The 72,089-nt window shown below is 42.2% G+C and overlaps 2 protein-coding genes across 2 annotated transcripts; one reads left to right on the forward strand and one right to left on the reverse strand.

The window, feature by feature from the left end:
* Positions 1-7,857: 7,857 nt before the first annotated feature.
* On the reverse strand, positions 7,858-9,611 carry DDX28 (DEAD-box helicase 28). Its single transcript, XM_075281804.1, has one exon. The coding sequence runs from the start codon at positions 9,570-9,572 to the stop codon at positions 7,989-7,991; it is 1,584 nt and encodes a 527-aa protein (XP_075137905.1). The 5' UTR covers positions 9,573-9,611; the 3' UTR covers positions 7,858-7,988.
* Positions 9,612-9,679: 68 nt separating this feature from the next.
* On the forward strand, positions 9,680-54,243 carry DUS2 (dihydrouridine synthase 2). Its single transcript, XM_075281807.1, has 16 exons — positions 9,680-9,723; positions 12,705-12,826; positions 15,520-15,565; positions 17,247-17,338; positions 22,710-22,753; positions 24,485-24,545; positions 29,094-29,141; positions 29,926-29,991; positions 35,074-35,144; positions 39,442-39,528; positions 41,350-41,518; positions 42,582-42,703; positions 45,799-45,951; positions 47,895-47,982; positions 51,916-51,989; positions 53,944-54,243. Exons 2-16 carry the CDS (start codon positions 12,716-12,718, stop codon positions 54,161-54,163), a joined length of 1,452 nt encoding a protein of 483 aa, XP_075137908.1. The 5' UTR covers positions 9,680-9,723; positions 12,705-12,715; the 3' UTR covers positions 54,164-54,243.
* The last annotated feature ends 17,846 nt before the right edge of the window (positions 54,244-72,089 follow it).

The following is a 72,089-nucleotide window of genomic DNA, read 5'->3' on the forward strand; positions in this document are numbered from 1 at the left end:
AGATAATCTGTTTTCCCTTAGTCCAAACAGCAGCACAAGGCTCCCTCCCATGTTTATTGTTGGTTTTGTTGTTAATATGGATGCCATATCTATGTAATTTTTTTGTATTGCTTTGTCATACGTTATAACTAACACAAGGGGGGGACGTCTCCGGCCTCTTATAGGGGATCTGTTAGTTTGATTAAAAGTTCCACCTGTCCTAACAGCACACAGGGGCAGGAATACCCCAATCTTGTGCTGCTGTTTGGACTAAGGGAAAACACATATATCTATATAATCTTCCATTATAAAGGCTATTCCTCTCCTACTTTTATTATTCTGATCCGCACCACTGTCTTTGGGATTTTCTTTTTTCTTCCGTATACAAATGAGTCTTCAGAAAGCACAGGGGGGCGTTCCCCCTTTGCTCAAAAAGCACAGGAAGCATCCTTTGTGCTCTCCGAAGACTCTCCAGCAACCACTTTGCCGCGTCATCAGCCAGCAGAGTCGGCTGCGAACGTCCATTCGGCCATTTTCCTGTCTTACATCAGCATCGGTTTGGACACAGGAAAATGGCCAAACTGACCTGCACAGTCGTCTCTGTTGGCTGATGACGCGGCCGATGAAACAGCGAAGAGGCAGTCGGGAGAAGAAGGCAGAGGCGTCACTGGAGAGTCTTCGGAGAGCACAGTGGATGCCCCTTGTGCTTTCTGATCAAAAGGGGAACGCCCCCTGTGCTTTCTGAAGACTCATTTGCATATGGAAGAAAATGTCATTAAAGGATAAATTGATATTTCTAAGCTAATGTGACAGCCATTTTAAACCTACTGGATCAATATACAGGGTTGGCAAAAAGTATTGGCACCCCTGCAATTCTGTCAGATAATACTCATTTTCTTCCAGAAAATGATTGCAAGCACAAACTCTTTGGTATTAATATCTTCATTTATTTTGCTTGCAATGAAAAAAACACAAAAGAGAATGGAAAAAAAAAAAGTCAAATCATTTATCATTTTACAAAAAACTCCAAAAATGGGCCGGACAAAAGTATTGGCACCCTAAGCCTAATACTTGGTAGCACAACCTTTAGACAAAATAACTGCGAACAACCGCTTCTGGTAACCATCAATGAGTTTCTTACAATGCTCTGCTGGAATTTTAGACCATTTTTGTTCCAGGTCCCTGAGATTTGAAGAGTGCCTTTTCCAAACTGCCATTTTGAGATCTCTCCACAGGTGTTCTATGGGATTCAGGTCTGGACTCATTGCTGGCCACTTTAGAAGTCTCCAGTGCTTTCTCTCAAACCATTTTCTAGTGCTTTTTGAAGTGTGCTTTGGGTCATTGTCCTGCTGGAAGACCCATGACCTCTGAGGGAGGCCCAGCTTTCTCACACTGGGCCCTACATTATGCTGCAAAATTTGTTGGTAGTCTTCAGACTTCATAATGCCATGCACACGGTCAAGCAGTCCAGTGCCAGAGGCAGCAAAGCAACCCCAAAACATCAGGGAACCTCCGCCATGTTTTACTGTAGGGACTTGTTCTTTTCTTTGAAGGCATCTTTTTTTTTCCTGTAAACTCTATGTTGATGCCTTTTCCCAAAAAGCTCTACTTTTGTCTCATCTGACCAGAGAACATTCTTCCAAAACGTTTTTGGCTTTCTCAGGTAAGTTTTGGCAAACTTCAGCCTGGCTTTTTTATGTCTTTGGGTAAGAAGTGGGGTCTTCCTGGGTATCCTACCATACAGTCCCTTTTCATTCAGACGCCAAAGGATAGTACGGGTTAACACTGTTGTACCCTCAGACTGTAGCTCAGCTTGAACTTGTTTGGATGTTAGTCAAGATTCTTTATCCACCATCCGCACAATCTTGCATTGAAATCTCTCGTCAATTTTTCTTTTCCGTCCACATCTAGGGAGGATAGCCACAGTGCCATGGGCTTTAAACTTCTTGATGATACTGCGCACGGTAGACACAGGAACATTCAGGTCTTTGCAGATGGACTTGTAGCCTTGAGATTGCTCATGCTTCCTCACAATTTTACTTCTCAAGTCCTCAGACAGTTCTTTGGTCTTCTTTCTTTTTCTCTTTGCTCAATGTGGTTCACACAAGGACACAGGACAGAGGTTGAGTCAACTTTAACCCATATATTTAGGGGACAGACTGATGCAGAGTCACCTTGAGCCGGAGACGAGATCGACCTGGCTAGCCTCCAGTTTACCATTAGGCATACACAAGTGTGACTCTTGCAGAGCCTGTTGATATGTCAGAAAGGGTCGTGAGGTCATAGCGTACGCCACGGGAAAAAGCTATACCACTAACCAATTTATCTCCTGCCACACAGAGGGCGTTGTCTATGTTATCTCATGTCCATGCAATCTCAACTATGTTGGGAAAAGTAAAAGACAATTTCGACGGCACATATTAGAACATGTGGGAGATGTGGTTAGGGGTACCGATACACCCGTGGCTAATCACATTCGCAATGCACATGGAGGTGACGTCTTCTGTCTCAAATTCCAAGGGATGGAATGTATAAAGAAAAATGAGAGAAGGGGTGACTGGGACAAACTGATCATGCGCAAAGAAGCGCAATGGATATTTCGATTTGACTGTATCAGACCAAAAGGTCTGAATGAGACCCTATCATTCCTTCCTTTCCTGTGATTTGGCTTGGGGGAAGATGGATACAGATATTCCGGATACTTATTGAAGTGGGAAGTAATAATATTGATACTGTGCATGTAGAACATTTTTTAATGTCTGTATGGCAGCATGTAGTCAGTATATAGAGTGGGGATTTTTGAGATAGGTAAGGGCTGAGAGAAGCAGTTCATATCAAACAATGGACTGACCTTACTAAGGCATTAATGTATCAAAATAAATATGCAAACTATACTGGCCATATATAGTGTTATTGATGACTGGCTAAATAAAATAAAATGTAACAAAATAATGTATCTTTATCTTCCCGAGTGAAAGGGTGAGTTGATACATTGATAGGGTTCTGACACCCCGACCACGGCTGGATTGATAGATTATGATTAGATAGATTATTATAGATGATTATAGATTAGATTACATTGCCCCCACTGGACATGAAATACTGTATTACACAGTATATGATACATATGGATAACTGTGGGGAGGACAAGAGATTTCGCCTAATCGGGCTAACCCTAGTGTGGAACACCAATTGGATCTTAGATACGGATCATTAGAATACATGATAGGGTTAAATCACCCATGATGACAATGGAGGTTTGACAACTGACAAACAACTGTAGATGGCACATAGCTGCAGCTGGATTCTGAATGGCTAAGTTGATAGAGGTGCTCAGCTCACATATCGTATTGAGTTGGATGTATTCGGCGCAATTCAGACCATACTCCGGGCGACTGTTCCATGGCGATTTTAGACGCACTGTTGTTGGGTCTATTTACCCAAGACGGCATGGCTTACTGGACCGAGACTTGAATAAATGGAGTAACCTACCAGCGTATGTGACCATGGATGTATACACATGAGTGAACTTTTGGCCCTGCTTGTAGTTTCAAGGGTTAATAAACGAATGATCTATGTAACGGACAGTATACCTATACGATACCACTTCGACTGTAGGATAGACGTCATCTGCCATACTTACCATATCTATATTTACCTAATTGGAGATTCACTATGCTGGTCTTTTTGTGCGAATGGTGCAGCGATCAGGTTAAGATAAGACTCCACTCCCACCACCATGATGTCTGGCCGCCTTGCCGAATTGTGACAGGTCGGAAATGATGGGCGTGTATTGGGGGAGGAGCGTGGACTGGTCCTTGGTCTTTATAAACACAGCTAAAACAGCACTCAGCGTCGGACTCGCTTCAGTACTGCTTCCCACCATCCGGGCTGCAGGAAGTGCAGTTTTCACCGCAATTTTTTGTTATTTTGTGACGCTCACATGAAATGTATATATCACTCTCCTGAGGAGTCATAGATGAAACGCGTAGAGAGTTTGATCATACCGCAGTTAGACAACTCTCGGTTGCTAATAATACAATCGGGGATAGGTTGTTGCCGGACAAGTGCAGCCCAGCATTATATAGATAGGAGTTACCCCTTGAATTGTCAGGGAACGTTTATTAGGGAACTCCTATCAGGGTCTATCTATCAGGAGGAACTAGGATGTATATTTATATGTCGACCCGTAATCATATGTAAGGGCACGACTTGACCTCCTGTTTTCTAACATATATACTTACCGACCATATTGATATACAAACATCAGGCTGCACTTTAGGCTTATTTACTTGAGAGTGTCATAGGGGGTATGGAGTTTGGGCTCTACACATTTTTGATAATATAGTGCCAGGTATCTTTGAATCCAAAGCAACGGCAGTGAATATATTAGGAAGCCCTTAAAACCCACCCCCTTCTAAATATCAATTACCCAGGGACAGGTGTAAAAATATCAAAGAAATTACCTATCCCGTTATCGATTAGTTTTATGGAGGGGGACTAGTTTAAAGTGTTTTAATTAGCTTTAATAAAAGTTATGTTTTATGTTCTCAACTTTAATCCATTTCAACTGGCTGCAAGTGTGATTTAGTTATTGCCACCACCTGTTAGGTGCCTCAGGTAAGTAACAGGTGCTTTTAATTACACAAATTAGAGAAGCATCACATGATTTTTCAAACAGTGCCAATACTTTTGTCCACCCCCTTTTTTATGTTTGGTGTTGAATTATATCCAATTTGGCTTTTTGACAATTCTTTTTGTGGTTTTCCATTGAAGACAAATTGAATGAAGATAATAATACCAATTTGTGATTGCAATCTTTTTCTGGAAGAAAATGAGTATTATCTGACAGAATTACATGGGTGCCAATACTTTTGGCCAACACTGTATCTCTGCAGAGGTTACAGACTCAACTCCTCACATAACTGAGAGATACCTATCCTATGCTGATAACGACAATAGCACATTATTTATTTTCATTATGACGCTTTATTTTGGAGTATACTTTATTGAGCCTCTCCTTCTATGTATTATATTCTGACAGAAGTCCGATTGAAAGTGGAGCAGTATATTTGTATACATGAAAGAAATCCAAACATTATACACTCCTCTTTACCTCTCCTCAGTAAGGTATGAAAACCTTTCTGCCTTGTGAACTTTCCATGTGGCTAGCTGCAACAGGATGCCAATGCAGCATCGGCATTCCATCACAGCATCCTGCTCATGTTTAGGTCCGAATAAATGGGCCAAAACAGAAGCGTGTCTCAAGTCATAGACACTGCGGCTGACAGATCCACAGAATCTGCAGCAAGATAGGTCATATCGCTTCTTTTTTCCGCTACTCACTAGTGGAAAAAAAAAGTGAGCAGCTCCCATTGAATTCAATGGGAGCCATTTATGCAGGCAGATTTTGAGGCACCTGCAAAAAACTATGTGTGGTGGTGGTTATTGAGCTGCAGTTTTGTTAGCCAGGAGTAGATTATAATTATCCACTACTATACTGAATGAATGAAATATATATATAAATATATAATATAAAAAGGCTTATATTAGTATCACACCCATTCAAGTGACGATATAAAAGGCAGTCTGATACACACACGCTATCAGACTGCCTTTTATATCGTCACTTGAATGGGTGTGATACTAATATAAGCCTTTTTATTTCTATCTACATATTGAAAGTTACTTTTTAGCCTTTTCTAGTTCCCATCTGTGATTGATTAATCTTCCAGCTGTAATACACAACACTATTTTAACACTTAAAGAGGACCTTTCACCATTTTGCCCACAGGCAGTTCTATATACTGCCGGAAAGCTGACAGTGCGCTGAGTTCAGCACACTGTCGGCTTTCCCGATGTGGGCCCGGTGTGAAGAGCTTACGGTCCCGGTACCGTAGCTCTTCTATGGTCAGAAGGGCGTTTCTGACAGTTAGCCAGAGACGTCCTTCACAGCACAGCCTATCGCGCTGTACAGTGTGGGCGGGGAGGAACTCCCCCCTCCCTCCCTGATAATGCTCGTCTATGGACGAGTACTGCGAGCAGAGGGAGGGGGAGTTCCTCCCGGCTCTCACAGCACAGCGCGATTGGCTGTGCTGTGAAGAAGGACGTCTCTGGCTAACTGTCAGAAACGCCCTTCTGACCATAGAAGAGCTTCTATTGGAAGCGCTCGGCAGGCGAGGAGGGGCTCTATCAGCAAAATAATGTTGATAGAGCCCAACCGTAAAAGTTAGATTAAACTACCCCCCCGTTTTAAAATAAAAGCCTGAAAGAGAATGTGAAACTTACCGAGCGGTGCAGGGTGGGCGGGCATTCAGGCCTCCTCTTCCTCCGATGGTCCGTCCTCCTCCTCCGGCGCTCGCTAACTGATAATGGCCTGGGCGCATGCGCAGTAGCCGTAGTAGAAGCATTATGATATTGCGCATGCGCCCAGGCCATTATCAGATCGCGAGCGCCGGAGGAAGTGGTCAGGACATCGGAGGAAGAGGAGGCCTGAATGCCCGCCCGCCCTGCACCGCTCGGTAAATTTCACGTTCTGTTTCAGGCCGGCGTGACAGCAGGGCTGCCGGACACTTCCCATTCATTTCTATGGGAGCCGGCATGCGAGCGCTCCCCATAGAAATGAATGGACTGCTTTTTTCCATTCATTTCTATGGGGAGCGCTCGCATGCCGGCTCCCATAGAAATGAATGAGAAGCGTCTGTCCATTCATTTCTATGGGGAGCGCTCGCATGCCGGCTCCCATAGAAATGAATAGGAAGTGTCCGGCAGCCCTGCTGTAACGCCGGCGTGTACGGCTGTGATACACGCCGGCGTTCCGTAGTGTGAATGCACCCTTACGGTGCCTTTTATGTATGTATGGAAGCGGCACGCAGACTTTGCCGCCGCTTCCATCCATATATAAGGCGCACCGGACTATAAGCCGCACTTACGATTTCTGAGGAAATCGTAGGTTTTTATGTGCGCCTTATAGTCCGGAAAATACGGTAAACTCATGATGACCTTTGACTCACTGCAAAGGGGGCTAAACCAGTCACAGGGGTTTATGACGTTTTCCAACTAGACACCACGTGACTGATCAAAGGAACCATAAACCCAGAGAACTTTCCTGGGTTCTGCTTTCCATCCATTTTGCATCTAACACTCTATTCCTGTATAAATATGCCTGCCTTCACATATTGTGTTATACCAGCCTGATGAAGGGATCGCTTTAGTTATCCTGAAAGCTCGCAATATGTCATCATTTTTTAAGTTAGCTATTAATAAAGGTATCAACTACTGAAGACTTCTCAAAAAAATGTTTTGTTTTTTTTTATATATCATAAACTTGTGACAGATACACTTTTTTTTTTTTTTTAACTACTTTCAACCGTGTGTTTCTTCCTATACAAATACCTATTCTGTGACTACCACTGTAGGACACAAACTATTTGTATTTATTGTGGTTTTTAATAGGACCTATTTTAATATATTATTAAATGTTAAGTTTTATTTTGCATCAGTGCTTGGACACATACTGGGGTGTGCCTCACAGCTCAGCATCATCTCTGGGCGGTAAGGAACGCCCCTTCTGACAGTAAAATGCTATGTTAGCGTACAGTTTGGGGGATGGGGGCCCCTTCTGAGAGTGGCGAGATATCGACGCCGAAACTAGCAGCACTGATATTGTCACTGCCGGGGCACATACAGTATAAGCAGACAGTGCACGGAATTCAGCGCACTGTTGGCTTTCTAGCAGTATATAAAACCACACTTTCATGAGGACATGAAAGGTCCTCTTTAATGTCCAATTCACCTTTCCCATGTATTACATGTAACTTTACAATCCCTGAAATAACTATACAGAAAATTATTAATTACATATAGGTTTTAATAAAGAAAAATAAAGTACAAATATTGCCAATACCAGTAAAGACATTCTCTTCTGAAAGGAAATACCACACAATATCAGGATATGGAAATCCAACAGATAGAGATGATCATTTACAGATGGTATATACACATTTTTGCTACACCTTCTGTTCTTTTATAATATTATCAGAGTTTACAGGATCTTTTATTCTGGTCTCTAATCCTGGTAGACTGCTTCGTTTTCGAGCAGCAGTTTCAATTTTTTGTACCAAGTCAACATCCCAGACATGTGTGACAAAACTCACTACAACGCTCTGATTTTCACTGCCAAGGCGGCCCACCCTTCCTGCTCTGTGCAGGTAGTCCTCTAAAGTGGGAGGAAAATCAAAATTTACTACTGTGTCCACTCGGAGGCTGTCCAGACCTCTTGAAGCTATGTCAGTGCACACTAAAATGTCACACTGGCCTTTCTGAAAGGTTTCAAAGATACCAGAACGAATGTCTGCTGGCATCTTCGCATGAAGCCTAGCGTGCTTGATGCCATGGTCATCCAATATATAACCGAGCCAGTTCACTGTGCTTGCATTGTTACAAAAGACCAGCACTCCTTTGCCAGGTTTCTCGGCAACCTGTTTCTTTAGCAATTCCAGAAGTTCAAAAGTTTTATTCAATCCTTTGAGTCTTTTGAATACCTGCTGAACATGGGGCATAAGGAAATGTAGTCTCTTGCTTTTGATGGTTTCAATGCTACCAAGATCAGTTACCTTATTCAGTATTTTAGCAACACCACGCGGAAAAGTGGCTCCAATTATTGCCAGTTGGGCTTTCCTATCAATGCCTTCCAAGTCACTTGCCCTAGAAGCAATCTGGGTCTGCATCAGAATCTCTTCAATGAGTTCACAGAAAGTATCATCAAATAGTGTGTCAGCCTCATCCAAAACAACATAATGCAGATTTGACAGATTCACTTTATCCCATTTCAAGGCCTTCAAAAGGGCCCCAGGAGTAGCCACCAATATATCCAGTGAATCACCATGGAACTGCTTCTCTATAGCTTTGCGCCCATGACCCCCTCCTACAAACCTTACAGATAAACCCAATTGGGCACAAAGTTTTTTAGCCACAGATGTAATCTGGCCTCCAAGTTCCCTGGAAGGCACCAGAATCAGGCTCCGAGGGTCTGTGGATGGATCACTTGTTTGGGACAAGAGTGTGTGCACTATAGGAATTAGATAGGCAAGCGTTTTGCCACTTCCCGTCTCGGAGGCACATAGCACGTTCCGGCCCTGCTGCAGAGCAGGGATGGCCCGTTTTTGGATCCAGGTAGGAGTATTGATGTTCAGAGAGTCCAGAGCAGACACCAGTCTCGGATCCAGAGAAAGTGATTGAAATGACCCCTCAGTCTCCGGCCTAGGACCATGCTCCCTCTGTCTGTTGATGGCAAAGTAATCTCCACGAGACTCTCGGTGCTTCCATCCTCGGCTTACCAGAGGCGGTTGTTGCCACAGCCCGCAAGTCTCACCAGAGAACTGATTGAGCTCCCGCCTGCGAGTGCTAATAAGAAGCTTGCCGGACCGGGGGACAACTACTGCGCCAGCTCGCTGCTTTCCTCGGCTCTCTAGATACTGCTGTGTCCGTATCGGGAGTTGTATCACCGGTAAGTTGCTGGCGGTAGAATAGCGGAGGAAACATCCTAGTTTTAGGCTCCAGGCCCGTAAATTACTACCGCAATACGCATGCATAACACACGCACAGTCTAATGTCACTCAGTAATAGGCACATGAGACGCGTCCACTAATGCTTGACAGCACCGGCGCACAGGAAGTGACGTAGAAAGCTCGCACGTAAACAGAACGCTGTGCCATTACACGTGCTGTGCCGGAGCTGGGAGAGGTAAGGAGTGACTGCTGCTCAGGCGGGTGTCTCCATAATGGTGTTTCTAGGCTGGAATCCCACTATATATATATATATGTGTGGGTAAGGTTTTCGTACTGTGTATAAGGTATGGGATATGAAATGTAACTTTGTATCTTGTTGTTGCTGTAATTCTGAGAATACATGAGACTTTTATGTTGAACGTAATTTGTATTTCAGCTGCTATACGGTGTTCTGAGAAACTGTACATAGTGTCTTTGGGACAGAGGTATTTCAAGTGAATATACTTCGATATACAATATTGTATGATTTGTTATTTCCCGCCAGTACATGTAAGTTTTGGGCACAGGATACTCTTGAGCAAGCAACATAAAGTTGTCCATGTGAGAAGCTCGGTGTAGCCAAATGTATTCCTGCTACTTTCAGCGTTTGTCCTTGGGATTTATTAATGGTCATTGTAAAAGCAACTTAAGGGGAAATTGTAGTCGTTTGAATTGAAATGGTAAATGATTTGGTATAATTGGAATGCGTGGGATTAACACACTGTCACCTTTAGCTGCTCCTGTAAGAATAGTGGCTTCAGTGATATTTGTTCCTAGTTGTGTGACACGTAGCCTCGTGCCATTACACAATCGTGGTGCATTGAGATTACGCATGAGTAGAACTGGAACGCCAATCTTCAGTTCTAGTTTATGTGAAGGGATGCCGGGTAATTCTAAGGTGGGCAGTAAGGCAGATTAGTGACATTATTATCGACTGTTACGTGTTCGTGGTGTGTTGAAACGGTACATGGGAGTATATAGGCCAGAAGTAGTCCCAATGCAAACATGCTATCGGAACTTACCAGTGTCGTTGGCGTGGAGACCTAGGGAAGGTGGATGGATCGTGAAGACGAAACAGCAGTGAGGTGAGAGTGCCGTCGGGGAGTGTGGCAGGCTGGAGAGAGTAGTTTGGGTGCTGTGGGCTACAGTGCAGGCACAAAATGATGGCGTGCTGGAAACACGTTCTGTAGGTGGGTAAGATGTGCATGCTCCTGGCAACATGGAGTGGCTGGGTGGGCGGTGTCGTGGATCGTCAGAATGGTGGGGGTCGGCAAACATGGCTGCTCTGGAGGGTTAAAGAGGTAGCCTCCTGGAGTATCGTTAAGGCGAGGGTGAAAGTGGTAAAGTATATGTAAATGTGATTGTGTGGGGTTAGGGGCTAGGCTGTAGAGGTAATATGAATTTTGTGGCTTGCTATGGTCCAAAGTGAGATTGCAGAGATGGTGATGTGAGTTTGGGTTTTGTGGGAGTCCTGGGAAAAACGTATGTGCGCTATTGTGACGAAAAGTAGCCTATTGCTCAATCCTGTGTAGTAACTATGTTTGTGGAAAATTTCAGCCAAATCGGTGTAGCGGGTTTTGCGTGACTGAGGAACAAACCCACAAACATCCAAACTCACAAATTAGGATATATATATACACACACACACTAATTAAACTAAACAGCAGTAGGGTCCCTATTCTCCCTCTGTTTAACCACTTGGATGCTGCAACAGAATGAGAGAAACAGGCATTAAATGTCCTTAAAACATCCAGTTTCTAACATTGATCGCCTATCCTTACGATAGGTCATCAGTATTAGATCTGCGAGGGTCTGACACCCATGGCCCCCAAAGATCGCTGATACTGAGAGTGTGGTTTTTAGTTTTGTTTATATACCGTGAGCCACGCCCTCTTTCGGCTACTACATTGCTGGATAGACCACTGTTATACACTGGATAACCTCTTCCCGCCGTGGCATTTTTCGTTTTTGACTCCCCTCCTTCCAAACCCCATAACTTTTTTATTTTTCCGCTCTCAGAGCCCTATGAGGTCTTAATGTTTACAGGACAAATATTTCTTCATGGTGCTACCATTTATTATTCTGTACATTGTACTGGGAAAAAATTCAGAGGCACCCAATCGCCATGTCCCTCAGTAAGCAGGAGGACAGGGGAGCGAAAATGTCCTAAAGCCTCCTTGAGAATGGAGTGCCAATGTGCTTGTGTGACCGACTGACAAGAGCACTGGCACTGCATTTACAAGGAGGCTTTACTGGGACTTTCAGTCCCTCGTCCTCCTGATCACTAGGTGGACCTGACGATCAGTCCCTCAGTGATCAGATACTTATCCCCTGTCCTGTCGATAGGGAATAAATTTCCATAATGGGACAACCCCTTTAAAGCCCTTGCTCTTGTATCTCTGCAGGAGCAGGTTTTGGCACTCCCTGTCAGAAGAGAAGTAGATAGAAGCTGTTTAGAACTACTTCTGTCTTCCCCTTTTCACACTACATAATTCTGTGTTCACGCTATGAGCCCTATGCAGTGAGTACAGGAAGTGTCAGAGCCTTCTGTTGAATGGTGATCCTGTGCTTGCTGGGTGCTCTCAGATCTACTATGCCAGTGACTGTTTAACCCCTACTTGGGCTGCTATGAATACCCTACAAAAAAGCAAAGTCAAACAAAAAATGATGAAAGTATGAATGTTCTCTAGAGATAAAACTTAAGCCATTTTCTTTTGTAAATTTACTGGGTTGTCTTTGAACTGATCCCTGCCCTGAGCCTCCAATTTTTCTCAAAAGTGTCAAGCAGGTTGAAAAATGGTAACACATTTCTGGTGCATTTCCTGTTCTAATGGCTGTGCGCCAGAAATTCCTCACTTTTGCCTCCCAAAACTGATGTGATCAATTTAGTGGATTCCCACCACTGTGTACCAACGTCCTGTAAATAAAACTAGCACACAGTCACATTTTCTTTCTACTGATAAAGTACCAATGATGTAATTATTGGCCAAACACAATTGTTTCTCAATGGAAATTACAATTGAACCTTCCCAACATTATTGAATAAATTCCAGTGTTACCCGTTTGTTGAAACTTTTTAATGTGTAGAAATTGTATGACTCTTGCATTAATCTTAATAATGCTGGTTCTCTAGGTTAAAAAGGTGTTTCTAAACATTTTGTGCTCTGTTTTCTTTAGGAACTGTCATAATGGTACTCTCTTTCTGTGATAAACTCATACTGGCTCCTATGGTTCGTGTGGGTACTTTGCCTATGCGACTCCTTGCTTTAGAGTATGGTGCAGATATTGTATATTGTGAGGTAAGCATACTTCTAACTGTTGAATATGGTTATTAGAGAGAGTAAAAAAAACTGACCAAAGTACAAATATAATGTATGGAAAATTGATTTGTTAAAAATAGCATCTGTCAAGGGGTGGAATTTAAAGGTTACCTTAGTTTTCATGAAAAGTTGAAATCTGTGCACGGTCTTGCTATGTAATCTGTTCTATGGCTGTATAATCCGTTATGTTTTCTCCTATCATTCTTTCTTTTGCTAATAGACCTATTATGGCTGCAGCACACTTTACTTTTCTCTGTTAGGTTGGGGTGGGCATGTACACTATAGAATGGTCTGTCACTCTTCTTTATTTCATTACTGCTACTACTGATATAACCTTGATGTGCTGGAGTCCTAGGTTCAAATCCTGCCAAGGACAACATCTGCAAGGAGTTTATGTGTTCTCCCCTTGTTTGCGTGGGTTTCCTCTGGGTACTCCGGTTTTCTCCCACACTACAAAAACATACTGATAGAGAATGTACATTGTTAGCTCTATATAGGACAGTCACTGACAATATCTGTAAAGCGCTGCAGAATATGATAGCACTACACAAATAAGATAAATAGAATTACATTTATTTATCAGGAATAACTATAAAATAGCAAACAAATAGCTGAGAAAAGCCCAAGAGAATATACACTGCTCAAAAAAATAAAGGGAACACTCAAATAACACATCCTAGATCTGAATTAATAAAATATTCTCATTGAATACTTTGTTCTGTACAACATTGAATGTGATGACAACAAAATCACACAAAAATCATCAATGGAAATCAAATTTAATAAATAAAAACGGTCTCGCCGCGGAGAGCAGAAGATGCTAACCGGCGAACACTTTTCAAACCCATGAATGGGTTTGAGAACTGCCTGCCGATTTCTGTCTCCTGCCCAGTTTCTCGGGCAGGAAATGGAAACCTGTATAACGGAGATCAGGCGCTGGTGTGAACCTGCCCTCAAAGTAGAAAATTACTATGAAACATACACATTAGGTATCCCTGTATCTGAAAGTGCCCTTTGAATATAGGGTATCTGCAGTGTTCCTATTCCGTCGGTAAGGGGTTAATAGGAGCTTTGCAAGTACGCTATATTCAACCAGGCTGAGTTCCAAGTAGGGGGGAAAATTCCGGCAATTTTAATTTTTGAAATTTTCCAGTAGCTGCTGCATTTCCCCCCCTAGACTTATACTCAAGTCAATAAGTTTCCCAGTTTTTTTGTGGTAAAATTAGGTGTCTCGGCTTATATTCAGGTCAGCTTATACTCGAGTATATACGGTACTTGCCCTCCATGGCTTCTTCCTGTGAGACTGTCTCTTCTCCTCCTGTACTGTGTGCGTGCTCCTCTGGCGAGTAATCTCTACTGCGCATGTGTAGACACACAGTAGAGGCGATTTAACAGCAGCAGTGCGCGCACCCTTCCAGTACAGGAGGATTACCAGTTTCGCCGGAAGAAGGCGTGGAGTCCGTCCCAGGGATATGGGTAAATATACATTTTTTATTAATAATGTTATTTAGGAAGTGGGGGGGGGAGTGTTTAAATTAATTTAGGAATTTCATGTTATCCCAGAAATCCCTTTAAGCCAAAACCCAGGAGTGTGGGTTGCAAATGTTTCCATTACAACTTAGCTGTGTGTGAATCATGCCTTAGGCATGCTTTAAAAATTGTAATCTCTTGCGAGCAGGGCCCTCAGTCCCATTGTGTGAAAGGATTTTCTTTGTAATGTATCTTTCTGTCTGTATTTAAACCCTACAAATTATACATTGCTGCGAAATATGTTGGTGCTATATAAATAAAATGTATTATTATTATTAAAGTGAAAAGTAAAAAAAATGTTCACAAAAATATTTTTTTTTAAAGTGAAACTTATTTTATTTGCCTACTTCAGGTTTTTTTGATGCTTTACCTGCGGTTTCCAGGCTGGTTCCAACCTTGAAATCCTTTCCCAGAGGATGTTTTGCCTCCTCTCTCTCATTATCACAGGTATTTAGAGTTACCTGTGCTATGGGGGTTGACTTTATTATAGTCTGCCAGCCACCACAGCATAGGTGTGAAAACCTGAGAGGAGGGTGGGAATGGAACAACCAGGGGGCCAGATGCCGGTTACAAACACTTGCTGGGGATCCAGCCTGTAACAACATGTACAGCAAGAAAAAGTGTAAAATAAAGACTCATTGTATAGACCCCTTGAAAATTCCTACATACTGTATTGCAGTGTATAATCCTTTTTGGTATTATACTTGTAGACTGGTATGAAGCTTAGGTTTCTGTTGATGCCAGACCCAGAGTCCACTGTTATGTCCTAGCTACCATCAAAACTCATTTCTCCCCAATCTGGGCTGCCACATCTATGAGTTCACCAATGTCAATCGCTATTCTCACTGCTCACTATCAACCTCTGGGTCTGTAGGTGTGGCGGGGAATTAGGATGTGGAAAGGATGATGTCTGGTTAATTCTCTCATCCCCATTGCCTTTTGGGTTCATTTTAGTCTTTATATAACAGTAAAGGCTAACTCCTTGCACACTTTTCCCTGTCCATAATGGTAATGAAAGCACATCATACTGTATACTGTAGATTCACACTGTTAACTTTGAAAAAAAATGTTTTGACAAAATGATATCTATCTATCTCTGGTGTCTGCATATATATAACTCATTTTTATTTCTTTTATTGTAGGAATTGGTTGATATAAAGATGTTGCAGTGTAAGAGAGTTGTAAATGGTAAGGTGAATTTTCATATTCAAGGCACTAAAGTATTCCATGTGCTCAATGGTATTCCATGCATGAGTTTTTCGTACACTCTTTCTTGCTCCTTCTATGTGGTCTGTTTTTCTATATCTATGTAAGTATGTACAGTAGGAACAGTGAGAATTATGCCCCGGAGATTAGCTTTTTGACATTAGTTTATGGAGAGCTATGGGTCACCCGTAACAGGTTTCAAGAAGGTCCTATATGTTGACATTGCATGGACTGTATCACACAAGTTTTCCAAAGGAGAAGAGAAAAACTCCTATCACATTTGCTGATGATTAGACAAACCCCTATCTCACTGCTATAATAAAGGAGATGACAATCTCCTGTCTATATACTCAGTCTCTTAGCTTATCTGGAGAATATAGAAGAAAGAATAGTCTCCATGTGCTCTGAAGCTGCTCATGGGATGCTGCTCTGAAGCTTCATAGGTACCCATGTGCGTGCCCTCATGTAACCACTACTGCCAGTATAAAAGCTAGATCAGAATGACCTACGTGGGAGGGCAGTTTGTTGAACCAACCATCCTTCTCTCACTGAAATGATTTCCCACTCTCACAGTCTGTGAACTGGGTGAAATGTCTTTGAGTGTGTCTTGGGAGGCATGTCCTGCAGTCAAAAATCTCTCTCACAGTTGGAACACTGCCCAAAACTAGCCTCTGAGAGCTTTTTTATAGGGCAGCAGTGTCTAATCAAACCACACCTGTAATCATTTGCATATCTGCCTGAGACGTAACAGTATGCCAAGTTAGGCTTTATTCTCACTATGCCCACACTGTAAAGACTGTCCTCGATGGTCAGGCTTACGAACACAGCGTAACTCTATGGTAAACCAAGGCAAATGTAGCAACAGCAGCATCTGTGATATAACTGCAACACGTGAGATGCAATTTCACACAGGGACATGGAGGAGGAGTTTGACAGAGGAATCCACGTCATAATCCTCCTCCATACAATGTTAGTCTATGTAGACTGCTAGCTTTTTTTTTTTAGCTAGCAGAGAAAAAGAAGCAACATGACTAGAGATGAGCGAGTACTGTTCGGATCAGCCGATCCGAACAGCACGCTCGCATAGAAATGAATGGACGTAGCCGGCACGCGGGGGGTTAAGCGGCCGGCCTCCGTCAAAGCGGAAGTACCAGGTGCATCCTTTCATTTCTATGGAGCGTGCTGTTCGGATCGGCTGATCCGAACGGTACTCGCTCATTTCTAGACATGACCTTTCTTCAGGCGTTTTCCACCTGAAGAAAGCAATAGCAGTGAATGGGAGGCAAAAACCGTGCATCTTTTTCCACGCAGATTTTTGCAAAAATAAGCGACGCGTTTTTTTCAGCCCATTCACTTTACACGAGGGGAAAACAGCCTGGCTTTTTTTTAAGCTGTTTTTACAAAAAAAAGGTCCAAAAAAAGCTTCCCAATTAGGAAGCTTTTTTTCTGGTGCCATAATAAGCCACACGTAATTTACGTGTGAACTAACCCTAACATTGTATGGAGGAGGATTACGACGTGGATTCCGCTGTCAAAATCCACCTCAATGTCCCCGTGTGAACTAGCCCTAAGGATGAAAAGATATTGTCAAATCAGTATATGGGATTGTCAAATGTCAAACCTTTTCAATGTAAACTTTAATTTTATCACCCATTTACTGCAGAAGTACTCCAGACAGTGGACTACATTGCCCCTACAGAGAGAGTCATTTTTCAGACTTGTGAAAGGGAAAAAGATCGACTTGTATTTCAGATGGTAAGAGTGTTAATTAAAATAATTAATTGTTAAGATTTTGAGCCACTTATATTCTGTTGTATGGGAGGTTAGTAGTATGGTGAATAGAAGTTCTTCATGTGAAAGTACAGTCTTGCTGTTAAAAAAAACAAAAAAAAAACACAAGGCCTGCAGGCCATATCAGTCCTGCCGCTTTGTGTTATCCGGCTCCGCACTTGTTTTTGAACCGAGCTGAAATGATGGCTGCAGCTCAGAAACTGGTAACTAAGCAGCAGCCACTAGTGGCGGGGGGCAGAGGGTACGACGGCCTCGGGCCCAGTGAGAAAGGCGGGCCCCCTAACAGTAGATCTCAAGACTTTTATCTACATCAGCTGCTCAACACTACACATCCAAGACTGGTTCCTCACTCGGCTACTTCTGGCTTTGGAAGACGTATTAACCGAGTGAGGAAGCAGCCCAGGTTGTGTAGTGCTGAGCAGCGAACATCGCCGGTTTTTACAGCACTTACTTTCCCTGCTCAGCCTCACTTGTTGCTGGTTGACTGAGGGAAATGTCCGTGCAGCTAATGATAGCAGAGCGTCGGCACATGACACGCAGCCCGCCAATACTCCTCCCCCTGGTCCATGCCTGTGCTCTATGTGTTAGCGATACTACAGAAAGTAGCAACAAGTTGCTCTGCAGCGGTATCCTCCACATCAGGATCCTTCTAGGCCAGGCTGCAGTTTTAAAAGTGGTCATTACAAAGTTTAATAGGCGGTATTTGTGTGATCTTGTCCCTATGCAGCACACTGTTAAAGGAGTTGTTTAGTTCTGAAGATATTTGATCCATAGGAGAGGTCATCAGTATGAGATAGGTCAGGTGACAGTCCCAAAACTGAACCCCACAGTAATCAGTTGATGTGGCCACTGAAAGTAGTCCTACTCCTATTTAAGTGAATGGGAGCAGGAGGGCGCAGCTCCAGGCACCTCTGTTACAATGTATGGAGCGCCGCACACTGAAAACACATTTGTATGCTGTAGCAATGACACCTGGAGCTGCAGCCCCGCTCCCATTCCCTTGAAAAATAGGTAAGCATAAAGCATAATTTTCTATTGTATTGTATTTTGCTTAATTTTTGTTATATTCAGAAAATGATCAATGGATGAGGAGAGTATATAACATGCCAATATGTTCTTCCTGGTGGCCCTCAAAGGGCTGATTGTAACTGTTAAGGAGAAGTTTCTTTTATACACGTCTAAAATAATCTTGGCCCTTCAAGGTCCCCCTTGAGGCTGAAATGGCCCCCGGGGAAAAGGAGTTTGTCCCCCCTGTGTTAGAGGATCAGCGTATGTTTCAGGGCATCTGAAAATCTTTCTGCCTTCCAAAACTAAACTTAAAGGGGTTGGCCTCCATTAAAGGGATCCTATCATTGGATACCATTTTTTTCTGACTAACACATAGGAATAGCCTTAAAGGGATCCTATCATTTAAACACTTTTTTTTTCTAGTTGACACGTCGGAATAGCCTTAAGAAAGGCTATTCATCCCCTCCCTTTATAAGTAGTCTCTGGCCTGCCGTTCGGTGAAAAATCAGTTTTTTCTCGGTATGCAAATGGATGTGACCAAATACTATACTCCATAAGGACCTGGTCCTTATCAGATATAGTAAATAGCCACCTCAGTGTGATCTATTTCGCATTACTGGTCAGGACTAGAGATGAGCGAACACCGTTCGATCGAATAGGTATTCGATCGAATATCAGGCCGTTCAGGGTATTCGTTCCTAATCGAATACCACGCGGCATACGCAGTAAAAATTCGTATCCCCTCCCACCTTCTCTGGCGCGTTTTTTGCACCAATAACTGTGCAGGGGAGGTGAGTCAGGAACTACGACAACAGAGGCATCGAAAAAAAATTGAAAAAACCCATTGGCTGCCGAAAACATGTGACCTCCCATTTATAGGAACGGCCGCCGCCATATTCGCCAGATTTGCGGTCAGAGATAGGGAGAGAAATATTTTTGCTGAGGGCTAGATAAGCATTCGTTTCAGATAGGAAGGGAAAACCGAAGAACAGCAGCTCTTCTCAGAGCTATACACTGCAGGGACAGGAGTCCTGCTTTCCACGGACAGTGGAAAACAGGGATACAGAACAGTTACTTGTTGCTATATACGTGCAAACCAGCTTTTGTTAGGGGTGTCCCCACACAAAATAGCAGGAATCCACAGCAGTTACTTCTTGCTATATATGTGAAAAACAGCTTTTCTCAGGGCTGTCCCCCCAGAAAAATAGCAGGAATCCACAGCAGTTACTTCTTGCTATATATGTGCTTACCAGCTTTTGTTAGGGGTGTCCCCCTTTAATGACAGGCCGGGTGAATGTAGTGGAGCCTAGGCCTGGGGTGCAAACTGGGGTGGCCTGTCTCCTCTCCCAGCCCAAAATTCATGACAAGGGTTCTCTGAAAGCCTACTCCTGCGCTGCGACCCCAACTAAGAGCTGGAAATGCTGTACCACTGGTGTGGGGAGATGTCAGCATGCCGTGCTGAAGCTCATCAGCTTGGGGGACAGATAGCACAGTGTCTCCGAGGTGAGGGATGCCATCCAGGATGATACGGAAATATGGTTTTCCCCCGCTGCACCTGGGCCCACGCATGTTTGCGTATGTGATAATGGCCGGAACCTGGTAGCAGATCTGGAACTTGTCAGACTCAAACATGGTCCACACATGGCCCACGTTTTAAACTTGTTGGTGCAAAGGTTCTTTGAAACCTACACCATTGTGCCTGATATACTGGTCAAAGTGCAGTCATTTTCAAAAGTGAGAAGTAGCCTCTACTAGGCTGAAAACATTCAGAGCACACTTCTCGCATCTTTGCACCGTTGACTGACAGAGGAAGACGGGGGGGATGAAGTGGCATTTCATGTCACTGTCCCACACGAGGCTTGAGGATGAAGTTCGGTGCATCCCATAGCTTCAGCACGGATGGTGTGAAGGGGAGTGGAAAATGGAGGAAATGGAGAGTGACCCTTCCAGTTGGGGGCAGCGAAGTCATGCCAAGTAACACACTGGCACACATGGCTGACTTCATGTTGGGTTGCTTTTCAAGAGACAAAGGCATAGTTCACATTATGGAGAGCAAACAATACTGGATTGAACAAAAAATTGGATTGAGCTGATCTAGCGTGATTGAATTGCTGTGTCTCCCACTTAGCTTTGGGGGGTACAGCATTAAAAACACGTTTTGACCATACATGGCCTGACTGAATGAACGTCTCTCTCCCACTTAGCTTTGGAGGGTAGACCCTTAAAAATTGGATTGAGCTGATATAGCCTGATTGAATTGCTGTGTCTCCCACTTAGCTTTGGAGGGTAGACCCTTAAAAATTGGATTGAGCTGATATAGCCTGATTGAATTGCTGTGTCTCCCACTTAGCTTTGGGGGGTAGACCCTTAAAAATTGGATTCCGCGTACATAGCCTGACTGAATTTCTGTGTCTCCCAGGTAGGTTTTGGGGTTACACACCGTGAAAAACTGGATTGAGCGTACATAGCCTGACTGAATTTCTGTCTCTCCCACCTAGGTTTTGGTGGGTACACATCGTGAAAAACTGGATTGAGCGTACATAGCCTGACTGAATTTCTGTCTCTCCCACCTAGGTTTTGGGGGTATACACTGTGAAAAACTGGATTGAGCGTACATAGCCTGACTGAATTTCGGTGTCTCCCGCCTAGGTTTTGGGGGTACACACTCTGGATATCTGGATTGAGCGTACATAGCCGGACTGAATTTTGGTGTCTCCCGCCTAGGTTTTGGGGGTACACACCCTGGATATCTGGATTGAGTGTACATAGCCAGACCTAATTGCTCTGTATCCCTGTTTTGGGGTTACACACTGCCTGAAAAGCTGATTTGCACGTATATATAGCAAGAACTAACTGCTCTGTATTCCTGTTATTTTGTGGTGGGGACACCCCTAAGAAAAGCTGGTTTGCACGTATATAGTCGGTTCTAACTGCTCTGTATTCCTGCTATTTTGAGGGGGGCACCCCTAATAAAAGCTATTTTTTTCATGTATATAGCAAGAAGTAACTGCTGTGGATTCCTGCTATTTTGTGGGGGGGACACCCCTAACAAAAGCTGATTTGCAAGCATATAGCAACAAGTAACTGTTCTGTATCCCTGTTTTCCACTGTCCGTGGAAAGCTGGACTTCTGTCCCTGCAGTGTATAGCTCTGAGAAGAGCTGTTGTTGTTCTTCGGTTTTTCCCTGTCTATCTGAAGCTATTGCCTATCTAGCCCTCAGCAGATACGTTTCTCTCCCTATCTCTGACCGCAAATCTGGTGAATATGGCGACGGCCGTTCTTATAAATGGGAGGTCACATGTTTTCGGCAGCCAATTTTTCAATTTTTTTTTTCAATGCCTCTGTTGTCATAATTCCTGTCCCACCTCCCCTGCACAGTTATTGGTGCAAAAAAATGCGACAGGGAAGGTGGGAGGGGATACGAATTTTTACTGCGTATGCCGCGTGGTATTCGATTGGGAAGGAATACCTCGAACGGCCTGATATTTGGTCAAATACCTATTCGATCGAACGGTGTTCGCTCATCTCTAATAGATACGCTTACAAGGATTACACTTTTTCATCAATTTTTCATCAAGCATATGTTGGAATAGCCTTTAGAAAGGCCATCCTAGTTTTGCCTTTCTTTCTCTTTTATTTATTGTAAGCCATTTTTGAATAGAACTTTTTTTTTTTTTTCTGAAGCAAATCTGTGCTAGGAGAATTTTTCACATTAGTGAAAAATGTGTTCATCCAATGATAGACTCCCATTAATAGATTTTGGCTCCTTTCATGGCAGTGCCAAACGGAAATTAACTTTCTACCGTTCTTTCACTTGTTCCTCTCACTGCCTTTCACTATAGTATACTTGTTGAAGCTGTAATAGTGCAGGAAAGCTAATGCTGGGGGGTGTCATTCATTTTAAAATATAGAACAGTGATTTTTGTGTCCTTTGAAAACTAACTGGTTAGATGATGGTTAGTTCATATACTATAGTGGGTCAAGAGGGGTATGTCTCTTTAAGGAGATTGCCTTTTCAGGCAATGTTTCTGTGTACAGGGACTTCTAGACCATACATGCTCTGCTAGTCAGCTGGTGTCCTACTTCACACCAGTGAATAAGCATTAGCCTTCAAACAGCTGTCTGCGGATGGGTCTGTCTTCTTATTGTCGAAGATATTTTGCTTTGGCTTTAATCCCAGATCATGCCACTTGGTTTCTGAAAAACCAGGCATTGATCTTTAGGAAATTATCTTCCAAAAGGGCTCTACAGCAAGTTTTCAGTTTTTGATTTTATTCTTATTTTAGTTGTAAATTATATTTTTCTGTGTCTTTATGTTTTCCTATAGGGAACTGCTGATCCAGAAAGAGCACTGGCTGTTGCCAAATTTATGTAAGTTTATTAGGTGTGTTTTTTTCTATAAAGTCTATGTGTCATGTTGTGCAACAGGAAAGATTGCTGATATGAATTGCAAACTAAAAAATACCAGTGCCCCCCGACTGTAGTTTCCGCTGTGTGCTTTCCCTCTCTTTTGCTTTTTCCCCTTTCTCCCCTCTTGATGATGATCTTTCTAGTACCATACCTCTGGACCTCCCACCCCCCTTATTATTATGTTATGTTTCATTGCACTTGGCGGGGTTGTACCTCTTCCCTTTTGTTTACAGGTGCAGCATGCGTGCCATTGCGTTTTCTCCCTTTTTTTCTGTTCTATTTGAAAAACTTGAATAAAATCTGATTATACATAAAAAATACCAATGCTACAAACAGGCTTTGCAGCCCCTGTAATCTATAGTAATATTAGTATTTCATTTACACGTAAGAATATTCTGCATAGTAAGAAAAACATTCAGCTTTCATGTGGCAATTAAAGGGAGCCTTCCAGCAGGAAAATTGGTTTCTAACTAATTACAGTACCTTTGTAGAGCTACTTTTCCATTTTTCAAAGATGCCTTTCCTTATTCTATATTGCAGCTCCATTTTCATGAAAATCAGTGTTTTATTCTTATGCACATTAGCTGATAAGAACTTACTTCTCCTGCTGGGGCTTCACACTCTGTTCTGGTTATCTGCTCCTAACTAGTACCCAGGTCCTCACCCATTGCTTGAGTGACATCTTCCAGTTTGTCACACTTCGTCTGCAGTTAGGGCTAGTTCACACGGAGTTAAAGCGCGCGTATTCTGGCACGTAAACACGTGTCAGAATATGAGCGCTGAAAACAGATACCATTCATTTCAATGTGTCAGCTTAGGGGTGCTACACATTGAAATCAGTGGGAGGCTTTTAGCCTTCACATGGAGTAACGCTCCGTGCATTTTTCTACAAATTACACGTGTAAAATGTAGTAAGCCATTGAGTTCAATGGCTTTTTTTTTTGTATAACGCGCGTAATTTTGCGGGCGCAAAATTACGCACGTTATACGCCCGTAAGCAGACACATTGAAATGAATGTGATCTGCTTTGAGCACTCACATTCTGACGTGTATATGTGCCAGAATGTGCGCGCGTTAACTCTGTGTGAACTAGCCCTTACGGGCAGTTATCTAGAACGGAGAGCGAAGCCCTGGCACCAACTCCAAGTCCAGTTCTTTACATCAATTAATAGGTGCTTATCCACTGATTCTGGTACAGATGGATTTTATTCTCTAGTCCCCATCATTTCTGAGAAATCAATGCTGATATGCTATTAGGGCTCTGTATGGTGAGAGATGGTGTGAGGCAGGAGCTGGCTGGCTATTAACAGATGCTAGGAGCTAGAATTGGTTTAGGTGTTGAAAGGTCACTGCAAACCATAAAGATGCCTCTCCATCGAGTTTGTGATTTCACACTAAACTTTAGTCATGACCACATTCTGTTATTTGGCTAGATGCTGTCTAATATAGAAGAACCAGAAAGTTTCCGATTATCTATTAAAACTATAAAAGAAGAAATGTTTCACCTTGTGGAATCTATACCTGGAAGAATGTACTATAGACTGTTAGGCTATATTTTTTATATAATGTATATATTTAATGTGTATATACGAATTAAGTATAATATCTATAAATTGTCATGATTATTGAAATTACTGCCAATATCAAGTTTTTGCTGTTCTAGTAGTAATGCTATTTTCTTCTCCTGTCTAGCGAAAATGATGTTGCTGCTATTGATGTCAATATGGGCTGTCCAAAGGAATATTCCACCAAGGTATCATTTCTTGTTTGTTTTTGTTTTTTTCCTTTCCATGAACAGCATTTATCACCTATTAAGACCATAAGTGAAAAAGGTATGATCCTTATGAGCACTGGAAAGCTCATCGATCATGAGAACGGGGGTCTCTGATGAGTGTTCTGTGTGAATGCTGCTCTTTTTTAAAGGGGACCTTTCATCGGTTTGGGGCATAGGCAGTTTTCTATACTGCTGGAAAGCCGACATTGCGCTGAATTCACAATCTGTGCCCCGGGTGAAGAGCTATTGGTGCCGGTACCGTAGCTCAGAAGTGCGTTCCTGACAATCTGTCAGGAACGTCCTTCTTCACAGCAGCGCCTATTGCACTGCGCAGTGTGAGTGGGGAGGAACGCCCCCTCCCTCTGCTCACAATACTCATCCATAGACTAGTACTGGGATAGGCGTTCCTCCCCGCTCTCACAGAACAGTGCTATAAGCGCTGCTGTGAAGAAGGATGTTCCTGACAGACTGTCAGGAACGCCCTTCTGACTGTGAAGAGTTACGGTACCGGCACTGATAGCTCTTCACCCGGGGCACAGATCGTGAAAGCCGACAGTGTGATGAATACAGTGCACTGTTGGCTTTCCAGCAGTATATAGAACTGCCTGTGCCCAAACCCATGAAAGGTCCTCTTTAAGCTACATTCACTTTTACTTCAGGAGCTCCATCAATCTCTGCTTACTCATGACAGATCCTGTACGGTATTGCAGCTTCCATTATTCATAACAGCTACAAAACAGATGTGAACTGTGAACAATGTGATCTTTGATAAACATAATTTAACTGTGAAACATATAAAGTCTGAGTACACGTAAAAAAAAGAAAAATAAAATGATCACATAGGACTAAGAAAGGCAATGCAAAGAACTGAAGTCCAGCATTGACACCTATCTTTACCCAATCAGATTGTACACAGGTAGACTGTATAGGCCAGAGGTGCACATTTTAACTTGCAGTTCATGGTCTGGCTCAGCAGAACAATAATGCCACATTTTCCTGAAACATTGTTTGAGGTTGTAATATAACAAAAAGACTTTGAACCTAATATCCTTATGAGGAATAAATCCAGTTTGATCATTATTAAAAATCAAGGTAATTACATTGGCCAGTCTGGCCACCAACATCTGGATGAGAAGCTTAACCCTTTCCTGTCATTCACTGTAATAATAATTCCAATGTCAGGTATTTAAATATGGCAGTTGGTCAGAAGCTGAGTGGCTACCATAACCGCTGGGGTCTTATACAGCATAGATATATATATAAAATTTAAAAAAAGAAAAAAACCTTGAAAGTCTTCAGTAAATGATACTTTTTTTTTAATGGCTAACTCATAATAATGACAGATTATAACGTTTCGAAGCTCCTGGCTACTTCGAAACGTTATCTGTCATCATTATGAGTTAGCCATTAAAAAAGGTATCATCTACTGAAGACTTTCAAGTTTTTGGGTTTTTTTGTTTTGTTTTTTATATTTCCTACCTACTGGCTAACACTATACAAAAACATTTTCCTTATATAAAATTAAAGAACACTGAACACATATAAAACTAGTTACCGTATTTTTCGGACTATAAGACGCATCTAGGTTTTAGAGGAGGAAAATAGGGAAAAAAAATTTTGAAGCAAAAAATGGTAAAATATTTAATATATGGGAGTTGTAGTTTTGTAACAGCTGCAAGGCCACATTGTATTCTAGGGAAAGGAGGTGATTTAGAACTCTTATTTATTTCATTTTTTTATTATATATTTTTAAAGCTTTTTTTTTTTTTTTTTTTTTTTTTTTACTATTTTATTAGTTCCTAGGGAGCTTGAACCTGCGGTCATTTGATTGCAAGTCCCATAGACGGCAATACAACTGTATTGCCGTCTACGGGACATTCTGTATATTACTATTATGGCTGGTCATAGACTAGCCGCAATGGTAATATAGCAATAACAGGCCTGGGAGCCTTCACTAGGCTCCCGGCTGTCACCCGAACAGGTCGGCTCCTGCGATATCGCCACGCAGGAGCTGACCTGCAACTGTACAGGTATGGGGCTGGTGGGGACCGGCCCTGGGGGAGAAGGGGCCGCCAATACAGACCCGGCATCCGCTGTAATAGGCGGATGCCGGGGAGGATTAGACGCCAGCACATGTGAGTATGAAGCTAGCAGCGGCAGGAGCGATGCTGCTATTGCGGGGAGGGACGGAGGAGCGGAATAGCAGCATAACTCCTGCTGCTGCTGGCTTCCTGCAGGGCAGGAGCGTAGCGATGTCTCAGGCCCCGGCATCCGCCTTCCTATTACAGCGGATGCCGGGTCTGTATTCGGACTATAAGACGCACCCTTCCTTTCCCCCCAAATTTTGAGGAAAAAAAGTGCGTCTTATAGTCCGAAAAATACGGTAAATAAAATGAAACGCATACAAATCGTATATACTGACGAATATAAGACGAATTTTTCAGCACAGTTTTTATACTCAGGTCAGTAAGTTTTTCCCAGATTTTTGTGGTAAAATTAGGAGCCTCGGCTTATATTCGGTTCGGCTTATACTCTTGTATATGTACGATAGATGTCCTATTAGGTATATTTATTCCATACGGTGAACGTCGTAGTAGGGAAAAGAAAATCAAAGGGGTTAAAGAATTTATAGGTCTGGTATCTCCAGAATAATACCGAACAATAGGGTACAGGTAACAAGTCATTTTGGCTGTCCAGTGAACACTGTAAAAGCAATGCCCGTAAGAAAGTCACATGAATGCAGTTTTTTGTTTTTTTTTCAATTCCACACCATTCTGAATTTTTTTTATTTTTTTTTTTCTACAACTTCCCAGTACATTGTATGGAACATTACAATTTGTCCTGCAAATATTAAGCCCTCACATGTCTCTGTGAAAGGAAATTAAATTTAAACTACAATTAAAAAATGCCTGTGGCGGAAAGTCCCACAATCCAGGGTACAATTGCGGGATTGGCTTTTGTAGCCCAAATTCTTGGCAGCCATTCATACAGGATTGCACAAATCGTGTTGTTTAACAAAAACTTTTTAAAACGTGATTGCTCACAGCCTACCTACGAAAGCCATGATACATTATTTATTTTATACAATCAAACAGGGCCGGAATAAGAACAAAATAATTGATGTAGTGTAGTAGGTAGGTTTCGATTTTAGTTTAAAATATTAGAAAAATACAAATCAGCCATTGTCTCCTAAACCACTTCAAGACCCCCAAATTTTCTCTGGGCCCTTGACCGCCCCCTGTAGGCCTTCTGCGGCGCCCACAAGGGGGGACTTTGAGAGAAACTGCTTTAACGGTTGTAGTTTTTAACCCCTTCCTGACATCTGTATACTCCTGCTCAAACATAGTTGTTTTGGGTGCAGTGAACCCTAGTCTTTTTACTGTTTGGATGTTTGGACCTTTTGTAGGGTTTTTTTGTGTGTGATACTAAGTTCTGTTTATCCTATCCCTTTGCATAGTGTCAGTTTTCTGTTTCACGTTTATTTACTGCTCTATACTTTGTGTTCCTCATATTCACCGTTAGTCAGGTTTTTTTTTTAGTTTTTGTTTTGTTTTTTTTCTATTCAAAGTTTTTATTGAAAATTTTTCAAGAAAAAACAGACAATAACATACGTCAGGGCTCAACACGCCCCGAAAGCATAAAGGGACATAAGTAGGCACAGGAAAACAAACATCCATATAAACAAGAAACAACACTAGGCCACCAGGGGAACCCTGGAAGGGCTAATAATAAAGCAGTGGAAAAGTAAAAAGAATGGAGAAAGAAGAGAGAAAGGGAGAGAGAGTAAGAAAGAAGAAAAAAAAAGGGGGAGGGGGAAGGAGGAGGGGTACGAGCAAAATCGTTCGGCCCACAACTAGGAGGGTACGAATTTAAAGAATGAGAGAAACAAGTACCTGTGATGATCATAAAGAGTGTCAGCCAGATCTAAGAGGAAAGATCAGTGCCAGCACAGGAATCTTCATATGTAATCTCGTGGGAAAGGTGGCTTTTTCTGTATCTTACCTCTGCTTCATAAATATTAAACAAGTCAGGGTTTTCTGTTTCACTTATAGGTGAGTTATTTCTCCGGCTGTGTTCATGCCCACTCAGATTAATCGGGCCCACGGCTACTTCTAGTGTGCAAGGCAGGGTTTAGGGATATCACACACTAGATATTCCAAACAGCTCATTACTCTTGTCTTTGTTTTTCTTTTGTGTTTTCCCTTACACTTGACTGGGAGGTTATCAGTCAGGGGCCAGTCCATGGTCAAAGATCCCCAGACCATACCAGTATGTGAATATACTGGCAACTTTGGAACTTGTTTTCCACTAAAATGAAGTATAAAAGGTTAATTAATCTTCTTAAACGATAGCAAAAAAAAAAAGGTGAAATGACAGTTATGCTTTAATGTGTTAAAATGAAGGTGACATTTCTGCTGCAGTTGTAACTACTACGCTTTAGTGCAGCCTAACTGGTGTGTGATATGTCTGTACAGTAAAATCTGGTCATTAAAAGTGACACTTTCTATGAAATTGTTCTTGCTTTAGGGTGGCATGGGAGCAGCCCTTCTATCAAATCCAGAAAAAATCGAGAAAGTAAGTAATATCAGACACTTTTAATCCTTTCGCTGCCAGGGGTCTCCAGAAATTTTGCAATGGATTTTTAAGATGGACAAATAACATTAAAAAAATCATGCTTAACCCCCCCATACCTATATATTTTCTTTAAGTAGACACATGCAGCATTGTCAGAATGCCACCTGGTACAGTATATGAACAGGCATCTTCATGAAATTTTGATTTAAAGTGAATGTTTTATTAAAGAGAATGCAAATAAATGTGTCTCAGTGGATTATCAATAGCCATGTCCACCTTCATGTAAGGCCTGGTTCACATCTGTGTTCAGTATTTCGTTCAGGGGATCCCCAAGCAGATTTCCCAAAAGCGGTCTGCAAAGAAAGCTCATGGACCTCATGAACTATAATGGGGTCCATGTGTTTTTCGAGCGGTGTCCGCACGAATCATGCAGAGAGAAAAGTAGTTCTTGAAGCAATGAAAACCTATATTACATTTGAGTAGGACATACAAAAATAGTCATATAAAAAAAATATTACTTCTTGTTTAAGATATTTACTTCAGGCTCTTCTCTAGAAGAAAGAAAATTATCTCATATTATCCACACCAGATATCTTTCCTTCAGAAGGAAGAAAACTAATTTGCAGGTAGCTCAACGTGTAAAATATGATCACATCCTAGGGGAAAGGGGGATTTCAGGGAGCATTGGAGTAAATACAATAAAAAGTGTGTAATTTTTTCATTTCACTGTATGTATTTGGGATGGCTGTATTACATCTAGATTAATCTCTTCATTTTTCCACAGATATTAAAAACATTAGTGAATGGAATTTCCAAGCCAGTGACGTGTAAAATCCGTATCCTTCCTACCGTAAGAGCTTTGCCATACTCCACCACTGTGTTTGGCACATTCTTCATTTTCTAAATTTCAGTAAAAGTGTTGGTTAGCCATGACATTAGTCTGTATTACCCTTCTGCACTGCAAAAATCTTTTATTTTTTATTTTTTGTAAATCTCAGCATATCAATTATACCTATGGAATTGCTGACGTTTTCCATATAGTTACAATGAAGCAGGAAGTCTGCCGAGGAAAACTCTGCAGTCTTTCTGTGAAAAGTGCTGAAGGAAAAACCGTGATTCTTTTCAGTCACTGTTTTTCCCGCATTGCTTTTTGGCTGCGCCACACAATGTGGGTCCTTAGCCTAAAGAAGATTTGTCAATAGAGATGAGCGAACAGTGTTCTATCGAACACATGTTCGATCGGATATCAGGGTGTTCGCCATGTTCGAATCGAATCGAACACCACGTGGTAAAGTGCGCCAAAATTCGATTCCCCTCCCACCTTCCCTGGCGCCTTTTTTGCACCAATAACAGCGCAGGGGAGGTGGGACAGGAACTACGACACCGGGGGCATTGAAAAAAATTGGAAAAAGTCATTGGCTGCCGAAATCAGGTGACCTCCATTTTAGACGAATAGTGGATTTCAAATCCGGGTCATATGAGAATGTGAACTTTGTGACTATGAGACAGGGATAGCTGTACAGGCAGGGATAGCTAGGGATAACCTTTATTTAGGGGGGAATGTTATTAAAAATAACTTTTTGGGGCTCTATCGGGTGTGTAATTGTGATTTTTGTGAGATAAACTTTTTCCCATAGGGATGCATTGGCCAGCGCTGATTGGCCGAATTCCGTACTCTGGCCAATCAGTGCTGGCCAATGCATTCTATTAGCTTGATGAAGCAGAGTGTGCACAAGGGTTCAAGCGCACCCTCGGCTCTGATGTAGCAGAGCTGAGGCTGCACAAGGGTAGGAGAGCCGAGGGTGCACTTGAACCCTTGTGCAGCCTCGGCTCTGCTACATCAGAGCCGAGGGTGCGCTTGAACCCTTGTGCACCCTCGGCTCTGCTACATCAGAGCCGAGGGTGCGCTTGAACCCTTGTGCACACTCTGCTTCATCAAGCTAATAGAATGCATTGGCCAGCGCTGATTGGCCAGAGTACGGAATTCGGCCAATCAGCGCTGGCTCTGCTGGAGAAGGCGGAGTCTAAGATCGCTCCACACCAGTCTCCATTCAGGTCCGACCTTAGACTCCGCCTCCTCCAGCAGAGCCAGCGCTGATTGGCCGAATTCCGTACTCTGGCCAATCAGCACTGGCTAATGCATTGTATTGGCGTGATGAAGCAGTGCTGAATGTGTGTGCATTCAGCTCTACTTCATCGGGCTAATAGAATGCATTGGCCAGCGCTGATTGGCCAGAGTACGGAATTCGGCCAATCAGCGCTGGCTCTGCTGGAGGAGGCGGAGTCTAAGATCGCTCCACACCAGTCTCCATTCAGGTCCGACCTTAGACTCCGCCTCCTCCAGCAGAGCCAGCGCTGATTGGCCGAATTCCGTACTCTGGCCAATCAGCACTGGCTAATGCATTGTATTGGCGTGATGAAGCAGTGCTGAATGTGTGTGCTTAACACACACATTCAGCTCTACTTCATCGGGCTAATAGAATGCATTGGCCAATCAGCGCTGGCCAATGCATTCTATTAGCGTGAACTGAGTTTGCACAGGGGTTCTAGTGCACCCTCGGCTCTGCTACATCAGATTGCTACATCTGATGTAGCAGTGCCGAGTGTGCATCAGATGTGTAGTTGAGCAAAACTGACTCAGCACTGCTAAGTCTCTGCATTCGCATAGGAATGCATTGGCCAGCCTTCGGCCAATCAGCGCTGGCTCTGCCGGAGGAGGCGGAGTCTAAGGTCGGACCTGAATGGAGACTGGTGTGGAGCGATCTTAGACTCCGCCTCCTCCAGCAGAGCCAGCGCTGATTGGTCGAGTTCCGTACTCTGGCCAATCAGCACTGGCCAATGCATTTCTATGGGGAAAAGTTAGCTTGCGAAAATCGCAAACTGACAGGGATTTCCATGAAATAAAGTGACTTTTATGCCCCCAGACATGCTTCCCCTGCTGTCCCAGTGTCATTCCAGGGTGTTGGTATCATTTCCTGGGGTGTCATAGTGGACTTGGTGACCCTCCAGACACGAATTTGGGTTTCCCCCTTAACGAGTTTATGTTCCCCATAGACTATAATGGGGTTCGAAACCCATTCGAACACTCGAACAGTGAGCGGCTGTTCGAATCGAATTTCGAACCTCGAACATTTTAGTGTTCGCTCATCTCTATTTGTCAACACTCCTGACATGCCTGCTTTACTAACTTGCATTCCCCATAAAATAACAATTTTGAGCATCTTTTCATAGAACTCTATGTTGTACATTACCTATGTAATGTAAATTTCTATAAGGCCGAGTTCACACATAGTTTTTTGGTCAGGAATTCGCGTCAAAATCAGCCTCCAAAGACGCCTGCCAATAGAACTGTATTGGGAGGTTTTTTTTAGAGACTGATTTTGAGGCGGATTCCTTACCAAATTCCTGACCAAAAAACTCAGTGAACTCAGAAATGTGCGGAAAAAATTGAAAAGTGCCTGGTCCCAGTTGGTGGTGTGTTACTGACTGAATCTGTCCCATCAGTGCTGATAGGACCAGAATATTCTAAGAGTTATAAGAAAAATTCCCTCGAATTTTTCATGGGGGGTTACAAGTATTTACTGAAGCAATTTTTTTTTTGTGTCGATAAGGGAAACGGAATAGCAATTTTGCAGTTAAAGGGTAGCTGAGTTTTCAACAAAAGTTGAAATATCCGCAGTGTCGTGTTAGGCAGCCTGATCTCTGACTGTATGCTTATTTGTAAAAGTGGTAAAACCTATGATATTACTGTAAACGTAATGACCTACCAATGCAAAGTTATGAGCACCATAAAAACAAAATGCAAAGATATTTAAATATTACTATGTTGTTGTTGTTGTTATTATTATTATTTATTATATATCTAGATGTATGTGTTTGTGTATATATATGTGTGTGTGTGTGTATATATATATATATATATATATATATATATATATATATATATATATATATATAAACACGAAAGCTTGGTGATCTTCAGTAGTTGATACCTTTTTAATGGCTAACTCATAATGATGACAAATGGCTAACGTTTCGAAGCGCAGAGGCTCCTTTGTCAAAGCAAATTTAAAAACATTTTTGAAGGATGCATATATATATATATACACAGAGTAGGCACAAAGGGTGTTAGATTTCAGGAGGGGAGGGGGGGGTTGTTAGTAGTTGGTGAGACAATGTAAGCAATTGGTGGAGACATTTGCTGGAGACAATGTGGTAATTGGTGGAGACAATCTAAACACTTACAGGTCCTTATCAGTTCACACGTAACTGTAAAAAGACATGAACCCCTGTGATGCATTAAGCCCACACTCTAGTGTCTGAAACAGTGACATAAATTTATATTCATGTATGCGCCTTTCTCTCTTAGATCTGAAATCCACTGGCTAACACGGTACAACAACGAACATTTTCCTTTTATATATATATATATATATATATTTATTTATTTAAATTGTGATAGAATTGTGAGCTAATCAAAATGTTATATGTACCCCAAAATGGTGCACAATTAAAGTACAGGTCGATACACAAAGAATAAGCCCCCACTTGGTTATGTTGACAGCAAAAAAAAAAAGTTATGAATTCTGGAATTCTGGAAAGCAGAAATGTAAAATGTGAAAAAAGTTGCCGAACATTAACAAACTACCCTGATTCTGTAAATGGCTAACTGAGATAAATGCTGTTATGAAGCAACCTGTGAGACTACCTGGGTCTCCTTCAGACATGGCATAACAAAATTAAAAAAAAACAAAAAAAACACAAATATATACATAAAAAAAATAGATCAGGGGTGTAACAAATAAATGAAAAAAGCAACAGAATGTTCTTAGAGGGGGAGTCCATAATTAATTTGCAGCTGAGCAGTGTGTAAGTTTTATTGTCTTTAAATTGTCTTTCTGTAAGGCATAGTTCACACGTAAATCTGCGTGTGCATATTCCGTTGCGGCAACCGCAACGGATGCAGGTGCAGTTCACGGCATCCCGTTGCGGCTTTCTGCTCCGGATTAGGCACAAATGAATGGGCCTGGAACGGAGGGTGCTGCCGCGAGGTGGAATCCGCCTGAAGAAAGGGCAGCTCGCTTCTTTTTTCTTCTAGCATGTTGCCGCTAGCGGTAAACACTAAAAAAAAAAAAAAAAAAAAAAAACGCTAGCGGTCTTCATGGACCACCATTGTGAGGGGTCGGATTTTGATGTGGATTCTGCGCCATAATCCACCCCCTCTGTGCTCGTGTGAATGAGCCCTTAGGATAGAGAGCTGGTTGATCTCCAGAAGCTATCTTATATAAACATATTAAAAATATAAAAAAAGGTTCAGGAGAGAAGTGTTTTTAATAAGAAACTAAAAACAAGAACAAAGGAGCGCAATTATAAAATAAAATAAAAAAAAGCTGGTGTAAAGATCATAGATTTTTATTGTCATCTAAGATACAAAACTGAACCTTTCTTTCTAATGCTGGGGGCTGAAAACCCTGTTCCCATGTAATGACCACAGAAAAGATATGCATCCCCCCACATAGCAGGATTATAAGATTCCTGGGACATTCACATGTTTATATCTGATGTAGTGTAATTATTTCTGTGCACTAGTTGTGCCACTGACACTAGGTTCACACCAGTGTACAGCTATAAAAGAAAAGGTCATGTGAATACTAAAATGTATAGATGGGTGTGGCTGGTAGTTGTAACAAAAAGTTGCAGTGGGGGCTTTTGTACTTTTGCCTGTGAGCTTTTATTTATGCCCCTGAGTTGGGACCCTACAGTTGCTCTCAGAAGGAAAGAATGTATAGAGTGCCATTTAACAGTTACAACACAAAATGCACATAGGTGGACAACTAACAGTCTTTACTGATACTCTAAATTCTATAATGTCCATCATATGCTCAACTCACATTATATATTTATTTCATTCTCCTCCACATATATTTTTTAGCTTGAAGAAACTGTCAACTTGGTGAAGAGAATTGAGAGATGTGGTGTTGCAGCTATTGCAGTTCATGGAAGGTAGATCTTTTTATTTAATTGCGATATATTGCCTGTTTTACATTGTTAGGTTTTTGTTTTGTTTTTACTTCTGCTGGTTTTAAATTGACTTATAGTTTTACCTAACGTTAGGTTCACACCTGTCTTTCCCTTCCTCTGGACACCATCTGATCCGTTCTATGATGGACACAAGCTGAGCCTTTACAGATATTTTCATCATTCACTGTCCCAACTAGGGAACAGAAGTCCCCAGTGGAAACCCTAGCAAACAAGATGCATGTTATCCTTGGCTGCATTTAAACACAGGACTCTAAAGCTGAGTTCACATTGTTTTTTTGGCCGGATTTTGAAGCGGAATCCTCCTCAGAATCCAGCTCCAAAAAACGCCTCCTATTGACTTCAATAGGAGGTGTTCACTACTTTATTCCCCACTAGCGTTTTTTTCACACTTGCCAAAAAAAAGAAGCGAGCTGCCCTATCTTGCCACGGATTCCGCAGCTGAATCAGTCACAGAATCCGCGGCACAGCATTCCCTCCGGACTAGGCCCATTCATTTGGGCCTAATCCAGAGCAGAATGCCACGACTGGATGCCGGTGCACTTCAGGCTGTACTTCACTTTGAGGCGGATTCCCGCATCAAAATCCAGACCAAAAAACTCTGTGTGAACTTACCCTTAGGCTGCCAGAATGCAGTTTAAGGCCGGGTTCACACGGAGTATTATGGCACGTAATGTGGTACGTAGACGGCGCGGGAGCTTTTGCGGGTAAAATAGCACCGCGTATACGGTACCGGCTCCCATTGAAAACAATTGGAGCATATACGGCCCGCAAAAGCTCCCGCGCCGTCTACGTACCACATTACGTGCCATAATACTCCGTTTGAACCCGACCTTATATGTCACTATGGTGCTCCCAGAAACTGGCTTGTTATACAAAAATATATACGTTGATAATTAAAAGGCTGGGGTCTCTTATATCAGGTACAGCTTGCACCAGTAGGGAATTAATAGGAAATACCAGTCTTAATCATTTTCCCTCAGAAATGGACTGATAGGTAGGACTATATAATGGAAGGATTTAATCTTCTCCTTCAGTCTGTATCCACTCCTGACTTAGATTTAAAAAAAAAAATAATAATAATAATCTGCACAAAACAGCAACAAAAACTCAATTGTGTCTTCAAAACGTAAAGTCTATCTAAGACCAGGGCCCCACGGGCGGTAAACGCCACGATGCCTAAATGTGCAAGCATCTGTCACATATGTCAGTACTCAAAAGGTTACCAAAAACATACTTTTGCTCTGCTTACCCTTGCTGTTGGTATTCCGTTCATCACGATTCAGTCCTTGGTCCCCTTTTTTCCTTCTACACACCGTATTACACAAACCATAAACAGCTTTGGCTTTCAGTATCATCTTAAATCTTTGTTACCATCACATCTTCTTTACATATGAAACTCAGTTTTTCAAAACTCAACTTCTTATGTTTCCGCCATCTACTAACCTATCTAAACCAAACATCTCCATTTCAGTCTTTAGTCCAAGCAGCTTGCGTGCTGTCTCGGGTGTTATATTTGACTCAGACCTGTCACCCCACATATTCATATTCATGTCACCTGCACCTGAAAAAATGACTCCAGAATCATCTTTTTCTCATTGATGAAACACCAAACGCCTTTAATGTCATTCTTATATATTCTCATCTTGGTACTGAAATTCTCTACTAATCGATCTTCCACTTACTACTCTCCTCTGTTTTTTTTTTTTCTAAAGTCGCCATATTCTGACATCCATAACTTCCATGTACAGTGATGCATAGGGCATCTTTTTTGGGGGGACCAGGTCTTCTTTTTTAGGGAATTTTGGGGAATTGTTATTGCTTTGGTCACTTTTTATTTAATTTTAAGTACTTTTATATGTGTTCTAGGGAAAGGGGGGATTTAAACTTTTACAGGGGTTTCCCCATCTCCTTGTTTCAGCTGCTTTGCCGCCTTCTCACTTTCTGTATTCCCTCCTTCCCTCCCAGCGTGCTGAACAGGACACTATGAAGTATCACAATACTTATGATTACTAGCAATCTAATATACCGTATTTTCCGGACTATAAGGCGCACATAAAAACCTACGATTTCCTCAGAAATCGTAAGTGCGCCTTATAGTCCGGTGCGCCTTATATATGGATGGAAGCGGCGGCATAGTCTGTGTGCCGCTTCCATACATACATAAAAGGCACTGTAAGGGTGCATTCACACTACGGAACGCCAGCGTGTATCACAGCCGTACACGCCGGCGTTACAGCAGGGCTGCCGGACACTTCCCATTCATTTCTATGGGAGCCGGCATGCGAGCACTCCCCATAGAAATTAATGGAAAAAAGCAGTCCATTCATTTCTATGGGGAGCGCTCGTATGCCGGCTCCCATAGAAATGAATGGGAAGTGTCCGGCAGCCCTGCTGTAACGCCGGCGTGTACGGCTGTGATACACGCTGGCGTTCCGTAGTGTGAATGCACCCTTAAAAGTTATATTAAACTACCCCCCCCGTTTTAAAATAAAACCCTGAAACAGAATGTGAAACTTACCGAACGGTGCAGGGTGGGCGGGCATTCAGGCCTCCTCTTCCTCCGATGTCCTGACCACTTCCTCCGGCGCTCGCGAACTGATAATGGCCTGGGCGCATGCGCAATATCATAATACTTCTACTACGGCTTCTGCGCATGCGCCCAGGCCATTATCAGTTCGCGAGCGCCGGAGGAGAAGGACGGAACATCGGAGGAAGAGGAGGCCTGAATGCCCGCCCACCCTGCACCGTTCGGTAAGTTTCACATTCTGTTTCAGGGTTTATTTTAAAACGGGGGGGGGGGGTTTTAGTTTAATATAACTTTTACGGTTGGGCTCTATCAGCATGATTTTGCTGATAGAGCCCCTTTAACTCCTCGCCTGCCGAGCGCTTCCAATAGAAGCGGCTGGCACGCGGGGGGTTAAGCGGCCGCTGGCAAAGTCTGCGTGCCGCCGCTTTCAATAACATATAAGGCGCACCGGACTGCGCCTTATAGTCCGGTGCGCCTTATATATGAACCGAGACGGACTATAAGGCGCTCATGGGCAATGCGCCTTATAGTCCAGTGCGCCTTATAGTCCGTAAAATACGGTAAATGCAGATCGGATGATATGCACATGCTTGTAGAAGACTTCAGTGTTATCTGTGTGTTTTACATTGAGAGATAACAGACAGGGCTATATCAGCAAACTGCAATTAGCTAACTTGATTGTCCTGCTGGCAGAGCTGTAGATAACAGTGAGATCAGTGAGTAATGTCACTTGTCCTATCACACAGGTCACGCGTATATCGAAATGGTGTGTAAACAATAGAAGTAATAGTTAACGGGTAACACATAACAGGAAAACAAATCAGCATTTCTAAAGCAATATATTTAGGAAAGTCTTCAATTTACATAAGCCACCAGTATAAATAGATATAGACTGAGATGGGAATACCCCTAATATTTTTACATTTTTATATATCTTATTTTCACTTTTTTTTTTTTTTTTTTCTTTTTTTTTTTATACATTTATTAGATCCGCTAGGGGTCTTGAACAGCATTTCAGTTCTGGGCACCAGTACATATAAAGGATGTCCCAGAGTTGGAAAAGGTTCAACAGAGGGCCACAAAACTGATAAAAGGCATGGAGGATTTCAATTATGAGGAAAGACTAAAGGAGTTAACTCTGTTTAGTCTGGAGAAGAGACGTTTAAGGAGAGATATGATAAACCTGTATAAATATATAAATGACCCATACAAGAAATATGGGGAAAAGCTGTTCCATGTGAAATGCTCTCAAAAGACAAGGGGGCACTCTCTCCGTCTGGAGAAAAAAGGTTTCTACAGAGCCAACAAGGCTTCTTAACTGTAAGGACAGTGAATCTTTGGAACAGCCTACCCCAGGAGCGGGTCACAGCTGACCGCTTCAAGAAAAGAATAGATGCCTTTTTGCCCTTTCCCATATCCTGAACTTGATGGACTTAATTGTAAACATCAGTGAGCCCTTTCTTATTCCATAGTTTAATAACATACAAAAAGAATTTAAAGTATTAATGAAAGGTATCAAACTCCACTAATGTTTTTTTTTTTTAAAGTGAAGTTGCCATGTCTATGCAGTGTGCTGCAGCAGAAACGTGTAAAAAAAAAAAAAAAAAGTTTCCTAATTCCTGTAGGTGATTTTAAACATATTTTTTTCAGCTGCAAGAAACTTGTGGTATGTTCACACAAACTGTTTATGATGGATTTTTTTTTTCTATTATCTTTTCTGTTTGCTTAAAGGAAAAAAGAGGAAAGACCTCAACATCCTGTCCATTGTGAGTTCATCAAAGCAATATCTGAGGCTGTGTCTATTCCAGTTATTGCCAAGTAAGTAAAAGAACGGACTAGTTTTAGATTAAAAATGCTTATTTACTGTATAAATCAAATGTTATACAGCATTCTAATATATTTTCTGCGCCATTTTAAAGATATTTGCTGTGAATGAATGATAGTATTCTTGCTGTCTAGGCTATAATGGTGCCGACAAAAGAGACGCCACTCCACATATATCACTCATGGGTTGCAGGACATTAGAGTGCATGGGAACTCCAGTTTCACTGATAATAAAGCCTTACGCTAGGTTCACACCTGCGTTCGGTACTCCGTTCTGTGTTTTCCGTCTTCTGCATGCAAGAAGACGGAAACCACAGACCGGGTCCGGCCGTGAGCGTTTTATGCTCTCCGCCGCGAAACCGTTTTTTTTTAATACAGACAGAGTACTGCATGTCCAACTCTGTGTCTGGATTAAAAAACCCGGTTTCATGGCGGAGAGCATAAAACGCTCACCGCCGCACAGCTTTCTCACCCATTCAAATGAATGAGTGAGAAAGAGTTCTACAGGTTTCCGTCTCCTGCCTCTGTTTTGTGCAGGAAACAGAAACCTGCAGAACGGAGATGGGGCGCAGTTGTGAACGAGCCCTTAGCCTAGGCTGAGTTATCAGCATTACAGTCACACTCTCTGTTTTCAGATTCTGCACTATATTTACTTGTTTTTCAAAGAAGAGTGCAACGGTATTTTTTATGTATAATCGGGTTTTATTGAAATTTTTACAATTGAACAGAATGAGATACAAGAGAAAAACAAGGGTTGACAAATCAGGCACGCAGGCCCCAAACAGTATAAATGGGGAGGGGGGGAGGGCCCCCAACCCCGCAACTTGAAAAACCAAATGGGCCGCGTGATCACAAAAATAAGGGAAACAAAATAACAAAAACAGGCCAAATCCAGGCCACATGTAGGAGAGCAAAAAAGAGAAAAGAGGTGGAGAGGGGAAAGCAGCGACAACCGCTATACGGAAACAGAAATCAACGGTATTTTTATATGATTGTCTTGTGGATTGCATCCAGACCACATGTCCCTTGTTATTTGAATTCCAGAGTGCAAACCATATATTGTAACTATGCCTGTAGGTTGACAACTGTCATTGGTGGCCCAATCCTGTAGGTCATAGGACCTGCACTGCCACTGTGATTCTATAATTACATTCTCACCATGTATAATTGCCACTACAGGAGAGGCACTTCTCATTAGTGTCATATAAGGATTAAAGGGATTGTCCACTTTTTTTTTTTTTTTTCAGTTTATCTGATTATGTAATATGAAATTGTGCAGTTTTCTAATATATGTATCTAAAATTGTGCTCACAAAACTATCTTATACCAGTTGGAAACCACTGTCTCTACACTGCAGAATAGTATAGTCCATAGATCAGTCAGTCCTCTGTAATACTTCTATGAACAAACTGAATAGGACACATATACACATTCCTCATCTTCACGGGACTCGACATTCAGTAAGCAGCAGTGCTCTATGACATCTATCAACCGTGGGTTGAATTCACATGCATATCAAAACTGCCTGTTACTAGGTGACATGTTAAAATAAAGTTAGAAGAAAAAAACATGACAGCTGAGGCGAAAAATTATTAACTCTGTTTTTTGCATGTTAAGATTTATCAAGCATGAGAAGAAGGAGGATAAAAATTGTGGAACTCCAGAAAGCAATCAGATACTTAAAGGGGTTGTCCATGAATTAGAGCAACATGTGTGGTGCCTTGGGTTCCTGACTGTAAACTGTGTTCTGTAATAGTAGGTTGTCTTTGGTGTGATGATGGCATTCAGATATAACTACATCTATTTTCATTTAAGTGGCGGCTCACAAGAACTTATACGGGAGTTTCAAGACATAGAAGCATTTCGATCTGTCACAAATACATCGTCTGTTATGGTGGCGCGAGCAGCCATGTGGAATCCTTCGATTTTCAGAAGAGAAGGCTTGCTGCCTCTAGAACATGTCATGCAGGATTATATAAGACATGTGAGTGTTTTTGTGTCTGATACTGTATAATAAGATAAGATAATCCTTTAATAGTGCCACAGTGGGGAAATTTCAGTATGTTACAGCAGCATAGTAATAAAGATACAGGATAATACACAGTAATATATTACAGAAGTAGACACACATATGCTGCGAAGAGAAGATATACTAGGAGTCCATAGCAGCTAAGGAACAGAAGAAAGAAAGAAGGAAGACTGTAGGATCATTTAGTTCTCTTGGTCTGATGTACATTATACAACCTGATCGCGGTTGGGAGGAAGGACTTCCGATAGCGCTCCTTCTCACACTTGGGGTGAAGCAGACGGTCACTTACAGTGCTGCCAAATGTCATCAAGGTCTCACACATGGGGTGGGATTTGTTCTCCTGCATGGAGCTCACCACGGACAGTATCCTTCTGAGCTAGAGGCAGAATGCTCTGTCCATGGTATACTGATTGGTGCCAAACTACAGCAACTTTACTTCCATTCAAGTGAATAGCTGTGGCTGTACACAGAGCCTTCGCTGTAAGAAATAAAACATTGCTCTCAATGCTATAGAGATGTATTTAGAAGTGAATCAGTAGAGAATTTTTGGGACCCTCCAAACTGAAACCTAATCCTCTTAAAAAAAAAAAAAAAAAAAAGTGTTTACGCGTGGACCTATAGACCATAGACTATAATGGTGTCCGCCGGGTTTCTGCCCGAAAAGGGCGAAAAATGCGGAACGGAATGCCCGCGCTGGTGTGAACCCAGTCTAATAAAGAGTAGAGATGAGCGAACACTGTTCGGACCAGCCGATCCGAACAGCACGCTCCCATAGAAATGAATGGAAGCACCTGTGACGCTGGCTTTGCCGGCGGCCGGCCGGCGTCACAGGTGCTTCCATTCATTTCTATGGGAGCGTGCTGTTCGGGTTGGCTGATCCGAACAGTGTTTGCTCATCTCTAATAAAGAGTGAAGAGACACTCTTTAGTAGAATATTATCTTTTTTCCTTCTTTTGTTGATTGTTTCTGTTATTGTTTTATGTTATAAATCATATTTTATTATATTATCTCTAAACAGGCAGTTAGATATAACAATCACTACACCAACACTAAATACTGCCTATGCCAAATGATGCGAGATCAACTTGAATCTCCTTTGGGGAGAAAACTTCATGCAACGCAGTCAACGTTAGATATTTGGTGAGTTTAAATACTGAATTTGTTTTGTTTATAAAGAAATCTTAAAGGTTTTTTTCTCAGGTATAAAACTCATCCCAGAGAACAGGGCCTTCTGCAATTCCTGTCACTACCTCATCGCTTAGAGCACCACTCTGCAGGAAATATCAATGTGCAGCATACAGTCAATACTACAGCCCATTCATTATTAAGATCATAAGGGGTCCCAGAGTTCTGTATTCATTTGTGGTTGCCATCCCACCACTGTAACATAAAAATTGACAGCTGGTGATGTGTAGTGACCACAGACAAAAACAAATGCTCTGGCAGACTGTACCATGTCAGGAGTGCACCAAGCAGCTCATTTGCAAAAAGAAAAGGAAAGGTTATTCTCTCTGCAGCAAGATACCACTAGCCACCCCTGTAATGGCATATAAGTGGCTTAGAAGTCATTTTAGTGGAGATAGACTACGTTTAAAACTTCTGCCATTCTATTTCGGCAAATGTTCGGTAATTAAATATGGTGGGTGCTCAGGATTATACAGCCCGCTTAAATGGTGGGAATTAAAGCTCCCGTTCCTGACCCTTGGACAAAGCTGACCAAAGTGCCATTTGCCCATGCAAAAAAAGTTAACAATAGTTGTATTGAATTTTGGAGTTCTTATTGAATAATAATTTTGCAGAGCATGTGAATGTATCATATTATATTCCATTTACAAGCATTGCTGGTGTAGTTTCTCCATTGATCAATTCCACATGTTAACATGTCTTTAATGGGGGGGGGGGGAATTAATTGGAAAATAACGGAAACTGAACATCACTTAGGATAACCAAATCGTTTTTCGGTTTGGCTATTAAAACATTTGCAGTTTTGTTCAAACTGAACAGGTCCATTCCAAAATTGCTATTACTGTATTCTGGCGTCTGAAGAGACCTCATAGTATAATTAGTGGAGGCCCAACATAAAGAACAGTGATACCCACTTCTCCTGGGCTCCATCTGTGGCTCCCTAGTTTCCACAGTCACTGACATCCATCAGAAGCACCAAAGACGGCAGGGAGTAACACCAAAGCCCATGAGAGGTGAACAAGTGTTTTGTTTTTTGTTTTTTTTTTATGTTTGATCCCCTCGGCCTCTACGTCCAGTGAAGAAAATAATAATTTCATCCCTTGCTGATTTTGTAAGTCTTCCCACTGATAAAGACATGGACAGTCTATAATTTTAACGATAGGTTCATTTTAACAGTGGAGATAGAATATCAAAAATAAAATCTAGAAAATCACATAAAATCACAAATTTTATAAATGTATTTGCGTTTTGCAGAGAGAAATAAGTATTTGATCCCTCTGGCAAACAAGCCTTAATACTTTGTGGCAAAACTGTTGTTGGCAAGCACAGCAGACATATGTTTTTTTTATGTAGTTTATGATGAGGTTTGCGCACATGTCAGGAGGAATTTTGGTCCACTCCTCTTTGCAGATCATCTCTAAATCATTAATACTTTGAGGCTGTAGCTTGGCAACTCGTTACTTCAGCTCCTGCCATAAGTTTTCTATGAGATTAAGGTCTGGAGACTGGCTAGGTCACTCCATGACCTTAATGTGCTTCTTTTTGAGCCACTCCTTTGTTATCTTGGCTGTATGTTTTGGGTCATTGTCCTGCTAGAAGACCCAGCCACGACCCATTTTTAACCCCTTTCTGCCTATGGCATTTTTCATTTTTGACTCCCCTCCTTCTAAACCCCATAACTTTTTTTATTTCTCCGCTCCCAGAGCCATATGACGTCTTAATCTTTGCAGGACAAATTGTTCTTCATGTTGCCACCATTAATTATTCTGTATAATGTACTGGTAAGCAGGAAAAAAATTCAGAATGGGGTGGATTTGAAGAAAAAAAATGCGAGACTTTCTTACAGGCTTCGGTTTTGCGGCGTTCACTGTGCAGCCAAAATTACATGTGATCTGTATTCTATGTTTCGGCACGATTCCGGGGATACCAAATTTATATGGTTTTATTTACTTTTAAACTGCATTTAAATTTTTTTTTTCTAAGAGTCACTATATTCTGACACCCGGAACTTTTTTTTATACTTCCGTGTATGGCGATGTCTAGGGTGTCTTTTTTACGGGGCCGGGTGTACTTTTCAGTTCTACCATTTTGGGGAAATGCTATTGCTTTGATCACTTTTTATTCAAATTTTTATCAGAAGCAAAACTGTGAAAAAAACGGCGGTTTGGCACTTTTGACTCTTTTTCCTGCTACGGTGTTTACCGTACAGGAAAAATATTTTTATAGATTTGTAGGGCGGGCGATTTTGGACACAGGGATACCTAATATGTAGGTGTTTCACAGCATTTAAGTACTTTTTTGTTTGATCTAGGTAAAGGGGGTGATTTGAACTTTTAATTATATATATATATATATATATATATATATATATATATATATATATATATATATATAATTTTTATTTATTTTTTTACTTTAAAAAAAATAAAAAAAATTATACATTTATTAGACCCCCCTAGGGGCCTTGAAATATTCCCTATTAATCTCGATTTTCATTTAGGTCGTAATCAGCCAACCCTACTTTAATGTGTCTATTGATTTATATTATCTACTTACCATTACATAGTATCACTTGGTAATTTTGCTACTACAGAATTTTCCTAAATACAAATATGATTAAGTTTCTTAGCAGCACCAAAATCAAATCTAACATCATGTTTGCTGTTGTAGGGCCTGTTAGTGTCACAGTGAACATAACTTTTTGTTTTTATGAGCTTTTCCGTGCATCTAAGGAATGGCCACATCTGTCAGAGCCCCCATTTTCACCAATGGTCATCACACATCTGGACCCATCAGTCTTTATGTTAGGGAACAGTGTTGGATGTTGACCACACTCTGGGTGCTCGATTCAGCCACACTGTGGATGCTCCAACAGCAAATTTGCATGTGGATTACGATTTTATCTTCTGGCTAGTAGGATTACATTTTGAGACACAACTGTATGTTAGCTATGCCACTAACTGCTCCTACAGCTGCACATAAGTTTTTGTAAACACATTTTGTTGATGTAGACTCCGTGTAAGATGTGTCTTCTTGTTCTTCTTGCTTAGCGAAGTATTTGAAATGACTTCATTTTACGAGAGCTGCCAATTATCTCAAGAAGCTAGGAAGGTATCTTTGAATGTCAATGTTCAAGAGACTCTAAAGGCTGATAACAACGCGGAAAATAATGGCGTAGTTCAATTGCCGATCAAGTTTGAAAGGTAAGAATCCCTTTAGGATAATAATACTATTAAAACGTGTCTGTGTAACCTTTATCAGATGATATGCAATACCAATAGCTTATATTTATGTAATGCCAACATATTGCAAATGTGCAGGATAATTAACACTATTTTTGGTTAGTTGGTACTTATACACACATAGAGATACCTAACATGTCTGTTTGTTCATTTCTGTTTACATTATATATTTTTTAAATATAAAGGTGTTAAAAAAAAGGTGTGTTAAAAAAAACACACACAACTTATATTTTGTGTGTTTTTATTGTGTGTGGGTTTTTTTTGTTTTTTTTTACTTTTTACATGTCCTACAAGGGAACTTGAAGCTGTGAACTCAGATCAACTGTGCAATGTATTGCAATACAAAGTATTGCAGAACATCACACAGTAGTTCCTGTTGGAACCATGCATAGGCAGTCAGGAGGGCGTGGCCCGACCTCTTGGCTGCCAATCTTAGGTTTGTAGTACCGCATAGGCAAAAGGCATTTTACCGTAAAAATAAAGTGTAGTATGGATTTATTTTTTTGATCACCAACTGAAGCTTCCAACAGAGCTTCCAACTCTCAACCCGTCATTATGCCAGATTTACATGGCTGTAATACTGAAGTAATCTGCTCTCTATATTGTAATATGCTGCAGGTCCCATTATAACTTTCATAGATGGGTTGAGAACCTTACAAATATATATTACAAACACACACACACAAAGAAAACAGGTGTCTTTAGCATTGTTTTTACAGAGTAGATTTGACAAACACCTGTGAGGGAGGATACGTGTTGTTTTCCTCCATTAAAGAAGGTCCCATCATTTTCAAGATGCTGGCGTACACATATCTTTCAAAAGGCACCAGGGAGCGCTGTCTGGGTGGGTGGGTTATTGTGTGTGCTGCAGCTGGCCACAAGATGAGGGTCACATGATAGGCAGACACACTATTATGTTAGAGCTTTTGAAGATGGAGAAAGCTGGTCACATGACCACAAGGGAAACTCATGCATATTCGTTTAAGTGAATCTCACCAGGTTTGCCAATTTCTATTTATAAAGCAGTTTGAGGCTTCCAGCCAGTCGAGCGTTTTATACTGTGTTGGAAGTACAGTGGAGCATTATACTGTATGGGGCCACTGTGGAGCATTATACTATGTGGAGCATTTTACAGTGTGAGGAGCACTGGGGAATACATTAACTTTGTAAGGCAGGAAACTGTGATACATCAGGGAGTAGGGTGTCTACAAATTTTGCCAGTATAGAGCCCCAAAATTCCTGATGGCAGAATAGAATAAAAGTCAGGGTACCGTTACAGAGCTAAATGTAAGAATAATAGGAAGATTACAGTGAAATAGGAGGCAGAATACAGGTATGAACATTTATTTGGGAAATGTATAGTACGGTAGAGGCGTGTCCCCAGCAAAATGTTCATCCAAAAGAGGTTCTTGCCTTCAGATAGTTTGGGAACCACTGGTCTTTACAGTGACATATGTCAGAGGCTTCCATCTTGGAGTACATTATAAGATGTAACTCCCACATATACTACAAACACTGTGAATACATCCTGCCTGTAAAACAGAAGTAAAGTTTTTAATATTGTGTAGTATTCTAGAGAAATTCTTTCATCTTATTCGTATGCAATGTTTCCCAATGTGTACGTCTAACGTGTGCCTCCCTTTGAAAAAAACATTATACCATGAGGTACAACGTTTTTACAGTAGAGCATAATTATTTGCTCAGGACAGTGGGGGCTAGATACACAATTGAAGGGTGCAATGTTTTGGAGTTGGTGGAGATAGTGAAAGGTCCTCTTTAAGACAACCTTAGCTTTCACTTCCAGCATGTGACTTCTCCATAATCTATCATAAGTAGCATTAAGAGTTCATGCTTTGTTTGTGTCTGTTGTCACTGATGTTAGTTCTTTTTCTCCACTCCTGTAGAAAAGACTATCGTCCGCAGGTTACTCCTAAGATGTTCCTTTTGGAGTGGTGCAGAAAGGAAAAGTTGCCGCAGCCAGTTTACTATACAGTAAGTTTTATTAAAGTAAAAAAGTCACTACATGTAGTGACAAGAAGCAACTTTGATAGTTGAATGATCTACTCATGATACCATGAGTGAACAGTTCTGCCTCATTATCAGTGTATGTGGTCTGTCTTCTAAAAAGAAGCAAGGAAAACCTCTAGTGTTCACAATGACAACAGTAACATAAACAGCATTCATATTTGACAATTCAATAGTATTTTCACCTTTTGGATATATTGTACTGATCCTGAGCAGGGGGTAACTTGAAAGGATGCAGTCACACTGGGGTCCTGGAGACTTAGAGGACCCATAAGCACTGACATCAGTATTGAGATTGCAGCTCCATCTGGCCCATAAACCAAGGAGACCCAATGATTACCCTAACCACACTAAGGTTGATTAAACTCCTCAGCACCCGTAACTATCACTATCAAGAATTCGCTGTAGGGATGAGGTAGGGGGCCCTGGACAAAAGATTGCTTCGGGGCCCACAAGACTTCTGTTATGCCACTGATCCTGAGTCTCTGTTACATTCACAATTCTTCATTTTTATATTTCTAGTGTGTGTGTCTTATTTTACAACATGGTAGCTTAATGGTTAGAATTTTCGCTTTTTACCGCTGAGTTCCTGGGTCTGTAGAACATCCGCATGGCGTTTGTATGTTCTCCTCATGTTAGTGTGGGGTTTCTGTCCATACTACAAAGATATACTGATAGGGAATTTAAATTGTTAGCCCAACTAGGGGATAGTGAGCGATGACCATATCTGTGGAATATTTTGGAACTATATAAGAAAGAAATAATAGGGGGGAATTTAGTAAACTGGTGTTTCTTAAGCCAGTCTTAATTCATTCCTCCAGTGGCACAAGATGTGCCTGAATTATTAAGATACTTTAACCTTGTACTGTCCCATGTACCAAAATTGAGATCTACCCCAGTTAGGGACTAGCGTAGAATTCAGTTATATCTAGTTATAGTGAATCTGTCTCCACCCCCTGGTGTGTAGGTCATAAAAATGGAAAAAATGGCTTTGCCACTCACTAATCTGACTCCTAGAGTGGGGTTCTTCACAACCTGTTTGAGAAGCCATTGGTTCAAATGAAAGTAATGTTGATCTGCAAGCGGGAGTGGATCAGAACAGACAAGCCCCTGAAATCACCCATACATAGAATAGGAGATAATTCGCAGATTGGTGGTCTCAGAGTTTGTCCTCCCACTGATTAGGTGAATGGGGAAGTTTTGTTTTGTGTTCTGAATGTAGCAGTGGTCGTGGGGGATGCGAGAGCCTTGGGGATAACTTATTGAGATGGAAATACCCCTTTACTGATGCTTGTAGCAGCGTATCATCTATTCCGTCTAGTAGTGAAAATAGTTTTTCCCACAATCTTTTACATTTAAATTTCACAGAGAAGCAGCTGACACTAACCACCCAAGAAATATTAAAACTTGACTTTTATTAATATATATTAAAACCACACCTATAACACCACACACAACACCCTGTTAGGTGTACAGCATTCTTGTGAAAAGAAAAAATGGAGTGATCCGTCTCTGATAATGTCCCTGGAGACTGATGATATCCTCACTCCCTCAAAAAAGCAATATAGTGTCCAATCTCTCAAGGCTGCCACAACGGGACTTTGTACGTAGGCTCAACGAGTACACCCCTCCTCCCCTCTGAGGTTACTGGCCTAACGCCATGCCAACAGAGAGGAAGGAAGGACTCAATGGCCAGGCCTCCTATTCAGACAACCAGCAAGACTGAACCACCATACTAACCAATAGCGACTGACCCTACGCGTTTCCTCCTTCTAAGATTCATCAGGGGTCATAAAACACTTTTCCTCACAACTGCTATTGTGATACAGCGGTATGATAAACTGACCGCCGCTTCACATTCAGCGGTGAGTTGCCCTACTCCGCTGCGGTCTCTTAAACTTCTTGCCACACCTACCAAGGCAACAAGATCCAATTACAATCAGGCTGCAGACGCACCTATCTCTTATGTCACCCATAGTCCTGCCCCTCCAAATGCGATGTAGATGATTAGCCGTTAGATACACGTCTTTCTCCAGGTGTCTATAAACAGCACAATATACCATCTCCTCACGCATGCGCAACAACTTAGAGATTATCACTGACTGTTTTGGCTACGCGTGTGTCCCACTACGAGCACTGCCACAGCACATAGTCCCCTTCATTAAAGTTATATTTCCAGCACACTTTTCCGCTTGAAATCAGATGGACCCGTAGCCAAATACACATAATATGAGCGCACTCGGATCTGCATATGCCAGTCTCACCATCCTACAGATCCAATCTTCCCACTCGAGCCCCGACCTCAGGTCACAGTGTCTTACATGCTGATCGCAACACTGCCTTACAGTCTTATAATAGTTATTATAGAATCTCCTCCAAATGGAATCTCCACTCTAAAAGGGGATTTTTTGACTATCAGACATTATAGATGCATCCTTATCCTCTTGGGTATTGGGCAGAAGACCAAAAAATGGGTAAACCGCAACATTGTTGCTGGGCATAATTACGTAAACCAGATCTTTTACTGAACATTTTTAGAAGTGAATATTACCAACATGTCATCCCATCAGGATTCCTACCAATGATTAAAAAAAAAAAAGAAATGATGAAAATATAAACATATATCATCACTAGATGGATCACCATAATGAGCATTCTTGAAGACAAAAGCCTAGGGCGTATATCAATATCATTCTATAAAACAAGTGAAGTCCAGCTGTTCGTTCAAACCATTAGGTGACATGGATTCAACCTATAAATCCATTGCGCTTCCTTTATCAAAATAAATCTATCCCAATCGCCATTTCATTATCGAGTGTGCGGTACCATTGCTTTTTGCATACCTTAGCATTTTAGCAGTTACAATGACAAACATTTTTAATGCGCTTTACCACACAAGGAACTCAAAGCAGAGGAGTGTAGAGTGTTACCTAGAGAAGTTAGTGGCTGCTGTATAGGCACTCTTAACAACACCCACAAGGATCAGCAATACTGGCTGAAGCTGTAGATACTACCCACTATAGCTATCTGTGTCAGATTTAATGGCACCAAAAACAGCTGAACAGGCGAGCATATACAGGTATAAGAAAACCACCATTGGCATCATTGAAGCATTATTTTCTGTCTAATAGTTACAGTGCAAACTTAGACTAGACTCTCCAGTCATTTTAGACTGTATGGCCTGAATTTAATTTAGTTGCCAACAAAAAAAATGTGCTAACATTTGTCTAGTGCACAGTGTCACTCCTTTTCCAAATGAACATCCTTCTTTTCTGGTAAGTTATATCTTCTTGACGAACACAGTGCCGACTGTGTGAGTTTAAGGCATGTATGCCTTATTTTTTCGCACAAATTGTGCTGGAGTTCTGGTGCATTTTTAGTAGTGAATCTGCACCATAGTGTCTCAAATAGGCTCTTCTACAAGAGGCTGTACATGGACCACACATAGCTGCTGCTAGTTTAACACTGCATTGATATTTTTATCATCAACACTGTAGGGGATTGTAGGGTTATAGGTTGGACTTGATGGATTGATGTCTTTATCCAACCTCATCAATTATATGTAACTATATCATGTAGATTTTGCATTCTAGAATTCTGTTACTTTACCGTTAAACACAAATATGTTTTAGAAATCAAAATTGTGTTTGGATTGGCTGCTCTGCAATGTACTAAATTCATAGACTGCCTCTAATATCTCTGTGATGAGTCTGAATATGAACTTGTGTGAATATCAGAACATAATTTTTTTTAAGGGACTATGAACTCTTTTTTTATGTAAAATTAACTGTCTTTCTTTGACAATCCTCTTGAAAGCTTAGTAAGCTTGTATTTTTGACTATAGTAATATACAGTATTTATATATGTAAAGTATTTAGTAAATTATATTTGTTTCTCTAGGTTCAGAGATCACTTGATAAGTTTTTCAGTTCTGTGGTAACTGTGGATGAAAAGAAATATTGTTCAACCCTGTGGTGAGTTTGGATTTCTAATTTTTATTAACACTTTCATAATTTGGTGTGTTTTTAGCCATACTGCCAAAAGTAAATTTTCACAGTTTGGAACTCTGCACGTCTTCTTTCCAGAAACTGGTGGTGTAGTGGGAATGGTACTTAGATCGGTGCTTAACATGGATTTGTAACCTCTGCAGCCAATCACTGGCCACAATAGTGACCTTAGCAGTGTTGTCAGATCACTGCTAAACTTCTAATTAAAAACATGTAAAATAAACATATACTAAATATTGAGCATTTGATTATTATTATTGGATCACCCTAAAATTATAACTCCTCGCAAAATACAAGGCGGTCAAGCTGTAGCAATGCAAAAGTGATCAATGGTTCATAACAATTAAAAGTTATTACAAAATCATGACTTCCGGCATGTGGCAAGGCTAAAACTGTTTATATATTTCTTTAGCTGCTTTATGTTATCACTTTTGCAAAATTAAGGCATTTTGCAATGACAAATAAAATAAAACTATATACTGTTACTTATTTCTTCCAAATATTGCATCATATAATAGCATAACCTATTAACAAATTATAGTATACTTAACAACCACACTTTTATCCATGATGAGAAAGAATGAGGGATCAGGAAAAAAGATTATATATATAGTGTGTGTGTGCGTGTGTGTGTGTGTGTGTGTGTTGATCTCCCAATAAATGCCACCTCTTTGTACTAAACAGGCTTTTTCTATAAAAGTTGGTGTCTTTGCAAGTCTCTGACATATAGACTTAATTTGTAGCAGAGAAGACCTCCTGTGGAGTGCCAGAATTATTAAGAGGTTAGAGCCTCTTAATAATTCTGGTACATCTTACACCAATGGAGGAATGGAAGACTGGGCATAGGAAACACTAGTCAATAACTTCCCCTCAATGTGTGTCTCTAGCCTAAAGGGCTTTTCCTGACTTCATTAATGATCAGCAGTATGAACATACATGTTATATAACATATAGATAGATAGATATAGAGAGAGAGAGTTATTTATTTATTTAAGTTTTGGTCTGTTCTTTATGCACGACCAAACGACTGGATTGATCCTCACCAAATTTGGCACACAGGTACATCGTGTATCTGGGAAGGATTTAGACACATGCACACAGCATTATTCCAGGTTTCCATACCTGATATCCAAACTGAGCTACACACATCAGAGGATTAAATTCACAGCTCAGCACACAGTATCACGTATCAGAGGATTAGATATACAATTCAGCACACAGTATCACACATCAGAGGATAGAATACACAGCTCAACACACAGTATCACACTCCAGGGAATTAGATACACAGCTCAGCACACAGAGGATTAGATACACAGCTCAGCACACACCATCACACATCAGAGCTTTACTCCAAGTTTCCATAACAACCCAGCGATTTTTCTTCACTGCTGTAGGTCAGCTTTAAAGAGGTAGGGCGCTGTTGATCACACTGTTACAAAAGGTCACATACACACAGCTTTACTCAAGGTATCCATAACAACCACTTGCAGGTTTTTCACAGATATCCAAACTGAGATACACCCGATGCTGATGGACACACACATAAACGACATAAAAATAGACCAGTGCAAAACTACACTGGTGCCATTACACAAACAAAAAATGAAATTTACCTGTGCAAATCCGTTTGCTAGTATGTTATAAATATATTAAAGGATTTAAAAATAAATTGCCCCTATGGATGACTGCTGAAAAGCGGAACTGTCAGCTACAGAGTACAGTATACAGTGTGAAAACTGTAATATTTCAGGATTTGCTTTTTTTATATGAATTGTATTTTGTTTTTGTTTAATACTTGTTTTGTGATAATGAGGAGGAAAATTAAAAATATACAACAAAAATTTAAGTTAAATTTAAAATGAATACTTAATTTAAACATTCTCAATTATCTAAATACTTCCTGTTTTTCTTCTGTCAGGGATAAGTCAAAGAAGTTAGCAGAACAGGCAGCAGCCATTGTATGTCTTCGAACATTAGGGCTTCCAGAAGGAAAGATTGGTGAGGAAGAAAGCAATCTTGTTCGGAAGAGAAAAAGAGCAATCCATGAAGAAAGTATTGAAATGACAGTCTCTCAAGGTGGAGAACAGATTATAAAAAGACTCCATAACAATGAAAATTTTGATGATTCCAAAGATTAACGACAGATTTGATGCCATACTTTAATTATGAATGCATATTTTAACTGTTTATTTTTGCAATATTTTATCAAATAATTTATGCTGACAACTCAAACCTCTACATTGAGCGTAATGTCTTCTTTGTTCTCTTGAAAACAATACACCATAAAATGATCATAAGTGATCATAAAATGGCTGTTTGTCTAATTTGCTTTGATTTTTAGTGCATTATAGCAACACCTAACATAAAATTCAGAAATTGTAGTGACTTATTTGCCGAGGTTAGTTTTGTTAGTCTTGTTAACCTCTTTAGGTTAGTACATCAAGAAGGTCCTCCAGACATAAGACGTACTATTACATCATGTACATAGCACCTGCTCAGGTGCTGAACAGGTGTCAAGACAACGGGTGTCAGCTGTAACATGTAGCTGATACTCTGCTGTATCACCCAACAACACTGGCTGCTGTTGCCAGTGTTAACCTCTTGTATGATTGGCCAAACATGAGCACAGCATCTAATGACCTTTACAAAGCTTTGCCCCACCCCCTATATCCCCCTATTTTTAATAAAACTTAGTCAATAAGTTAACAGCACCGCAGAATATTGTATTTGAAAAATGCATCTCAAGCAGCAAAACAACAAGCCTTTGTATGGCTGCAACAATGAAAAAAAATGTTAAACCGTTTTCAATGCAACAAGGAGGATCTAAAAAATCACCACATCTTTCAGACAAAGCAGGTTGTGGCAAGAAGTGGACTGTAAAAGCTGTGCAAGTATCAGGGTGCACCCCAGGTTTAGAGCTTACAAGGAAAAAGACACCAGTGTAATTTACGCTCAGTTTGCAGCCTGAGGAAAGGGCAAGTGCAAGATTGAGTCATGAACTAGGATGGTCCGTACATGACAGATGTGGTCATTTATTTATAGAAGAAAATGATCTGCTATGTCCTATCTTTGAGTGGCAAAAGTCATCAGTCGCGGGGGGGTGCAACCACAACTGAGCTGGGAGAGGTAGTGGGCCGACAACCAGCTGGAAATGGCCGATGTTATGTTGTGTCCTTTAGTTTCCGTGTGTTTCCTTATGTGTCCGTTTACAACCATGTACTACATGTAGGATTATTCTGTCTGCTTGAAAAATCGGCCATGGTTGTAAACGGACACTTAAGGACACACACGGACACTACATAATATCCCATTTAAATTAATAGAAATTGTAAACGGACACTGCTAGTGTCCGTTGCTAAAATGTTGCGTGGACATTAGCTACGGACACTAGCTGTCGGACACCTACGGTAGTGTGAACCCAGACTCAGAATTACCAGATAACCTGAAGGGGGAATTAGATTCAGGTGTTTTCAATCAATGGGGGGGGCTGGGGTGTTGGGGATAACAAATCCACAGAGACAGTACGAAGGGGGGAGGGAAGTTAAGGGAGGGGAGTACCAGGTCACAGTCCCTGTAGAGCGCAGTAGGCATCCCAGGGGGAGCAAATGGAGAGGAAGTCGTCTAGAGTGTTATTAAGACTGGTGGTGAGGAATTCAAGGCTCCGCACGTGCTTAATGCGGGCCAGAAGCTCTGTGCCAGAGGGGGGATTAAGGCTCTTCCAATGTTTGGCAATGAGGGTCTTCACAGCTGAGCGGAGGTAGAGGAACAACCTAGAGGTCTTATGACCCAAATGCCTAAGAAGGAGGTTCAAAATGTAAGTAAGGGGATCTAGGGGGATCCCTTGAAGGAAAAGGGCATCCATCAATGCTCTAAACTCCCTCCAAAAGCTCAGGATAAGGGGGCAGGTCCAAAAAATGTGATACAGAGTGCCTACAGCGGTGTTACAATGCCAACATTCCATAGGAAGTGCAGGATTCAAAGCATGGAGAAGAGCTGGGGTTATGGTACCAATGCATTAATAGCTTGAACTGCGTCTCCCTAAAAGTAATGCACTGAGAGGATTTCTGAGCTTAGGACCAAACAATCTGCCACTGACCTGGTGAAAGGGGAGCACCCAAAGCTTCCTCCCATTTAGACATATAATGATGCCAAATGGGGGAGCCAAGCGCTTGACGAGAGAAGCTGATAAGGAGATAAAGCCTTTGGTGGAGGTGCCTGCACGGCAGATCCTCTTGAAGGCTGTAGGGAGGGAGACCTTGGATGAGCCATGGAGAGATTGGACAAAGTGTGCAACTTGAAAATTGTGGAACCATTCAGCCTTAGGAAGGCCTACATTGGCCACAAAGTAGTCAAAGGGCCTGAGCTCCAACGACACAGGGTCCACCATATCAGCTATTCGGAATATACCGGCCTTGGACCACACCTTAACCATGTCGGGGACAGGCAGGGGGAGAAAAGAGCGTTATAAAGTACAGAGACCATGGACGATTTCAGAGACATGAGGGAGAACTGAGCCTTACAAGTCGACCAGATGGAGCAAGTGAAGCGGTTGGGGCCCAGTAAATGGGGGGAGAGGGACGTACGGGAAGAGGTCACTCACAGAAAAGCATTAGGGTGCATAGGGGCCATTTTAGCGTCTTTTTACAGTAACACATAGGGATGTATTTTTGTTATTTTTACTTTTGCAAGTTTATGTCCCGGTAAATGGAAATAAAAAAGGGGAAGAAAGTGTCTGTTTTTCATGCATTTTGTTTTGCTTTTTTTGTTTGTTTGTTTTTTTACATTGTGTCCCCATAAGATCATAATAGACCTTTGGCAGAAATTTTAACAGTATTTTTATGGGGTGACCTAGCCCCACTTGCTGAAGGAATGCAAGGACCCTGGCGTATAAGACGACCCCCAACTTTTCCAGTTTAAACTATAGAGTTTGGAATATACTCACCGTGTGCTGGCGCCCTCAGCAGTCATTGTATGTCCTATTTCAACTCATCCAGAGGACGCAGATCTGAGTTGAACACATACACGGCTGAAGCAAGGAGCTGTAACAGGTCAGCTCCTTGCTTCACCGCCGCTGCTACTGGCTGTGTAGACACGATGTGATGACATCACATCGCGTCTACAACTGTGTCAGCGAGAGAGAGGCGCGCAGAGAGTGGCGAGGGAGCGAAGGCGAAGGTAAGTGTAATGTGTTACACTAAGGTGGAACGTGAAACTGGGGGCAGATGAAGGAGAGGACGGCATGACACTGGGGGCACAGATGGAGAGGACAGCATGACACTGGGGGCAGAGATGAAGGGGACATGAATCTGGGGGCAGAGATGGAGGGGACATGAATCTGGGGAGCAGAGATGGAGGGGACATGAATCTGGGGGTAGAGATGGGGGACATGAAACTGTGGGCAGAGATGGAGGGGGGGACATGAATCTGGGGGCAGAGATGGAGGGGGAGACATGAAACGGGGCAGATGAAGGGTGTATATGAAGCTGGGGGAGAGATAGAGGGGGACATATAATTTACGGGTGATTGTAGGAGGATTATACTGTGTGTGGGCACATGAAAAATTAATGAGAATGGGCGGAGTCAACAACAGTGGGCGGGGCTAAATTTGCGCCGCACATTTTATCTCTATTTTGCTTCCTCAAAAGTTGGGAGGTATGGGTACAGGGGGCAATGGAAAGATGTTAGAAGGGGGGGGGGATTGTTGGGGCATCGGGTGTGCGGCACTGCGGAGAGGGAACTGGGGCAATAATATATAAGTTTTTAGCTGGAGAACTACAAAGCACACAATACCTCCAAAGGTATGTGTGCTTTGTATTAATAATGATGTAGGATGCTATGCTACTAGCATAGCAGCCTGTTTGGGGGTGGGACTTTCACTTTAAAGGAGTGTTCACATTGCGTTTTTGGCCTCCCTTGCCGGGATCCGTTGGTAACCAGTCACAATCAGCTACCCACTTATCCCTGCACGGAGAACTGCAGGCCCCCCTTATTTTTAATGGCCAGTTCTTCGTGCAGGGATAAGTTGACAGCTGATTCTGACTGGTTACCAATGTATCCTGGCAAGGGAGGCCAAAAACGCAATGTGAAAAAGCCCTGAGGATTTATTAGGAGGGCTCTTATAAATGGTGTTGGCTCTCTATAGGCGCTTTCACACGTAGCAGATTTTACCTGCAAATAGAATCTGATTAAGCCTTGTAATGCTGCTAAATAAAGAGAAATGTAATACAGAATTGGTATGTCGCAAAATAAAGTAGTTTTAAAATGATCAATGATTTGACTTTTTTTTCCCATTGTCTTTTGTGTTTTTTCATTGCAAGCAAAATAAATGAAGATATTAATACCAAAGAGTTTGCGCTTGCAATCATTTTCTGGAAGAAAATGAGTATTATCTGACAGAATTGCAGGGGTGCCAATACTTTTGCCAATAGTAGGTGCCAATACTGGCACCTACTGCATAGGTGACATATCATGATAATATTCCAACCCCGAGGGTCCACGATATTGTTGTCCACATGTATTGAAACTGATTTTCTAACAAACGGCCACTCCACTATTTTTAGCCTGATTAGGTACATGACCAAGTAGGATATAATGGGAGTGGAAAGACTTTGTGGGGAATTGAAGCCCCTCACATTGTATGAGATAAAAAGTAAGAAGTGGTAATACCCTCAGTAAGGGAATAGCTATGTTGAAAAGGCTGTGAAAGCAGTGCTTGGAAAAAAAAACAAAAAACAGAAAAGCATTTAAAACAACAAACAAGACAAACTATATCATTATAGACGACAACATGCCAGGGGAAAGCGGCACGCAACAAACCTCACATGAAGATGGGATTTATCTTCCTCAAGGGCATCACCAACCTCATCCATTCTGTCTTCCACCTCTGAGATTCTAGTGCCTACAATGTATCTGCTTTGTAAGAGAATAGTTATTTAATTTTTGTAAAAAGGATCCATATTGACTACCCTAGCATGCATTGGGGATTCTTGCTTTGAGGTGGTCAAGGAAATAGTACTGCCATGCTACCATCAGCCATATTAGATGGACCTGGCCTCCAGAATAGTTCTGGAATGGTATGCCAGGATGAAGAATCATCTTTGTGTTTTTAGCTTTTGGGCATCTGTGAATGGGTTTACATGATGATCCACTAGTGGCCAGTGTGAGAGCAGCAAAATATACCATATCGGACATCTGATGTGGGTTTATATGTCATGATTAGAGATGAGCGAACAGCGTTCTATCGAGTAGATGTCCAATCGGACATCACGCTGTTCGCCAAGTTTGATTCGATTCGAACACCGCGTTGCAAATGCACTTAAAATTTGATTCCCCTCCCACCTTCCCTGGCGCTTTTTCTGCACCAATAACAGTGCAGGGGAGGTGGGACAGGAACTACAACAACGGAGGCCATGAAAAAAAAAAAATAGATAAAAGCCATTGGCTGCCGAGGACATTTGACCTCTGATTCAAAAGAACAGGCGGCATCATCTCTGATTAATTTGCGGCTTGCACTTAGAGAGAGACATCTGCTGAGGGCTAGATAGGTTTTAGATTCTGATAGGCAGGAAATCAAAAGAAGAAGAAGAAGAACAGCAGTTCTTTTAAGAGCTACACTGCAGGGAGACGCTCAATCCAGCTTTGTGTACCCACAAACGCCAAATTGGGATACACAGCAATTAAGCCAGGCTATATCCGCTCAAACCAGCTTTCCACGGTGTGGAATAAACTAAGTGGGATACACAGAAATTGTCAGCCTATATACCCTATATACGCTTAATCCAGGTTTCAACAGTGTGTACCCCACCAAAACTAAGTGGGATACACTGAAATTGTCAGCCTATATACGCTTAATCCAGGTTGTAACGGAGTGTACACAGAAAAACCAAGTAAGTCCAGCTCACCGTATATACTTGTATAATTGTTGAATCCAGGAAGTACGGAAACCTTTTGGATTTAAAGGCAAGATTGCAGGTACAGTGGGGCAAAAAAGTATTTAGTCAGTCACCAATAGTGCAAGTTCCACCACTTAAAAAGATGAAAGGCGTCTGTAATTTACATCATAGGTAGACCTCAACTATGAGAGACAAAATGAGAAAACAAATCCAGAAAATCACATTGCCTGATTTTGTAAGAATTTATTTGCAAATTATGGTGGAAAATAAGTATTTGGTCACCTACAAACAATCAAGATTTCTGGCTCTCACAGACCTGTAACTTCTTCTTTAAGAGGCTCCTCTTTCCTCCACTCATTACCTGTAGTAATGGCACCTGTTTAAACTTGTTATCAGTATAAAAAGACACCTGTGCACACCCTCAAACAGTCAGACTCCAAACTCCACTATGGTGAAGACCAAAGAGCTGTCAAAGGACACCAGAAACAAAATTGTAGCCCTGCACCAGGCTGGGAAGACTGAATCTGCAATAGGCAACCAGCTTGGATTGAAGAAATCAACTGTGGGAGCAATAATTAGAAAATGGAAGACCTACGAGACCACTGATAATCTCCCTCGATCTGGGGCTCCACGCAAAATCTCACCCCGTGGGGTCAAAATGATCACAAGAACGGTGAGCAAAAAATCCCAGAACCATGCGGGGGGACCTAGTGAATGAACTGCAGAGAGCTGGGACCAATGTAACAAAGCCTACCATCAGTAACACACTACGCCGCCAGGGACTCAGATCCTGCAGTGCCAGACATGTCCCACTGCTTAAGCCAGTACATGTCCGGGCCCGTCTGAAGTTTGCTAGAGAGCATTTGGATGATCCAGAAGAGTATTGGGAGAATGTCCTATGGTCTGATGAAACCAAACTGGAACTGTTTGGTAGAAACACAACTTTTCGTGTTTGGAGGAAAAAGAATACTGAGTTGCACCCATCAAACACCATACCTACTGTAAAGCATGGGGGTGGAAACATCATGCTTTGGGGCTGTTTCTCTGCAAAGGGGCCAGGACGACTGATCCGGGTACATGAAAGAATGAATGGGGCCATGTATCGTGAGATTTTGAGTGCAAACCTCCTTCCATCAGCAAGGGCATTGAAGATTAAACGTGGCTGGGTCTTTCAACATGACAATGATCCAAAGCACACCGCCAGGGCAACGAAGGAGTGGCTTTGTAAGAAGCATTTCAAGGTCCTGGAGTGGCCTAGCCAGTCTCCAGATCTCAACCCTATAGAAAACCTTTGGAGGGAGTTGAAAGTCCGTGTTGCCAAGCGACAGCCCCAAAACATCACTGCTCTAGAGGAGATCTGCATGGAGGAATGGGCCAACATACCAACAACAGTGTGTCCCAACCTTGTGAAGACTTACAGAAAACGTTTGACCTCTGTCATTGCCAACAAAGGATATATAACAAAGTATTGAGATGAAATTTTGTTACTGACCAAATACTTATTTTCCACCATAATTTGCAAATAAATTCTTACAAAATCAGACAATGTGATTTTCTGGATTTGTTTTCTCATTTTGTCTCTCATAGTTGAGGTCTACCTATGATGTAAATTACAGACGCCTCTCATCTTTTTAAGTGGTGGAACTTGCACTATTGGTGACTGACTAAATACTTTTTTGCCCCACTGTATATAGTAGATAAAATCCAGCTTCAACTGTGATGCAATATATCAGACGTATGTGGTACAATAAAATTTTACTTTTCTTCCAATAAAAGATAAAAAAAGTCACATCACGACTTTAAAAAAATCAGCTTACAAAAAATGCTACGCGTTTCAGGACCATGTCCCTTTCTAATGGCATACCCCACTGTGTAACACTAATTCCTTTTAAACCACACATGATTAGCTGACTCCACCTTAAATTTTAACCCTATGTTAACCTTATTACATTTTATCTACCAATGACATAAATATACCCATATACATAACCACATATCCTTTATATTAAAGAACAACAAAACATACTGTATATGCAACCTGATAATATCACTGTGTATTTACATATACCCTGATATTGCATATATAATAAAGGGCAAAAATAGAACCATACATATAACACATACAGTCATTCATTTACTAGTCTTACATATGACTACAATCTTACCTACCCCATATTCCAACTTTCATCTCAAATAATTCACTGATACGCAAGGTATTGTTGTTTTGAAATGAATAGGTGTATCGGAATGGTTTTTTTGCCCAGATTCCGAAAATGACCTTCAAAATTCCGTATCACATCAGGTTTTTTCACAAATGATGGAAATGTGAAAATTAAAAAAAAAACATAATTTTTTAATCACATTGATATATGACAACGTTTGTATCTTGTGAAAATCTTATCTGGAGGGACGGAATGATTGTGTAAGGGATAAATAAACATAAATACATACTCAAACAAGATATTGAGCACTATATGCCCAAAAATTATTTTTGGTATATAGTGTATATAAAACTTAATGAAAGACAATTACACTTCATCTGACAGACTTTATTAAGAATATTGTAAATACATTTTTTTTATGTAAAAAAAATAAAATGTAAAATATTCTGAATAAGGTCTGTCAGAAGACGCGTAATTGTCTTTTATTAAGTTTTATGTATTATTATTTTTTGTTATATAGTGCTTAATATCTTGTTTGAGTCGATCAAGGCTTTGTCGGCACTGTGTGAACTTTTAATTGTATAAGTTTCCGCAAACCTTGTTTGAATAAATACAACAATGGAAATGCAACTTATTTATCTGTATGACGTCATGATTTGCTGAAATAACAAAAGCGGAGAATGAGAGAATGTTATCTTGGCACGGCAGTATGACTCATACCTCACGCCATCACTCCCTTCTTTCTATTGGTCACGTGGCGCCATTCTGGGGAGATCTAGTCAGTGTGAAAAAGGGACTGGTCGCGTTCGGTTGTTTCTTTGTGGTGTGTGCAATGGCTTCATGTGGTTGTGTTAATCATCCAGACGTATTCTGCTACATATGTGGCTGTTATACGACAGGAAAAAAACAAAGGCAAAACATTACGCCTTTCGTGAAAAATGCTTATTTCCAATACTTCGGGATTAAACTAGCAGATCAGCACAAAGTTTGGTCGCCTCACAAAGTGTGCCGTGCATGTGTGGAGGGGTTGAGGAACTGGAAAAGTGGAAAAAGGGCATCAATGCCATTCGGTGTACCCATGGTGTGGCGTGAGCCAAAAAATCACAGTGACGACTGCTATTTCTGCACAGTGAAAATCGTGGGCCATACCAGAACCAGTAAGTGTAACATTGTGTATCCCAATATCCCATCTGCCATAAGACCAGTGCCCCATAGCGAATACATCCCTGTGCCATCCCCGTCCAATGTCAAGCCCTCAACAGACACCGATTCAGACCACCGTCTGAAATGATGGGACGTACCAACCGGACAGTATGGAGAATAAAACCCTAGTGCCATTTACCCAGCATGAACTCAATGATTTGGTTCGCAAATTGAATTTACCTAAAGACGCAGCAGAGCTTTTAGGGCCAGTTCACACGTGAACTGCCCGCGCGGGTTTTGACATGGAGAGAGACGCGGTGAGCCACGTCTCTCTCTTGTCAAAACCCGCCCGCCGCGACCATCGCTGTTGCGGCTTAACCCTCTGCTGTCGGCTCAAATGAATGAGCCGACATAGGAGGGAGCTGCCGGGGGCGGAAGCCGCGCGGCTGAGCCTGCGCGGCTTCCGCCTGAAGAAAGGACATGTCCTTTCTTTTCTCCGCTAGCGGCAGCCTGCCGCTAGCAGAGAAAAGAAGCCCGGCAGTCTCCATAGACCACCATTATAAGGGGAGGTTTTGGACGCGAAATCCGCTGTCAAAAACCTCCCCTTATACTCACGTGTGAACTAGCCCTTAGGATCACGACTTCATGAAAAGAATTTACTGTGTCCTACTACGAGATTCTCCTGGTACAGACACCGAGAAGCAGAACTGGTTCAGTTTTTTGCTGAGGAATTCGGTTTGGTATATTGTCGAGACATTCTGGGAGTCATGAAATATTTGAACATTAATTACAATTCAGGAGAGTGGAGGTTGTTCATAGATGCCAGAAAATCCAGTTTATAAGGTGTTTTATTGCATAATACTAACATCCATCCATCCATTCCAATAGCACATTCTGTGACTTTGAAAGAGACATATCAGAACCTTAAATCACTGCTGGAAAGTGTGCAGTACAAGCTTCATGAATGGTCTGTGTGCGGAATTTTCAAGGTGATTGGACTATTGCTCGGCCAACAAGCAGGCTACACCAAATTTCCTTGCTTTTTGTGTGAATGGGACTCCAGAGCAAGGACAGAACATTGGGTTCGGAAGCAGTGGCCTGTCAAAAGTACATTCACACCTGGCGAAAAAAACATTGTTTCACTTCCACTGGTTGATCCCTCAAAAATACTGTTGCCACCTTTGCACATCAAACTTGGCTTAATGAAGCAATTCGTGACAGCTTTAAACAGGGACAGTAAATGCTTTCAATATCTTGTGGGTAAGTTTCCATCAATCACGTCTGAAAAAATTAAAGCTGGCATTTTTATAGGCCCACAAATACGAAAATTAATGGCAGACAACATATTCGAGAAAACCATGAGTAAGTGCGAATTGCGAGCATGGACTGCATTCAAAAATGTGGTAAAAAACTTTTTGGGGAATATGAAAGCTGCAAATTACACCATTTTAGTCGAGGACATGTTGGAATCCTATAAACTGCTTGGTTGCAACATGAGCGTCAAAGTTCACTTTCTTCATGCTCATCTAAATTACTTTCCTGACAATTTTGGTGATTTTACGGAAGAACATGGCAAACGCTTCCATCAGGATATTAAAGCGATGGAAAAGCGATACCAAGGAAAGTGGACTGTACATATGATATCCGACTATTGTTGGATGTTGAAAAGAGATTGTACGGACAAACACCGAAGACAATCCAAAAAGAGGAAGTTTGAAGGGGAGCCCAGTGGTAAATGTTAGGTATGTTTGCTTTTAAATATGTATTTATGTTTATCTATTTATAACAAAATCATTCCATCCCTCCGGAGAACATTTTCACAATTTACAAACGTTGTCATATAGCAATGTCATTAAAAAATTACGTTGTTTTCAATTTTCACATTTCCATCATTTTTTAAAAAACCTGACGTGATATGGAAATTTGAAGCTCATTTTCAGAATCTGCGGAAAAAATCCATTCAGCTACACCTATTCATTTGAAAAGAACAGAAAAAAGTTGAAAAATTGCGTATCAATTATTTAGGCATTCCAAAATCCAGACAGATTTTCTATCCTGTATCATATTTCTCCAACTTCCGCACCATGACAGACAAATTGCCTTTTTAGACATTTCTCTCGCAGGGAATGTGTGTTCTGGGATGGTGGATACTAGTATTTTTCGTAAACCAGGTGCTGGTAATTCATTATTATTGGCATCTAGCCACCATCCCAGACACACGTTAAAGTCTATCCCCGTGGGGGAATTAATTAGAACTCGTCGGGCATGTTCTACAGAAACAGAATATCAGATTCAACGTGGGGTTACTATTAAAAGATTAAGAGATTGTGGATTCCCTGAATGTTCTTTAAGAAGAGCGACTAAAAATGTGCACGAGCTACTGGTGAAAGTGCGGCACTTGTGCGCCCACTTTCGCAAGTCTACAGTAGCTGCTGCTAGCTTCAAAACACTCCAACAACGCCTACATCTGGCTGAACACCGGCTGTTGTACGACATCCCCACACACTAGAACTCAACATATCATATGTTGAGCAGAGTGGTTGAGCAGCTGAGACCTTTAATGGAGTACAATCTCCAAAACCCTAGGGTGCCAAACGTCAGCTCCCTCAGTTTCTCAACCATGAGTGGCCATGGATGGGAGACCTATGTGAAATCCTACGGGTGTTTGAGGAGTCCACCAAGAGGGTCAGTTGTGACTACACACTGAGGAGTCAGGGATGGCAGCAGAACCGTCACAGCGTTTAATGACGGAGGAGGAGGAGGATGAAGACGTGGCAGATGATATGATTGTGACACAGGAGGCTACCGGGTAAGTTCAATGCGTCCCATTCTTGCAGCACGGATGGGGCGAAAGGGAGGAGGAGGAGGAAATGGAGAGTGACCATTCCGGTGGGGGCAGCGAAGTCATTCCAAGTAACACTCTGGCACACATGGCTGACTTCATGTTGGGGTGCTTTTCAAGTGACAAGCGCATAGTCAAAATAATGGAGAGCAACCAATACTGGATATTTGCAATCCTTGACCCCGGGTATAAAAATAACATCTCGTCTTTTATTCTGGTAGAGGGGAGGACCAATCGCATTAAAGATTGCCACAAGCAATTGGTGCAAAACATGATGGAGATGTTTCCATCAAGTGTAGTTGGCGGCAGAGAGGACAGTTCCTCCATGAGGCGAACAAGTGCTGTCCGGTCCACACCCACAAAGGGCACACTGTCGAAGCTCTGGGACACGTTAATGGCACCCCCTCGCCAAACTCCCGCCACTGAGGGGGCCTAGTGTCACCAGGTGGGAAAAGTATAAGTGCATGTTGCGGGAATACCTGTCCGACCATAGCCCTGTCCTCTCCGATCCCTCTGCACCCTACACGTATTGGATGTCGAAGTTGGACCTGTGGCTTGAACTTGCCCTATACGCCTTGGAGGTGCTGTCCTGCAGCAGGCCAGTGTGCTATCTGAAAGGGTCTTCAGCGCAGCCGGTGGCATCATCACGGATAAGCGCAGCCGGCTGTCAGCTGAAAGTGCCAACCGGCTGACTTTCATCAAAATGAACAGCCACTGGATAGACCCATCATTTTCGTGCCCACCAGTATCAAGCACCCCAACATGAATTGTCATGTCTGAGCTCAACCTCTACAATTCCTCCTCATGCTCCTCCACCATCTGCATTGCACAATTCTGATCCTTCTAGGCTCAATCCACCCTGATTTCCCCAAACTCTGCTGGTTAGAGGCTGAATCCACCCTGATTTCCCCTGATTCCCATCCATGGTCTGTAGTTTCTCACTCTGCCAAATCAGTATCCCTGTGCTATGCTGACGAGGTCCAAAAGACCGAAACAGCACTGTCCATAGCTGGGAATCTGTTCCTTTTGGAATAGAAATACTAATTTGGCAATAAACCCCGCATCATGTCAGTAGGATTATTAACTGAGTCATGCATGATGTTAAGGGGGCTGCCCCTAGAGGGCAGCGTACAGAGACACTTTTCTCCTAATTACATCCTGGAGAATAGATTTGCATATTTTTTACACGGACATCTATGAATAAAGCTGCAATTATCACAATGGCCACCAGATGGCGAGCCAAGCTAAATTATACTGGAAATACAGCGAAACCCTGAAAAGATCAGCAAAGTCAGCAAGGTTTCTCTCACCAGAAACAGACAGATGGCAGTCTTACCACCTGTACCACAGCTGCAAGCCAGGCACAGTGGACAGTCCAGAAGGCTCCTTTATATCAGCAGTAGACCCAGAATAAGCTGGGGTCTTCACACAAAGAGCAGGCTCAGAATCAGCAGGCACCGCAGAGCATACTTCCCAACTTTCGAAGAACAGAAAGGGCCTGTTCACATGGGCACAGAGGGGGCGGATTATGGCGCACAATCCATGTCATCATCTGCCCTCTCACAATGGTGGTCTATGGAGACCGCTAGCCTTCTTTTTTCCGCTAGCTGCAACAGGCAAAAAGAAGCGATCTGCCCTTCCTTCAGGTGGATTCCGCTGCTCGTTGAGCTGCGGCATCCACCTTGCGGCAGCAACCTCCGGAGTCAGCCCATTCATTTGAGCCTGCTCCAGAGGGAGAAGCCGCGACTATCAGAAGCCGCGACAGTCGTGGCAGGCGGATCTTGGCTCGAGAGTGATGCGGCTCCCTACATCACTCTCGGTGCCAAAATCCGCCCTTCCGGCCCCCCTGTGAACGGCGACAAAGAGGGACAAAATGTGCGGGGTGCCGCAGGAAATTTAGCTCCGCCCACTTTTATGTTGTCTCCACCCATTATCATTAATTTTTCATGTGCCCCCACACAGTATAATCCTTCTACAGTCACCCATAAATTATATGTTCCCCCTCCATCTCTCCCCCAGTTTCATGTCACCCTTCCATCTGCTCCCAGTTTCATGTCCCCCCATCTCTGCCTACAGTTTCATAAAGCCCCTTCATCTGCCCACAGTTTCATATCCCTCCCCCTCCATCTCTGCCCCAGTTTTATGCCGTTCTCTCCCCTCCTTCATCTGCCCCAGTGTCATGCCCTCCCTTCATCTGCCTCCAGTTTCATGGGCCCCCTTTATTATGTTCCCCCTCAATGTTGAACACAAAAAAACACAGCTCTCTTTGCAGTCTCACTTCGCGCCTACACATCCACTAGCCAGAGCGTAGCGGTAAAAGCAGGAGTTGAGCTGTGACAGCTCTTGCTTTGCTCGTGTATGCAGGGCCGCCGATAGGCCAGTACTACTGCTACTGGCGTCAGGGGCCCGGCCAAATTTTAAAATGGGGGGGCCCGGGCCCCCTGGCGCCGGCAGCAGTCATTATATGTCCTGTTTCAACTCAGATCTGCGTCCTGGACGCAGATCTGAGTTGAGCACATAACGCGGCTGAAGCGAGGAGCTGACAGGTCAGCTCCTCGCTTCGCCGCTGCCGCCTGTCTCGCTGACACATATGAGGCTGAGCCGGAACCCGGCTCAGCCGCATATGTGTCAGCGAGAGAGGCGGCAGCGGCGACGTGAGGAGCTGACACAGGTCAGCTCCTCGCTTCAGCCGCATACATGTCAGCGTCAGCGAGAGAGGCGGCAGCGGCGAAGCGTGGAGCTGACCCGTGTCAGCTCCTTCCTTCAGCCGCATGTGTCAGCGAGAGAGACGCGCAGAGAGCGGCGAGGGAGCGGAGGAGAAGGTAAGTTTAATGTGGAGGTGGAACGTGAATCTGGGGGCAGATGAAAGAGAGGACGGCATGACACTGTGGGGACATGAATCTGGGGGCAGATGAAAGAGAGGATGGAATGACACTGGGGCAGATGAAGGAGGGGACGGCATGACACTGTGGGGACATGAATCTGGGGGCAGAGATGGAGAGGACATGAAACTGGGGGCAGAGATGTGGGGACATGAATCTAGGGGCAGAGATGGAAGGGGGACATGAAACTGGGGGCAGATGAAGGGTGTATATGAAGCTAGGGGAGAGACGGAGGGGGACATATAATTTACGGGTGACTGTAGGAGGATTATACAGTGTGCATGCAAATGGAAAATTAATGAGTGGGCGGAGTCAACATAACAGTGGGTGGGGCTAAATTTCCCGTGGCGCGCAAAGCAAAAATGGCAGGGGGGGGGGGGGGGCCAGACACTTAGGCTGTATGGGGCCCCAAAATTCCTAATGGCGGCCCTGCGTGTATGTATTCAACACATCTGTGTCCAGAGGACGCAGATGAGTTGAAACCAGGACATACCTCCCGCTGACCGGAACTGCATGAATGTCCCGCGGAATCCAGGATGGTTGGGAAGTATGCTGCAGAGGAAGACATTGTGCTCCCAGACCACCCAAAGAAGTCACACAGGAACTAGGGGGAGTTCCTGTGTGGTCACAGGTAAATGATATGGTAAATGAGTTGGTCACCAGGTAAGACAGGGTTCATATTTGCATAGGGGTCTCTGCTGGAGACTCCATTGCAGAGACAGACGAAAACTGGTGAAAAAAAACCCTGACAGACCCTGAACTACAGAACGCATGGCGCTGGTGTGAACCTAGCATAAACTATTTCATTTGGGGCAATTTGAAGGAGCTCACTTCATTACCATCTGCTTAGGACCACAGCAAGCCATTCCCTCCACAGGGCTTTATAAACTTGAGGGGGTACACAGGAGATATTTTTAATCTAAAATGCATACAAGGCTATTACTCATTTCCAGGGGATTTTTATATTATATACAGTGAAGCTTCTCCAGAAAATCACTCCTTGAAGAAAATTCCTCTATTAAAGACCATTATTTTTACAGTGACCAATTCCCCCCCCCCTTTTTTTTTACTTTAGGATCTAGTAATGAGAGAAAAGTCACTCTAGGAAGCAGGAATGAGAGGGGTCCAAAAGGGGAACGATGCTGAGGACCAATATTTAAAGGGAACGAGGAATGAGCTGGGAACCTTGCTGATGACCATGGTTTAAAGGTTTACTGCGCTGGGGGATTAGGAGAGAGAGAGAGAGGGGATAACCACTATTTAAAGGGATGGCATACTGGGCACTAGGAATAAGATGCGGAACCATGTTGGCAACTAGGAATGAGAGGAAAGCCATGTTGGGGACAGTGGCGTAAATACAGGGGTAGCAGAAGTAGCGTCTGCCACAAGGCCCAGGACATTAGGGATCCTGGCAGGCCGCTGATGGTTTGTTTGTTTTTTAATAGGTCGTTACCTGCTGGAGTAACGCCAGCATGTAACGGACCTATTTAATTACCGATCCACGCTCCTGCTCACGGCCGTCTTTGCTTACCCTTCTGCGGAGGCGGCTGTGATCAGAAGCAGGAGATGGTAAGTAAGGCCATGGGCCCACGAACCCCAACAAACATTGCTAACATACTCTGGATTGTTTTCAGACCCTAGATTATAATGATCGGAGAGTCAGGAGAGGTGAGGGAACATAAAAAAAACCACTGTTAATTACCTCTCCTTCACTCTGGCAGTCTGCAGGCCAGTTTGGTGATGTCCCAGACATCATGTGGGCCAGGCCGACGTCATTATGCATCACGATGCCGGTCTAGTTCACCTAACTGGTCCAACATTGAAGATGGCTGAAAGTAGCGGGGAGTGTGCTGGAGCCAGGGAGAGGTAAGTAACATTGCTTTTTATGTTTGTTTCCTCCCCTGGGTCTCTGATCATTATAATCTAGGGTCAGAATATAATAATTATTCATGGTTGGCCCACAATGGGGCATAATACTGTGTGCAGGGGCCACTATGGTGCATAATAGTGTGTGCAGGGGCCACTATGGGGCATAATAATGTGTGTAGGGGCCACTATGGGGCATAACAGTGTGTGCAGAGATCCCTATGGGGCATAATAGTGTGTAGGGGCCACTAGGGGCATATTAATGTACAGCACCATATCTATTTTATTAGTACCAATCTAAACCTGGTTCTGTGTAATACATTGATACCTCATTCTGTGTAAAATGCAGATGTGTTACCTGGTTCTGTGTGATATGCTGAAGCTTAAAATGCATTATTTACATTATTTGAGGCTTGAGGAAACATACGTGCTGACTGTTGTTGATATTTACTTAACCTTTATTCTTCCTTTGAGTAAACCACTCCTATAAAAGACCATTTTTCTGTGCAAATTTGGGTGATTGGCTCAAAGAGGTGTCACTGTACTTTGTAAGGCCCCGTTCACATGGGACAAGAGGGGGTGGATTTTGGCAAGGAATCCTCCTAAAAATCCGTCCCTTCACAATAAAGGTCTATGTAGACCGCTAGCCTTTTTTTTCCACTAGCGGTTTGTTCCCGCTAGCAGAAAAAAAAGTGAGCTGCCCTTTCTTGAGGCGGAAAACAGCGTTGTGCTTTTTTGCCAAAAACCATGTTGCGGATTTTGTCAAAAAAAAACGCGCAAAAAAAACGCCATTCCACCACACCCTATTCATGTGTGAACTAGCCCTAACTGAATTGCAGCAGGATATCTGGAAAGGTAATAAGACAAATATGTCTGTGTTGCAAACTACAAAGATAAGTCATGGTTGGAAGAAGTGATCATGGCGGTGCAGATGGAGGAGACAATCAGAGACATCGCCTATAAGTCACAAAATTGTTCCTGCACTGTATTCACTCAAATAATATATAGAGCCCTAGAAACATAGGAAATAATGATTAATACTGTTAAAAGTCTTCAAATATAATGAAAGTAGGTTTTTTGTTACTTAATAAGAAAATAAATATAATTATTATGGGGGGCTTCAGCCACCCTGAAATGAATTGGGAAGCAGAAACCTGCAGATTCAACAAAAGTTATAGATTTTTGGCAATAATTTAAGACACATACCTTTCCCAGCTATGGTAGTGCAGGACCCAACACGAGGGGACTCAATTCTAGACCTGATTTTAACCATCAGA

This window comes from Leptodactylus fuscus, chromosome 7 (assembly GCF_031893055.1).
Source record: "Leptodactylus fuscus isolate aLepFus1 chromosome 7, aLepFus1.hap2, whole genome shotgun sequence".
Classification (NCBI taxonomy): Eukaryota; Metazoa; Chordata; class Amphibia; order Anura; family Leptodactylidae; genus Leptodactylus; species Leptodactylus fuscus.

Bases quoted from the DNA above. Each gene is read 5' to 3' on its own strand.
- DDX28 (XM_075281804.1), bottom strand. From the start codon at position 9,572: ATGCATGCGTATTGCGGTAGTAATTTACGGGCCTGGAGCCTAAAACTA.
- DUS2 (XM_075281807.1), top strand. From the start codon at position 12,716: ATGGTACTCTCTTTCTGTGATAAACTCATACTGGCTCCTATGGTTCGT. The intron at 22,754-24,484 runs GTAAGTTTATTA...TCTCCTGTCTAG, and splicing joins CTGGCTGTTGCCAAATTTAT to CGAAAATGATGTTGCTGCTA. The intron at 42,704-45,798 runs GTGAGTTTAAAT...CTTCTTGCTTAG, and splicing joins CAGTCAACGTTAGATATTTG to CGAAGTATTTGAAATGACTT.